This window comes from Solanum verrucosum, unplaced genomic scaffold (assembly GCF_900185275.1).
Source record: "Solanum verrucosum unplaced genomic scaffold, falcon-dt-bn FXZP01000178.1, whole genome shotgun sequence".
NCBI lineage: Eukaryota > Viridiplantae > Streptophyta > Magnoliopsida > Solanales > Solanaceae > Solanum > Solanum verrucosum.
Window position 1 is genome coordinate 462,856 of NW_026020286.1, and position 72,089 is coordinate 534,944.

The 72,089-nt window shown below is 32.0% G+C and overlaps 1 pseudogene; it reads right to left on the minus strand.

Moving 5' to 3' along the window:
• Positions 1-9,233: 9,233 nt before the first annotated feature.
• LOC125834310 (pentatricopeptide repeat-containing protein At2g36730-like) lies at positions 9,234-37,855 on the minus strand (annotated as a pseudogene).
• Positions 37,856-72,089: the final 34,234 nt, after the last annotated feature.

The window sequence follows — 72,089 nt, forward strand, 5'->3', positions numbered from 1 at the left end:
GAGTTTTGGAGAGTTAAAGTTGTTAGAAGTGGTTTTTGGTAACAACCAGAGTTACGAGCCTCAAAATGGAATTTTGTCAGTTCCATCAGCTCTAAAACGTAAATTTTGGGTTAGTAGGACTATTGGCTCAAGTGTTGAGGTATTTAGATGAGTTTTGGAAGAGTTTGTGTTTTCAAAGTTGAATTAGTTAACCAAAGTCAACATTTGGTGATAATAAGCTCTGAATGGAATTTCGACAGCTTCATTAGCTTCGAAATGTGGTTTTTGGTCTAGATGTATTGTTGGTTTGAGTCCCAAGGCTTTTGGTTTGATTTTGAGCCATTAGACGAGATGCGGAGAAAGTTAAGCCAAAAGTTTGACTTTAGTAAACGTTTGAAGTTAGAAAGGTCATTTTCGAGTTTTAATGATTCCACTAGGTCTAAATGGTGATATTTGGTCTAGTTGAAAGTTTAGTTCAGTCCCAAAAATTTTGGATGAGTTTCATGTCATTATTTGAAAATTTGGAGATTCTTAAGTTAAAGTTGAATTTGGTCAACATTGGTTTTAGATGATCTTGTTTGGGTGTTTTGATGATTTCATTGAGTCCGAAATGTCTTTTCCAAGATAGAAGCATATTTGGTTTGTGTTCGGGAGGTTTCGGATGAGTTTTGGGTGAGTTTCTAAGCTTTTTGGGTGCGTCGGCGTTGTTTCAGCAATTTGTGTCAACTGAAAGGTTCCTTGTTAGTATTAAAGATCGAAAAATTATTCTTAAATTTCGAGCATGATTATAGGAATGATCTGCAAAAATTGGTGCATTTTTGCTAAGCCGAGATTGAAATTTTATCGCGATATATGAAATAATTGTTTACCGAGCAAAAATGATATTTGATTGGGCAAACGAGCATGGAATTGAGTTTCAATTGAACGAAAAGGTTTGTATCATTATTTAAGACATTTAGGGAAAAGAAACGGGTCATTTCGTTGTCGTATGAGAACTTACGGCTCTTTTAGTGAAAATATAAGTTGCTGGTACGCTATTATAAATACTGTTTTACAGGTATTTAAATTTCAGACTGTGTTCATTTGGTAATTTGAACATATTGGGAGCTCTAGAGCTCGGAATAGAGTGATTCTTGCGGCATTCTTTTTCAATTTAATATCGGGTTAGTATCCAATCCTCATTCTAACTTTCTCTAATGATTTCTTCATCTGATTTTCTTTCCTTATTTGTGTAATTCTTGGGGGGAAATTGGGTTTTTATCAGTTTCGACTAGATTTTTGATGAAAAATGAGTATTTATGATCCTTATGTTATGCGTAAACTGATTTTGGCATAATTCATCAATTATTTTCATCATATTAACCGCGTATAAGCTTGAGAATTTGGGTTTTTCTTGATAAAGATAACGTTTGATAAATTGAGGATTTCAAGACCGATTTTAACTCCGTTTTCGATGAAACTTCATAGTTGAACTTTCCTAAGCATGGGTAAGATATGTTTTAAGAAATATTTCAGGTTTGAGTCGGAGTTTTGAATCCAAGTTTTGGGGGGTTTTCTCATGTACTTGTGTTTTAAGTGATTAGAGTTTTGAGCATGATTTCAACTCATTTTTAAATGTGGTTTTCACGAATGAGTTACAAAATCTTTGGTATCATGATTTATTTATTTATTATGATAAGGGAAACCACAGCCGCTACCCTTTGGGTGCGCATAAGATAAAACTCTCGCTCATATTCAATAGCTCGTAAACCACATAGGAGAGGTAACCCGCACTAGGCAAGCCCGGTGTGACGAGCTCAACCCAGAAGGCAAACCCCTTGCTTTCGCTGGCAAGGGGTTTCGAACTTGAGACCTCCAACATGGAAGCCCCAAGCCCAAACCACTGGGCCACCCCGAAGGGTGTATCATGATTTCTTACAAAATCCCATATTTGATCCTAGCCTTCAAGATTGACTTTTTGGGTTATTACGAACTAGATTTTCAAAATCAACATTATATGTGTTGTTGTTCATATTTACTTATGGGTATTTTATATTTGATTACTTGGTGTGGATTATGTGGCTCTACGTGAAGGGAAAGCTCAAGTGTAGGGGTGATTGATTGTTTGTTCGAGACAAGTGGACTTCTTGACCCGTTGTTAAGTATATAGAATCTTGTATTCCTTATTGTAAGCGTTGGGTAGTAATGGAAAGTGGTGAAGGGTTTGATATGTGTGGTCAGATAGTCATATTGAATGATTCTAGTGATGAAGAAGGGGAAATAAAAGGTAACTTGATGGTATAAGATGTGTGATGTGTTGTGGGTGATTTGAAAGATTATATTGATTCATTATTGATGATGTATCATGATTGTGTTGATGTGGATTGTGTATTGATATGGAAATTGTCATTTTCTCATTATTGTGTGGACATGCCTATTTGCATTGGTTCTGAAACACTGTGTTGAGGTCTATTTTGATGATTATGCTAAGAGAAAATGGTTTCGATGATTGATGACTATGACGAGGGAAAATGATTCCAACTAATACATGAACCTTGTGAGTCCCCATGGGTCCCGATATGATATTTAGAAGATTGGTATCATTAGGACATACATGCATTACTATATTTGACATTTCATTTCATTACACTGCACATCATTACCATTTGTAGACCTTGTGAGTATTTGTTATGGAACCTGTGGTTGATGACTATGAACGTTTGTATTGGTGACCTGTATACGTTTAAAGTGTTGCTATTCATGTTTATGTTCTTTATAAATGTGAATTGTTAGGTTAGACTTATTCTGTGCAGATTGTAGTTGTGGAGGTTCGGTTGGAGTGTTGGGAATACTTGTATTATGTATTGCTTTACCTTGAGTTAGTCGTTTATTTGTTGAGTACCGTGTTGTTTGGTACTCGCTCTCTTGCTTCTACACTTGTGTAGGGTACGATCCCAGATCATCGTGATTATTCCTTCTTCTCTTTTACATTCGAGGCTTACTATGAAGTGTTGTGAGGTACTTGTTTGTCATATCGGCAGAAACCTCTTATATTTTAATTATGTTCTTGTTCTGCTCTAGCAACAAAGACATTCATACTTGTACTTCTTTGAATCTATTGTAATACTTAGAGGCTTGTACACGTGACACTAGGTTTTGGGGGTATTTTAAATTATATTATGTTTTTGCATGTTTGTGTTATACTTAGTTCCTTATTTTGTTTAAACTTCCACATTCACCTTATTGTATTTGGGTTTAGGCTGACCTATCTTGGTGGGATAAGATAGGTGCCATCACATCCGATTTTGGGTCGTGATAAAAGCACGCAACCAAATATAAAATTATTGTCTTGCCGTCGTCTGGAAGCAAGCATGTCTTCCATGACCTGCTTCCTAACCTCTTATTACTAGTAGAAAAAATAAAGTATTCCTTGAAGTAAATAGAGTTTCTAAGGAATAATCATATAACTTGGCCCATTTTCTGGTTCACACACTTACGTACGGGTGTAAAATATGGCCTGAAAATTGGTGGTCCACCCAATTCACCCAAAATCTTAAGCACAAGATAATTTCATATTGGGTTGACCCTCTTAATCTAACCAAACATAACTCATTTTTAAAGCGATCTCTAATTTTTGTCAAACTCTAGCACATTTTAAAGATTTACTTTAATTTGGGTTTACTGCTAAATATTCACTTTGATTTTTAATATGGATCCGGGTTGAGTCTCGAGGTTCTAGTCGGCAGGCGCGACTGAAGGTTAGGTTGTAGGTTTCGAATCTCGAGGATTGGGTCTTGGATTAAGGTCAGAGTTAGATATCAAATCGTTCTGGAGGGTAAGTGCTCGAGTTCCTAGTTGAATCCACTACTAAAAAGCTGCCAAAAAGAGACGAAAAAAGAGACGCAGTCAATCTCGTCGCTTTTTGGCTCCACGCTTTTCAAAAGCGTCGGATTACGTCGCTTTTTTTTTGAAGAATGCGACGCCGTCCGTCGCTTTTTTTATTTTTATTTTTAAAAAAAAGAGACGAAGTCCGTCGCTTTAATTAATTTTTAATTTTTTTAGAATCTTGAAAATCGACGGACAATGAGACGTCGTCCGTCGCTTTTTTGGAAATAAAAATTTGAAAAATCCAGAAAAGCGACGAACTAAAGGACCCTGTCCGTTGCTTTTCTGGGTTTTAAAAAAATAAAATTAAAACAAACGACGGACTAAAGCATCATGTCCGTCGCTTTTCTGGGTTTTAAAAAAAATAAAATCCAAAAAAGCGACGGACAAAACCACTCTGTCCGTCGCTTTTTCTGCAATTTGTTTGACAAGCCAGTTTCTGCTGCCCACCTGCAAAAGCAATTCAATTCAATTCAGCCTCGATCAAACACAAAACATTATAAAGAAGCTACCCAAAATATAAACAACAAACTTAATTAACATTAAAAAATTGTGATTTAAAGACTTGTAAAGTCTTTCAAAATTCGTTTCAAAATTACAAATAATTCATAAAGACTATATTTTATCAATATTTCTAAAATTCAACCTAATAATTAGTTCATAAATTCTATAAATCAAGATTTATAAAGTTCACAACTTAAAGTTCAAAAACCCACAATAATTCAAGATTTCTAAAGTTCACAACCTAAGTTCTAAAATCCTAAAATAATTCAAGATTTCTAAAGTTCACAACCTAAAGTTCTAAAATCCCACAATAATTCAAGTTCTCTAAAGTTCACAACTTAAAGTTCTAAAATGCTACAAAATTCAAGTTTTCTAAAATTCATAACTTAAAGTTCTAAAATTCTACAATAATTCAAAATTTCTAACGTTTCACAACCTAAAGTTCTAAAATCCTACAAAAATTCAAGTTCTCTAAAGTTCACAACTTAAAGTTCTAAAATCCTACAATAATTCAAGATTTCTAATGTTCACAATCTTATAAAGTTCTAAAATCCTACAAAAATTCAAATTCTCTAAAGTTCACAACTTTAAGTTCTAAAATCCTACAATAATTCAAGATTTCTAAAGTTCACTACCTAAAGTTCTAAAATCCTACAATAATTCAAGATTGTTAACGTTTACAATCTTATAAAGTTTTAAATACAATAATTCAAGATTTCTAAAGTTCACAACCTAAAGTTTAAAATCCTACAATAATTCAAGATTTCTAAAGTTCACAACTTAAAGTTCTAAAATCCCACAATAATTCAAGATTTCTAAAGTTCACAACCTAAATTTCTAAAATTCTACAATAATTCAAGATTTCTAAAGTTTACAACCTAAAGTTTAAAATCCTACAATAATTCAAGACTTCTAAAGTTCACAACTTAAAGTTCTAAAATCTCACAATAATTCAAGATTTCTAAAGTTCACAACCTAAAGTTCTAAAATCCTACAATAATTCAAAATTTCTAAAGTTCACAACATAATTAAAGTTCTAAAATCCTACAAAAATTCAAGTTCATATCTAATTTCTAGAATTTCTAAGTTCAAGAATATAATTCAAGTAACCCAATTTTCAACAACAATATAGTTCATATAAGCACAAATACAACGACAAATTGAAAAATTAAACTAATCTCTAACTTCTAGCTAGCTTCTAATTATTTGTTAGTTCTAACTTCTAATACTTAATTTACAATCATATTTAAAAATTCGCAATTTTTCTAACTTCAACTTTCAAACTTACTAAATTCAAGAACTTCTAAGTTGAAAAATTCAATTAATCTAATTTCAACTTTCATATACTATACAATATTTTTCTAACTTCAAAGTAATCTAACTTTCATATACAATTGAATGTTTTTCTAACTTCAACCGTCAAACATACTAAATTCAAGAATTTCAAAGTTGGAAAATGCAACTAATCTAACTTCTAACTTCTAATTATTTGTTAGTTCTATCTTCTAATACTCAATCACAATCATATTAAAATAAATCCCAATTTAGAATAAAACCCTAAAATGAAGAATCCCTAATTCTCTACCTAACTAACAATAATCAAATATACAAATTAACAATTGAATAACACAATTCATCAAACTAAAACAATATACTAATGTATAACAAATCAAATATTACTAGAATTAAAAAAAAAAAACTAAAATTAAACCCTAACCTTAACAAGCTAAGGAAAAGAGGCAGTGGGGACGACGGGTGGCGGTGCCGATGGGCAAGACAGCGACGGGACTAATGCTCAAGGAGAGAAGGGCGACAGCGGTGTGGGGTGTCATGGGGCAGCGGCGGCGGCGTAACAGTTTGGTTTTAGAGAGAAGGGAGAAAAGAGAGAAGGGAGAGAAAGAGAGATGGGAAAATGGGGGAAAAACCTGCTTTTTGGTTCAATATAATTTTAAAAATGTGACGGACAACGTCTCTTTGTATGTCGCTTTTTTAAAAATATTTGACCAAAATTTTGACTAAAAAGTAACAGACTAAGAGACACTATCCGTCGCTTTTTAAAAATGTTTGACTAGATATTTGACCAAAAAGCGACGGTCTAAGAGATGTCGTCCGCCGCTTATTAAGAAAACTAATTAATAAAATAAAATAAATTAAACGGTGGACAACGTGGTTATTTTTTAATTTATAAATAATTATTTTTATTAAAAAGCAACGGACGGCGTCTCTATATATATTAAATAAATAATTATTAATTATATATATATTTAGCGCAAAAATCCGTGAAAAAAGCGACGGACTAAGAGATGCCGTCCGTTGCTTTTTGTAAAATAATTTTTAAAATAATTAATTTTATTAAAAAGCGACAGATAGTGTGGCAAATGGCGTCACTTTTTGGAGTGACGCAGTCCGTCGTTTTTTTGGCTGTTTTTTAGTAGTGATCTCGAGTTAGTGTCGAAGGATCTCGAGATTTGGGTTTTGAGCTTTGGGTCATGATCAAGTTTTAGGTGTCATGTCCTAGGTCCTAGGTCCTAGGTCCTAGGTCAAGGCCGAGGGTTGGGGCTTAGATCCAAGGTCTCAAGGCTCGAATCTTGAGTTAGGGTTAGATTTTGAGTCAGCTTAAGAGTCTTGGTTCAAGGTTGAGACTCGAGTAGGAGTCCCGAGTTAGAGTTTGGTCCAATTAGATGGTTTCCTCCTAATGAGAATATCCTTAAGAGAAACATTGATGCTTCTTTTGACCTTACTTTGGTAGGAGCGAGTCAGACATGCTAGTCCGTGATTCTCATGGAAACTTCATGAGAGGTCGCTTCGATGATTAGATACGCCGCATGACTCCTTTTTGGTTGAGGCTTTGGGTGTTCGAGAAGCACTAAGCTCGCTAAAGGAACATTTTTCATCAATAACAATTATTGTGGAGATTGAAAGTCTTTGGGTTAAACAAGTATCAGAAAAATCTTACAACAACTCTTTAGTTTTTTTTCATATTATTATTCGAGATTGTATAGCACTCATGTGTGGCTTTACTTCTATTTCCTCGTCTTTTGTTAAAAGACCAGCAAACAAATGTGCCCATTAGCTAGCTCGGGCTTTGGGTTCTATGTTTGGTTAAACCCCGTCTTTAATTCATGATCTACTAAACATTCGTTTGATTAATAACTGATTAGAATGCCTTTTTCAGAAGAAAAAAAGATTTAATGTATCTCATACATCAAAACCTAATGCATATTCGAGACAAATGAATCCATGCACCAGCATATCAATAGTAAAACAATTGAATTTATGCCATGTTAAACAATGATAATGGTTGTTCTGACATTTGCTGATTGCTTTTCCTTGTGGATAAAACTCCATTCTAACATATAAACATACCTTCTAGATTCTCCAATTTTTTCACGTGGCTCCACCAGATGTCAGGTTCTCCATGTTGATAGATCACCTTCTCCACGTCCCAGATAGGTCAACCTTTCTAACATGCGTGAATAACTTTGCATGTCTCATCTCATATAAGGATCGTCATGATTCAAAAGAGGAGAAGTCTTCAAAATGATTAACAACAAGACAAGATCAGCTTGAGATCGTAGGCCAGTTGCTTCCAATAATTTAGAGTGCTGGATGATCTCAGATGATATACATTAGCAATTCAATACGGTATATTGCTCATGAACTAATAGGAAGCTTGAAACTTTTTCATATGCAAAGCGATCTAATACACAGTGAAGAGGTTTCCACCAAACTAGGTTCATCTGATATTGTCATTAACAACATTATACAAATGAATGGATCCTTATGTTTAAGCAGATGAGGCCAGAAGAACATTAATTGAATATTGAATATGGATTTCAGTCAAGTGGTTCTTTTCTGTTGTGATAAATATCCAAAGTTTACCTCACTAACCCATGGCAGTTAAGTATTCTAAGAAAAGCTTAATCATACCTAAATCATGGAATGTGAAGGACATAGAGGTTCGACAGATACAGAGTACACAGAGCATGACCCCTTCCCGATGGCTTCAAGTCAAGCTCCAAAAAATAACATGCAAATGGATGTGTATGTGATTATACTTTCAAAGCATTTAGGGGAATACCTTAAAAGCAGACACGTGCTGATGCAGGTACAATGAAAGTCAGATGATTTTCCATGCTCTCTTTTCATAGATTATATCAACCCAAATGTACTTGCTACTTTGAGTAGCACAACTATCAAAGCTTCGTTTTCCATATTTTGCTTACAGCAAAAACTACTCCAGCATGACATATTCACTGTTTTCTTCTCCTTCATTTCAGAAATAACAGTTAAACTACCAGAAAAATGAAGATACCGCTTGGTTTAATTTAAATTTCCAGAGATCAAAGAAAAGGACTTGAGTCATGACATTTATAAAAGATTTTGAATTTGTTTCCCCATGGGAATACCTCATAGTTTTTAACCAAGGTTTCAGGTCATGCGGAGGTGCCACTTTAAGGGCATCCCAACTTCTGAATAGAATTCCAAGATTCACCTTAACCACATTTTAAAAGAAAGAGTAGTTTATGGAGAAAACAAATCATTTACCAGTATCAAAAAGAATGGCCTCAAATAAGGCAGAATGGATATAGGAGACTCATAAAGTTGATCCCGACTAGTCCAATATCTAGGCATGATTGGTTGTTAGGAATAGTTTGAGAAGGATAACAACAGAGTTGTGGCTCTGACTCTAGAAGTATACCAATTTGTGGAGTTCCTCTCAAATGTCATATCCATGAGCTACAAATCAAAATCACCGCACAATGTAATCTTCATTTTTCAAGTTATTCCAAATTATGCAAGAATGTTAGGAACGTTAGTGTGACCCTCTTCCAATGGTCAAAGAAACAACTCCCCTAAACTTGTACCTCAGCCTGTCAGATCCTTCAACCGCTTACTTCGGAAGAACTACCAAACGATTGCACCCAACTGCTGCCAGGATATTTCTTTATCCCTTTTGCTTTCATAGCCAATCTTAGGTTGTTCGCATCGCTGCAATAACCAAAAAGATAAGATAAACTAGATGCAAGTACATAGTTTGATTTGAGATCATGCTCTATTTTGAGGAGAATCTCCCTTATATTTTCTTCTGCGCAAGGAATATGACCATGATGCTTACAAGCACTAATGAAACTCCTCAATATCACAAAATTAGGCTCTATAGGCATGCTCCTTATAATATCATAAGCTTCTTCTAATTCTCCAGCACGTCCAAACATATCCACCATGCATCTGTAATGTTCCATAGTTGGCCTGATGTTATAAATACTTGCCATTTTTTCAAAATATTCACGCCCCACATCAACAAAGAAAATATGACTACAAGCATATAAGATTGCAGAAAATGATAAGTTGTCCGGCCTAAAGCCAGATTCTTCCATTCTGGCAAACAAGGACACAACTTCTTCTCCATGTCCATGACAGCAAGACCAGAAATCATGATGGTCCAGGTCTGCAAATTTTTATCACCCATCGAATTGAATATGCGGAAAGCCTGTTGTATATGACTACATTTTGCATACATGCCCAGGAGGGCTGTTTCCAACTCAACATGTAGTTCAATACCACTGGTAACAATGTGCGAGTGAATACATTTACCTAATCTGATATTCAGGATACGAGTGCATGCCCCCAACACGCTAACCAAAGTGACATAATTTGGCTTTTCATTTGCTAGCTTCATACATTAGAACATGAGCAGAGAATCTGAAGGAAAGTTACTGAGATATCCAGGAAAACATTGACTATTATGACTTTGAAAGGCCAGACAGAAAGAAGAAACTTCACAGTAAAAGTTAAACAGGAAAAGAAAGAAGGAAAGACAATTATATTAACAGACCTCCTACACAAAAAGAGAGGTCAAGGTAGCAAATATTCATTTGCATGCCAAAAAGGGATGAAAAGAGCATAAAAACCCATTAAACTGGTTCCTCTATATGGTCAGGTACAAATTATTCAACTTCTTCTACGTCTATAAAAGAATTGATTCACTATATGAAAAATAATGTGCATATCACATGTAGCGGAACTTGGCTTAAGAAATTTATAGAATTCACTTAGGTGACATCCTGAATCACACTTTTATGATATCAAATGAAAATGAATAAGATCGAAAAGTATTGACAAAATGGTTGGAGACCCCTGCATGGAGAAGAAGTAGAATCGTTGTCATTACTATAACTATGAGGAGCAATATCTAAATGTTCGGAGACTTCATCAGGAGAAAGTCAAGGCTGCTTATATTTTCTCTATTGTCTCCCTATTCCCTATTTATAAATGCAATGCCCCTTATACTCTCCCATGGGAAAGACAAACTAACCATAGTATCATTATAAAGTCGTTGTCCTTTCAACGTTTAATTCAAAGTTTATCTCAAAAGAAACTTAATTATTGGATTTCTCTTTATTTTTCAGGTCTAAATTGCAGATAGAATTTGACATGGGAATCCATCCATATGCAATCCAGACAACTAAACAGCAGCAGTGTTAGACTATTAGACCAATTATAGTCAATAATCCACCTTAGCTCGTTAGTTTTAGAATACTCACGACCATTGGAGCCATGAACTAGCTGCCTCTTTCCAAAAGCTTTGTAGGTAACAAGTCGAAAGATTTGTTTGCAAAATTTGGGTTTCAAAGCTTAAAGTTTTTATTGGACATGAATGTACATAGAGATTCCAGAATTAAAAAAAAACTAACATGCTCTAATGTATGCAAAAGTAAACAAATACAACAGTGAGACCAGCATACCTAAACACAAGAGGCTGGAGTGTTGCACGCATCTCAACCATGAAAGTTTTCCTTCTTTGTTAATTCCCCATTTAAAAGAGTGTCATCGGGACTTTTCCAAGATAAATACCGAAATCTAAGCCATGAAATTTTTCTTCATTTTTACTCCCTTATTTTCCAGGAGTACATGCTCCTTTCCAATTTAAAAGAAAATTTCCATCATTGTTAATCCCTGATCTTTTAGGAGAGTATGCACCGTTCACAATCTTAAAGGCTCAACACCTTACTAATCCTTTCAGATATGAACCCTAGGCTTTGTTTAATAATCTATTGTAGTATTGCAGCAAGAAGGAAAAAGAGAAAAAGTTAGACTAGTGAACATGTTTGGAATACTGATTTCTTCTTATGGTACAATACAAGTATTCACAATCGACATCTGGGATGAATTTTAAAAAGTTCACCAAGGGTATTAGATCACATATATTGCTTAAGAGAACCACAAATACCATGGCACTAAATTTCTGAAGGATAACGAACAAGGTTACAAGCTAGCATTGTTCATAAAAATTGTGACCTGTTTCGTGTCAGACCTATCAAAAGACGTTTAACTTACAAATTCCTCACAAAACCATACTTGAACTCATTTCCACAAGGTAGTAAACTTGTCATGCTCAAAATCTACTTAAATTTTGGTAATTCTATTCACTCCCATTATAATAATCATCTTAAACAACTTCCACATAATGCTATAGAATCTCTCAGCCTTCACACCCTTGCCGGGTTCACAAATCATAAATTATGTATTGATTCCAGAGTAATCAGTAGATGCATGAAATATCTTTTAGAAGGAGAAAGAACAAGAAGAAACTGTAAATAATAAGACAACAATTACTACTATTATGCTTGAATCACAAGTAGTTAAAGTCGGCTATATGATCCCTAATACATAGATTGTGATAATTGGGGTATGAAATTCGTATAAAAGTAATAATTAATATGTGTTTTTGACAAATAACAGAAACAAATATACATACCAATGAACGTAAGCAACCATCATTGAACTCCAAGAAACTATATCCCTCTCAAGCATTTCATCAAACACCTGTCTTGCAAACCTGATCACACCAAATCCTGCATACATTCTCAAAAGGGTATTGTTCACATGTAAATTTGAACCGAAACCCGACTTCACAGCCATGGAATGCAACGATCCACCAGTTCCAATCATCAAACAATGCCCAGAAACCTTTAGCACAACAAGGAATGTGATTTATCTGGTTTTAATCCAATTTTTTGAAACTGTTTAACGAGCTTCAGAGACTCTACTTGGGAATATGCTCTCATCATTGTGTTCCATGTGAAGATTGATGGAATAATGAGAGAATTATCGAAAATTGTACGGGCGAATTGGAGGGATATTGAAGAAGAGAATAATATGAATTGGGAGAGACGATAGTGGTCGTGATGAAAGGTTGTTTGATGAATAGAGAATGAAGTTGGAGAAGATGAATGATTGTTTTCGAACGTTGGAAAAACGACTCTATTTGGCGTGGAAACGAAAGGAAGTCATTTGCAAGGAAGGAAAGGAATAGAGAATGAAGTTGGAAAAGCGTTCTACTTTAAATTTCTTTTATCTTTAAGTCTAGACTGGTGTGGAAACGAAAGGAAGGAAAAGAAACATTAGTATAAAAGTTAAAGAACAGTAAAAACTAGAGTCGTCATAGAGGGCCAACCCAACCCCACCCGGCTCAAGCCTCGCGGGTCAAGAAATTTGACTGGCTAGGGTGGGCTTGCCCTTCAGTTGGAAGGGCCTGAAAATAATCAACCCAACCCAATCTTAGAAGGGTCGAGGGTTAGGGCGGGCTAGACCTTTTTTTTAAAAAAAATATATAAAATTCTATAACATCAAAAAAATAAGAAGACTTTCAAATCAAATATGGAAAATAATGGTGTTGTTTCAATAACACTAATAAAAAATCTAGTGTGATTGACATGTATTTAAGAAACTAGATATGCGAGATACATGTATTATGTATCATAGATATATGCAAATCTACTTTTATAGAGTGTATCTAGAACAAATTAACCTAATTTTGAGTCTATGTATGCTGCGATACATGTATTTAAACGTACCAAAATTTGGTAAGATTCGTAATATTATAACATAGCATATATTTAATAATTAGCTCATATACTAGTGAGAATGTTGTAAGTTACCCTTAAATAAATAGTTTTGGCCCATGGGCCGATCTCAACCCGGCCCCTATCATGCCTTAAGGGCCAAGAACTTATATGGGTCGGGCTTATAAAACCTAGTTTTAAATGGGCTTAAAAATCTCATCCCAACCAACACATCCCAACCCTACCCCAATAACTGGTTGGGTTGGGCTATCCCCATGGGCTAAGCTCATTTTGACGGCTCTAATAAGAACAATTTTCAGTAACGACTTAGGGAAAATTTTAGATACATGAATTTGAATAAATAAATGAAAGGACATCTTTAGACTTTTACGAGCTAATAAGTTTTTAACCCAAAATTAGCATTAGTTTCCTAAATATTTATTCAAGTTTTGGAAATTGCCTTCAAGTTTCAAAGATTACTTTTGTTCATTTAAGATAAAAATATTAAATATCATTGACTATCACTATTTTCCTCAAAAAAAAAAAATACTAATCACCTCAAAAAACCTTTTTTCCCCTTCTAGTTGGCATGCTATATTCTATATACTAAAAATAAAATCCTTTTTAATATTAGCTTTATTTGACTCAACAATATATTTAGTTAAAATTATAAATTTTTTTTATAAAAATACGTTAGTTTATTAATAAGAAATTTTCATTATTAAGAATCACTTATCATACTTAAACAGTATATTTGTTTTTCTATTATGAAGAATAGGTTTTTAACACTTACTACATTGCCATTAATTTAGAATAGTTATATATGCCCCTAAACTATTTGAAAAAGTCTAGATATACCCTCTGTTTAAAGTTTGGCTCACTCATGCCCTCGCCATCCAACTTTTGGTCTAAATATGCCCTTATGGCGTTAGTTGGCCTGCTGGACATATCCAGCTCATTTTTCATTTCTTTAAATGTCACATGGAATTGCCATGTCATTTTGACTTTATCACATTACATTTATATGAAAATGGAAAGGGATTAATAATACCCCTAAAAAATTCAAACTCATAAACACCTAATCCGATCCATAAATCAACCCCCCTTTTTAAATAAACTACCCGACCCGTTTTCAACTTTTTATTTTTTCTGGTAAATCCCGAATATTAGTAATTGATTAATAAAAAATAGGAAAAATATGAAAAAAATATAAAATTAATGCCAAAAATTCACAAATAAATATTGTAACCTTAAATTCAACAATTTCAACAATTTTTTTTAAAAAAAAATTTCCGATAAATCCCGAAAATGAGTAATTGATTAATACAAAATATGAAAAAAAATATAAAATTAATGCCAAAAAATCACAAATAAATATAGTAACCTTAAATTCAAAAATTTCAACAATTTTTTTTAATAAATTACTCATTTTCAAAATTTACCGAAAAAAATAAAAATTAAAAAAAAATTGTTGAAATTTTTGAATTCAAGGTTATATATTTTTTTGTGATTTTTTGGCGTTAATTTTATATATTTTTCATATTTTTTATTAATCAATTACTCATTTTCGGGATTTACCGAAAAAAAATAAAAATTTAAAAAATTGTTGAAGTTGTTGAATTTAAGGTTACAATATTTATTTGTGAATTTTTAGCGTTAATTTTATTTTTTTTTCATATTTTTCCTATTTTTTATTAATCAGGGATTTATCGAAAAAATAAAAATTTAAACAAAATTGTTGAAAACAGTTGGGTAGTTTATTTTAAAAGGGGGTTGATTTATGGGTCGGATTAGGTGTTTACGGGCTCGAATTTTTTAGGGGCATAATTGATCCCTTTCAATTTTCATATAAATGCCTTGTGGTAAAGTCAAATTGACATGACAATTCCATGTGACATTTAAAGAAATGAAAAATGAGCTGGATATGTCCAGCAGGCTAACTAACGCCCATAAGGACATATTTAGACTAAAAGTTGGACGGCGAGGGCATGAGTGAGCCAAACTTTAAACGGAGGGTATATCTAGACCTTTTCGAATAGTTTAGGGGCATATTTGACCCTTTACCCTTTAAAAAATTCAATTGAAGTTCAAACTGAACCATTATATACAAACTTCTTCATGAACATTAACTTACAATGTTGATCATCTATTGTATAATGTACCAATAATATTAAAGGCCAATTAGTTATTAAAAAAAATAATTATTTACTTTAAAATTTCATATTTACAATATCTTTCTTCTAAAAAATTAAAAGTAAATAATGTTAGAATTTTTATTTAATTGATGACAAAGTAGGAGAAAAATTATTGTATCACAATGATTAAAGAAAATTAAATTTTGACCTTTATTAATGAACAACTTAATCTCATAGTATGCGTGTGTTATTGAATTAAAATAGACAACCTAACTAATTATTACTTATGTTCCGTAATTTGGAATGAGACAAGATATTATTGATATTTAATTGTATGATAAGATAAAATATATAATAATTACAATAGAGTAACATAATTAAATTAAAAATAAAAGTTATAAATTTATCTTTTAATATATCAACTTTTCTCTATGTCAACATTACGGTTCTATTTTAGTATTTTCATGAAATATTACTTGCTTACAATCCGTAAATAATTTATTTAGGACTTTCTAAAATCTTTAGATAATAATTACCTATAAAGAATTTTCATTAAAATTTGGTTTTAGAAAAATCTTCAGAATATTATATTATTTGTGATTTTTTTTATAATGTTCAAATAAATTCATGTGCATGTAATTTATTTTTATTTTTGTAAAGACATGAGTTTGATGAGTTAAATAGATTTTTTATTTTTAAAAAACTGATAGTTTAATGACATGACATGTCAACTAGAATAAAAGTAGACGTTTGAGGTATATAGTTTGAGGTATCTAATAATTTTTGAGAAAAATAATAATAAGTGAGTGATATTATCATCTTTAAAAAATTAAAGTGATTAGTGTTGGCAATTTTCAAAACATAAGTAACTATTTAGGAAAATAATATAAAGTTTACGTATCGGAAAAAATCTTAAACATGCAAATTATTTCTTGATAAACTAATCTATTCTTTTAAAAACAAAGAATAAGAAATAAATTTATTATTTAAAGAAAAAAAGCTTTAAGGACATTTAAAGTATTTAGTATTTTTTTTTTAAAGAAAATAATAATAGTTAAGTGACACTTTTGTATTAAATAAAATAAAAATGATACTTAACGATAACTTTTAAAACTTCAATAACCATTTAGAAAATGAATAAGGGTCTAAAATATCTTTGAATTACTAAAAGCGGTTCAAAGCTGTCATCCGTCCATTTATTGGCTCCTAAACACTCTTGTCATTTACCTTTGGATCCAATATTGACCACTTTTGTAATGGACAATCATTTAAATAATTTTAATTTTTTTTTAAATATGTGGCAATCATCTATTGGTTATATTTTGAATTACAATATTCCCTTAAAATTTATACCTTCTGGATACAAAAGTTATCATCTGGATACATTAATTTTGATATAAGAAGAATCCTTCTATTGCACTAAAAAATTGAACAAATTTTTTTCTATTGCGCTTAAAAAATAAAAGAAATGTAAAATTAAATATCAAATCCATAAATCACGCAATTACGTAGTTGTCATTGCTAATCAATCTCTTTCCAAAGCATAACAGCTTTAAAAAAAATATTTTAAATTTCTTCTCCCAAATTGTCAAAAATCCTTTCAATTTTCATTCAAAATCATTGAAAAATTGAGTTTGACTTGATACATCTTGAATATATCTATTTTGTTGAGACATTCAAGAATCTGAGAAAGTGAGGTGAGTTATGAACGATACAAAAGTGATGGAATAGTTGTTGGACAAAATATTTCGTTTGTGAATGTTGAATCATCCATTGCAGCTTGGAGATCGATGAGTTGAGGAAAATATGGAGATTTGATACATTATAGAGACGAGCGTTGTTTTATCCCTATACAATTGTTTGAAGATCCTCTCGATTTTTATTCAAAATTGTCGAAAATATTTTGAGATTCAAATTCATATCCTAGTTTTTCGAAGATCCTTTCAATTTTGATACAAAATTATTGGAAAAAAAATGAGATCCAAAATTTTTCTCCAGTTCATCAAAGATCCTTTCAATTTTGATTCAAAATTATCGAAACTTTTGAGAAGATGCATCAGGAATATCTTCGTTTGTCTGTACTTGGAGGTGAAGAAACATGAGCCGAAATTTACAATGTATCTAAAATGCATTGATACAACACACAAAAAGGCTGGAGAGATGTTGTGTAGTCGATCTTTTATTTATGATCTCGAGATGGATATATTACTCATGATACATTGCTATTTTAAAAATATTTAGTAAATTGTTAAGTACTGTAATCATACCTGATACATTAAAGTAGTAAAGGTTGCCCATAAGGTGTTTGGTTTTAGATCGATACACTACCGTGTGGTAGTTATTATGTATTAGATACATATAATGTTAATTTGTATGAATGTATCATGATCAAATCTTTGGATTCTTTTTACCTCAAATCTTTGGATTCTTTTTACCTCTATAGTTATTACGTATTAGATACATATAGTGTTAATTTATGAATGTATCGTGATCAAATCTGTGATTTTTTCAGATCAAGATTGTGTTATATGGAGATAAAATAGAAGTATATTAAATTGGGTTAACTGTTAATTCAATCAAGATTTTGGGGTTTTCCTTTGATCTGCGTCTTTGTAGTAAGAGTTGATGTTTTTGTGGTAGATAAGAGTTGTTTAGGATAATCTTGACATTTGGGTGTTCAGATTCTTGTTTTTAATTGTTGTGGGGTGAAAACATGACAATTTTTTTTTAATTAATAATAAGGGGGTATAACTTTAGTAGCATATGATTGAATATGTCGATAATCAGTCTCTTCTTTCTAAGTCAGCCACTACTACTTGTGTCTCTCTACGTCTTTCTATTTGTTCGAATGGTTTTTAAAATTGGTTCTTGGTCTTTCTTTCTAAGTACCCAATGATATTTCCGGATCAAGATTGTGTTTGCAAACATTGATTATTGGTCATGATGATCTTTGGCCATAACAACCAACTTGACAATTTCTTGATAAGATGGGTTGATGTTGTGATGGATGTGGAGGAAAGTGAGGCACTTGTGTCGATTGACTTGGGGCGGGAGATTGTTCCCCTCTCTTTTGACCACTTTGTGCATTGGGTTTATCCAATCAACCTCCAACTACCTCCCGCTTCTCTCTTCTTCTTCTTTCTTCAGTCCTCTGATCTACTTCACGACCTCAACATGTACGTTTTCAGAAATTTTTCTTTTTTCTTTCGTCCTCTGCTTCACAACCTCAGCAGGTATGTTTTCATAAATTTATCTTCTTCTTCTCTTTTTTCTTTCTTCTTCAGTCCTCTACTTCACGACCTCAACAAGTACGTTTTCAGAACTTTTCCTTCTTCTCTTTTTCTTTCTTCTTCCGTCCCCTGCTTCACGACCTCAATAGGTACGTTTTCAAAACTTTATCTTCTTCTTCTTCTCTTCTTCTTTATTCTTTAGCCCTCTACTTCACGACCTCAGTAGGTACGTTTTTAGAGCTTCTTTTTCTTTTCTTTTTCTTTCTTCTTCCGCCCTCTGCTTCACAACCTCAGCAGGTACGTTTTTCAAACTTTATCTTCTTCTTCTTCTTCTTCTATTTTTCTTTCTTCTTGAGTCTTCTACTTCACGACCACAATAGGTACGTTATCAGAACTTTATCTTCTTCTTCTCTTTTTCTTTCTTCTTCAGTCCTCTGCTTCACTACCTCAGTAGGTACGTTTTCAGAACTTTTCTTCTTCTCTTTTTCTTCTTTCTTCCGTCCTCTGCTTCACGACCTCAGCAGGTACGTTTTCAGAACTTTATCTTCTTCTTCTTCTCTTTTTCTTTCTTCTATCATCCTCTGCTTCATGAACTCAACAAAGGTACGTTTTCAAAACTTTTCTTTCTTTCTTCTTCAGTTCTTTGCTTCACGACCTTTGCAGGTACATTTTCAGAACTTTATCTTCTTCTTCTTCTCTTTTTCTTTCTTCGTCAGTCCTCTGCTTCACTATCTCGGCAGGTACGTTTTCAGAACTTTATGTTCTTCTTCTTCTCTTTTTCTTTCTTCGTCAATCCTCTGCTTAACAACCTCAGCTGGTATGTTTTTAGAACTTTTTCTTCTTTTCATTTTCTTTCTTCTGCAGTCCTCTGCTTTATGACCTCAACATGTACGTTTTCAGAACTTTTTCTTTCTTTTTCCATCCTCTGCTTCATGACCTCAGCAGGTATGTCTTCTTTTTCTTTTCTCTTTTTCCATATTTAGCAATTAAGAATGCAAAAATTCTCTTATCTTTCAGGGCTGTGGCTGTGGTTGTGGATTTTGTGTACTGTCAGGTTTAAGGTTTAAGTCTCCATCCCATCTTTTCTTTGAATTCTGGCTAGGTCTATGATGCTCCCTTTGAACATTTATAATGCAGTTCCTTAAGGGATAGGTGTTGTTATCGTCCTTTCTTCCATGATGTTTCTACATGAAAAAAGTGTTAGGTATTGGTTTGCACGCACAACTTGCTTAGATCTTCTATTTACAAATTAGCAATCTATGTGCTTTGACATCTTTTTTAGGTTCGCATTCTTTTGTGTGTTCGTCACCATTTTTCCAACTAGTTTCTTTATATATAGTTAGTGTCCACAATTGCTTTCTTCGTTTGGTTCCAGGTGTTATGCGGTACCATTTTTCCTTGTCGATCAATCTTGATGTTGCTTTCCTTTGTTATGTATTTGTCTTTTATTTTTCAGGTTTTGATCTTTGGCAGTGTGGTGTGTGGTTGGTATTGTGTGGATTGTTATGTTGTTAGAATTGGACTTTGATGAGATAGATGCTAGTATTTGCACTGTGTACAAGTTCTGGGAATTTTCCTTTGCATGGAGAAATTGAGTTTTGCATGTTACTTTATTGCCTTCATCACTAGTTGTCTGAGTGTTTATGTCCTATATTTTGTTAGGAGGAAATCACCCCCTTTGATATGAGAGTTTCTTTATAATTTTATGGTCTTCTATGTTTGTCCTTGAATTATTGGTAGAGCTGCATTTTGTTTTGTTTTGTTTTGTTGTTCCGTAGTCATAGTTATTGCATACTTTGTGCATTGTTTTTGTGTGAAACCCTTGTAACTCCGCCTGTCAAGTCACAGCCGGTCCCAAGCCCGGAAAAAGGAGGAGGGGAAGTATCAATGGTGAGGAGGTAGTCATTAGTTTCTTCCTCCTCTCTGATTCGTGAGTTTCTTGCTAATTTAAGTAGCCAAGGTCTTCTATGTTTGCCCTAAGGTCATTTGTGCAGTACTATTTTATTTTCATCTCACTCAATAATAACAAAAGTGGGTACAGGTGCAACTTTTCCTGCATGGCTTGTAGGTCTCCAAATCAACTGGTTCTAAGCCTTGAAAAAGGAGGGGGCTAAGTGTTTAAAGGAATGTTGCTTCTCTTGTGCACTTAAAGTTGCTGGTGAGTTTTTTCTGCTAGCTTTAGGGACGGTGTTTGTCATTCTGAAAAAGATATGTGTTTTATTGTTCTGGAATGTGCAGACATGATAATGTTTAATTTTGTTTTCCAGATGAACATGATAAATCATTTCCTACTTTGTTTTTTCTTTTATTATCAAGGATTTGGTTTTCTTAGAGGAATGGTTTAGGCAGTAGTCGTTGTGCTAATTAAATTAGATATTGAATTTCGTCTCCAGTTATGAGGTTGTCAATACCGTGTTCTTTCAAGTTGGTGCTCATGTCATGCAGAATGTCAGCTTCTAAAATAGGGTGGTTCTCTCTCTCTATGTGTGTATGTGTGTCTTGCTCCTCATGTCTTGATTATTTCTTTGGGTGAGATGGGATTTCTCCGAACTTCGCACTCATTTGCCGTCACAGGAACTTGTGAATGTGGTTTCCTTTTGTGTTTTTGGTTACATAAAGGTATCAGTTGTGGTTATTTTGTCGAGATGCTTATGTTCTTTGATCCCATGCACAAAGTTATCGTGGACTATGGGGGATTTCTAATGTCTTAAGAGCTTTAATTCGTGAGATTGTGGTACTGCTACTTATTCTTGTGTTCCTTTGTCTATAACTCTTAGATTGACAAAACTACAGATCTGTCAGTTGAGAGGAAAGAGGGTGGTTAAGTTTCTCTATTTTGGACAGCTTATATGTTGGTCTGACTTAGGGTTGTCAATTTAAAATAGTAATGGGGAGTATTTGCAGGGACAATCCCTATTGTCTTTGGTTTCCCGTGGTGGTGGTTCTGAGCTTTAACTTTTTTGTTTTCCTTCAGGAGTGTAGTTTGTATGTCTTCCTTCTTGGGGGTTGTGATGTATTTTTCCTCTATATTGTGGGATGTTGGTAACCCATTTGCAATTGGTCTATTGGTTTTAGTGGAATCGTTTGGGTACTCGATCATTATTTAATGTGTTGGAACTTGGAAGCTATAGTGTTATTTTTGGTGAGAGGTTTAGTCATGTGATTATTTCTGCTCTGCTAGATAATTATAGATCTGATTGGTGAAGGTAGGGAATTTAGCACTTGCTTGATCGTGTTTGGAGTTCTTGTTGGGGTCTGCAGGTACATTTCGTCATACATTCTCTTATTATGATTTGAGAAAAGTGATGTGTTCTGGTAATTTGATCAATGCACAGGGGCATCGTTTTTGACGTGTTGCTTCATCATCTTCTTCTCATAATTAATACCCACCAATGTTTCTATTGATTTGACTATTGGGTGTCTCCAATGAAGGTTTCTTACCCAGGTGTGGATGCATGAGTGGGCGACTCAGATTTCCAATGCAGTTGCTCTTACTTGTTTTATTTTGTGCCGGATTTCTTGCTATAGTAGAACCTTTCAGGGATTCTAGAGGTTCAATATCTATTGGAGGCTCCCCAAGACTGATGTATTTTAAAGATATCTCAATTAGGTACTTATAAATTTCTTCTAGAAATTTGAGCAAGTGCACTGGTGTCCTGTTAATGATGTACTACATTTTCTACGTGATACGGGTTGTTACTTTTCTACGTGAAAAAGCTGTTAATTTTTTGTTTGCGCATAATTTGCTTAGGTCTTCTATTTACAGATTAGCAATCTATGTGCTTTGACTTCTTTTTTCAATTCACATTCCTTTGTGTTTTTGTCGTCAGTTTTCCAAGTAGTTGCTCTGTATATAGAGTTAGTATCCGAAGCTGCTTTCTTCATTTGGTTCAGTTGTTATATGATACCATCTTTCCTAGTTGATCAATCTTGATGTTAATTTCCTTTGTTCTGTGTTGGTCTATTATATTTTAGGTATTGTCTGGGCTGTTATGTTGTTAGAATTGGACTTTGATGAGATAGATGGAAGTATTTGCACTGGGTACAAGTTTTGGGAATTTTCCTTTCCATGGGGGAATTCAGTTTTGCATGTCACTTTATTTCCTTCATTACTTGTTGTCTGAGTGTGTATGTCCTTGATTTTGTTAGGAGGAAATTATCCTCTTTGATATGAGAGTTTCTTGGTTTTCTATGTTTGTCCTTGGATTATTGGTAGAGCTGCATTTTGTTTTGTTGCTCAGTAGCCATAGTTTTAGCATACTTGGTGCATTGTTTTTGTGTGAAACTCTTCTAACTCTGCCAATCAAGTCACAGCCGGTCCCAAGCCCGAAAAAAAGAGGAGGGCAAGTATCAATTGTGAAGAGGTAGTCATTAGTTTCTTCCTCCTCTTTGATTTGTGAGTTTCATGTGTGGCTTGTAGGCCTCAAATATACCAGTTCTAAGCCTTTATAAAGGAGGTGGTGAAGTGTTCAAGGAATGTTGTTTCTCATGTGCACTTAAAGTTGTTGATGAGTTTTTCTTGCTAGCTTTCGGGACAATGTCCGTCATTCTCAACAAATTTCATGTGCATATCGTGCTGATCTAAAATACTAGCAAATGAACTACAGGATTTTGAGAGCAACATGGAATTAGTTTTGTGAGGGTTATACTTTCACATGGTTAGTTGTTTTCCACTCTTGACTGATGTTTTCGCAGGATTTCTGATGTTCTTTTTACTATGATAAGAATTCATTCAATCCAAACAGGCTTTATTGTGAACTTATACCAGAATCTTGGCATATCATACTAAATGAATCTCACAATTCATGGTATAATTAGTTATTGTAGGATTGTTATTCCACATTTAATTTAGAAAACATAGGTTTAATGAGGGGTGGATGTTTGGGGGGTGGGGGGGGGGGGTTTAAGTCTATGCGGAGTGGGGCAGAATTAAGGTTGTGCGGGGTGGGTTGATGTGGATTTTTTAAAAACTAATGCAGGGTGGGCTGCGGGTATTATGCAGGTTCAAACTTAATTTTAATTTTTTACATGTTAAAAGAATGACATTATCTATTAAGATAGTTTCTTTAAAGTTACTAAAATATTCAAGATAATAAATGAAAATGGTTTAACCAAAACTCATACAATTTCTTACATTCAACTCAACTGACCTCTTAAAAATAAATTTTAAGTTATTATCTATTACTCACGATGTCCCAATTTATGTGACTTACTTTCCTTTTTAGTCAGTCTCAAAAGAATGACACATTTCTATATTAAATAACAATTTAACTATAAAATGTCTATTTTACTCATAATGAAATGATTTACAGTCACACAAATTTATATCATTCATTTTAAACTATAAGTTTTAAAAGTCTCCTTCCTTTCTTAAACAGTTAAACTCTGTGTCGAGTCAAACTACCTCACATAAAATGGGACGGAGGGAGTACATCAATACAATTTTATGAAAAATTGAATTTATTTTTGTGAATTTATTTTTAGTATCAAACTTAACTAGAAAAGGAAAATAATAAAAAAATTATGCGGGGTGAGTTCATGAGAGGAGGGTCCATGTGGGGGAGGGGGCGGGGTCGGCGGGTTGAAAATGAAAAAAAATTGTTATGCAGGGCAGAGCGGGGCAGGTTGAATTTTTTACGGGTTATTCTCAACTCACCCCCTCCCCTGCTCCGCCCCACCCCATAGTCATCCTTACGCCTAGGCAACACATGAAGACCCAAGTAGCAAGCTACTTTGATGGGCATTCCCCCTTAAAAAAATTGATTTAATATCGTGGAATCATTAGGCCTTAAACAAGATTCTATAGCTATAGTTTTCTTAATTATGAATAATATCAAAATGTTATGGGAGAAGGGAGGAGAGAGGCGAGCGAGGTCTAGGAGAGAGAGAAGAGAATATATCTGATTTGTATCAAAATTAATACATATTAAGAGAAGAGAGGCGAGCGAGCTCAAAAGAGGGAGGAGAGAGGCGAGTGATATCGAAAAAGGAAGGAGAGAGGCATAGTCAATTGCTCTAGATCTTAAACTCTTGTTCCAATGGGACTTAAGTAAAAAATCCGCTACCAACATGGATTGTGGTGTAGTGATGCGACTGTTTCACCCTTAACAAAGGTCTCGGGTTCGAGCCGTAGATATGGAGAAAATCCTGATAGGAGCGTGGAAAACAAAAAAAAAATAAGAAAAAAAATAAGTAAGGAATCCACCACCAATTTATTCCCTTTATTATTAATAATATAAAAATAAATATAATATATATAACTTTAAAGAAGGGATATTTCCTAGATTAGGATCAGGATAGTAGTATTAAATAAGGGATATTTCCTAAATTAGGATTAGGATAGTAGTATTAAATAAGGGATATTTCCTAAATTAGGATTAGGTAGTAGTATTAAATAAGGGATATTTCCTAAATTAGGATTAGAATAGTAGTACTCCCTCCGTTCACTATTAATTGTCAAACTATAAAAACTTTGACTAACATTTTAGGATATATTTTTTCATCATATTGATATGTAAAAAATTGCAATGTATAGTACTTTTCGTATAGTTTTTGAATATCTAAATTTTTTGTTTAAAAAATCGAATTAATGTAATCTAATTTAACTTTGAAAATAAGTCAAATTGACTTTCAAAAAGCACAACATGACAAATAAAAGTGGACGGAGGGAGTATTAAATAAGGGATTTTTCCTAAATTAAGTGATACTTCCTTTGTCCCTAATTACTTGTCCATTTTTGAATTGACACACCTATTAAGGAAATAATGATTGACACAGTCAGTTTACCATTTTACCCCTATTAATTATGAAGCCGATGAATTAAAAACTTAAGATTTTCAAAAAAAATTATTTTTTTCAAAGTAATTAATTGAGGGTATAATAGGTACAAAAAGTTTGTTCTTTCTTGATTTGTCAAAATGGACAAGTAATTAGGGACAACTAAAAAAGAAAAAGTAGACAAATAATTAGCGACAGATGGAGTATTTACTAATATAATTCTTTAGACATTCTATATAAGGAAAGATTTAATTAATTAAAAGACTCAAATTTTCCACAGACTGTCGTTCTCGTCAGCTTCTCTTTTCTTCTTTCTTCTTCAGCCCAAGCCCCAAGGCACGTTACACAAAATTCATATTTGTATGCTATAGCAAAATTTGCATAATTGTGCTCCATAGCAAACATATATATGTATAATTCGCTATACATATACAAAAAAAACAGTTGTATAATTCGCTATACATATACAAAGAAAGCAGATGTATAATTCGCTATACATATACAAAGAAAGCAGATGTATAATTCGCTATACATATACAAAAGAAAGCAGTTGTATACAAAAGATCAATTGTATAATTTGTGTATGTATAAAACGAGAAAGAGAGAAAGGCAAAAGAAAACTGGGCAAGGGAAATATTTGTATTGTATAATTATAAGTGTATAGGACGAAAATATATGTATTTGCATGTATATATATAATTTTCTCTCGCTTTATACAAACAGAAGCGCAATTTATACATTTCATTTCTGTTTGTATAAGCGAGAGAGGCGAGGGTGGCGAGCTAGATTTGGGAGAGTGGCGAGCGAGATCTGGGAGAGGGGAACAAAAATATATGTATATATACAATTTCCTCTCGCTTTATACAAACACAAACGCATTTTATACATTTGTGTTTGTATAAAAGCAAGAGAGGCGAGCGAGACTGCCACTAAACGAGAGTGGCAAGCGAGATTCCACCAGGGAGAGTGGCGAAAATAGCAATAGTTTGCTATAGGGTACAATTAAATCAATGTATATTTATAGCATTTAATTTGAATTAATAGTTTGCTATTATATATAATTTTCCCTTTTTTTCTTTTTTTTTCCTTCTTCTTCTTTAATTACGTTTGATGATTTGAAAAACTAACAATGTCGATTAGTGTTTCCTCATCAGCTACTACTACTTCAAGAATTGCAGGTATGTTTTTGTTTCATCTTCTTGTTTGTTCAAATGCTTTTGTTTTTGGGTGCCCAGTGATTTTTTTCGGATCAAGATTGGAGATAGAAATATATTAAATTGGGTTAGATTTTGGGGTTTTCCTCTTTTTCTTTCTGAGTAAGAGTTGAGGTTGTCGAGTTGTTTTCAGATTCTTGTTTTTAATTGCTGTGCGGTGGGGTGGGAAACATGATAGAAATATTTTGAATTGATCATAAGGGAGTGTGACTTTAGTGGCACGTGCCAATAATCGGTCTCTTTTCCACTACTACTTGTGGCTCTCTACTTCAAGAATTGCAGGTATTCTTCTGTTTCATCTTGTTGTTTGTTCGAATATGTTTTTGAAACTGATTCTTGGTCTTTCTTTCTGTGGATAACCAGTGATTTTTTAGGATCAAGATTGTGTTATAAGGAGATATAATAGAAATATATTAAATTGGGTTAATTCTTAAGGTTGTTTATTCAATCAAGATTTTGTGGTTTTGTGCTTTACCTTTTTTCTGCGTCCTTTGGGTGTTCAGATTCTTGTTTTTAATTATTGTGGGTTGGGAAACATTTGTACTTCCAGTATTCAATGCCAAGGAATCCACATTTTTATACGTCTCTACAATTTATCAAGCAGATAGGCCGCCTTTGAGTTGCCAGTTTGATAGGCAGAATCAAGGGCAGATGATGCTGGAAAATGACTGGGAGACACCACAGCTGAATTTGAAACTATAGAGACAAGAATTAACGTTGTCAGAAATGAACTTGTGATGAATTAGCTAGACGTCCCAATTGCATTGTTGTTGAAACTGCTGAGCAAATTTACCCTTGAAATGCTTCCAATCCAAAATTAGCTTGTTGTGAAATAAGCTTTCATCAAGGTATAATGAAGGAAGTGGAAGCCAGTCATTTTCGTCGAAGCCAAGGTTTGTGAAGTACAACTCGGCCCAAAAAATCTAGCTCTCTGGTTCCCGTCGCTGGTGAATCTAGGTAGAAAAATCGTCGTTGTTGGAGTCCGATGGATGAAAGCACCAATGTAACAAATCAGACTTCTCAACACAAATAACATAATACAATCCCTATTGTCTTTGGTTTCCCCTGGTGGTGGTTCTGAGCTTCAACTTTTTTATTTTCCTTCGGGTGTGTAGTTTATACGTCTTCCTTCTAAGGGGATATGATGTATTTTTCCTCTGCATTGTGGGATGTTGGTTACCCATTTGCAATTGGTCGGTTGGTTTTAGTGGAATCGTTTGGGTACTCATCATGATTTCATGTGTTGGAACTTGGAAGTTATAAGTGTTATTTTCGGTGAGTGATTTAGTCATGTGATTATTTCTGCTCTGCTTGATAATTATATATCTGTTTGGGCGAAGGTATGGAATTTAGCACTGCTCGAACGTGTTTGGAGTTATTTTTGAGGTCTGCAGGTACATTTGTTCATACATTCTCTTGTTATTATTTGGGAAAAGTGATGTGTTCTGGAAATTTGAGCAATGCACAGGGGCATCTGTTTGGATGTGTTGCTTCATCATCTTTCTTTTTTTAAGTTAATACCCTCCAATGTTTCTATTTATTATACTACTGGTCTCATTTATGGAGGTTCTTACCCAGGCTTGGTCTGTGTGGTTATGGATGCATGAGTGGGCGACTCAGATTTCGAATGCACTTTCTCTTACCGGTTCTATTTCTTGCTATAATAGCACCTTTTAGAGAGTCCAGAGGTTCAATATTTATTGGAGGTTCCCCAAGACAGATGTATTTTAAAGGTAACTTAATTGGGTACTTATACAATTCTACTTCTAATCATACATGTTGCTTTACTTTCTTTCATAAGTTCTTCAAATTCACATGAGCTTTTATCAATCACAATTTTGTACTTTTTGGACTCAAATGCAATAATTAATAGTTACAATGTGCCTCTTACTTTTGGTCTTTCTGTTGTTCTTCACGGCTTGATTTTTGATGAATGAAGTGCACGTGGATCTAATAAAGTTAGGTACTGTAGTTTGTCTTTAGTTGTAACCAGGGGTGGACCTACTTGGTTGCAAGTGGGTTCAAATGAACCCACTTTATCGAAAAAATACATCGTATATACATATATATTCAATCTATTTTTTTGAAACAAAATACTGTATATAATTAATTTGACCCCACTTAAACCAATAGTAACACGTAGCCTAGCAACAAAGTGGGTAGAATATGATTGATGCTTCACGGGTTCGCGTGTTCGATTCCCACCGTTGAACCCACTTGATAAAAAAATTTAGTCCGCCACTTGTTGTAAGAACACTATTCTTTTGAGGTGCTTCTGGTTCTCCATTATGGTGTAGATCTTGTCAACTACTACAAAATTAGGTGATTTTCTCTCCCGTCTTTATATCTAATAAATTGCTAGATGAAGGCAGTTTTGGTATTTGGCTTTAACTGATGTTCTGCATTTATGGTGATTAAGTGGCTAGGGAGTCTTGTCATGTTATCTTGTTCAGATGTCCTGGAAATGCTCTACTATGTTTGAAAATTTTTCCATCTTTTTGTGCATAGTTCATCTCTTTAGCCTTTAATGGGGCTTCAAATTGATTTATTTTTTTTGCATTATGGATGTTGATTAGATATTTCAATTTGTTTTTATCATTCAGTATAGAGAACTATAGTTATGTGTGGGGGATGAAAATGAGAATATGCATTCAGGTTCTGGGTGCTTTTTGTGTTTTCTTATCAACCCTGCAATATCGAGATTGATTCCCTGACTTACCTTTGACACTGCATTTACCTTGCCTGTTTTTTTGTTTCACCAGGTTATCTTTGTAGGTGAGACTATGTATGCGAAGATAAATGTTTGGTTGCTACATTTATCTTTGCATACATAGTCTCATTTTGGTAGCCAAAGGCTACAACCAGCAATAGGGTATAGACTATGATGAGACATTCAATCGCAGCTATCAAGATGACATCAAGAGCGATTAAGTGTGACTTGCTTGATAAGGGAAAGGGAAGACGTCCCTCAAAGTCTCATTGATGCAAAACAAGTTGATTCCTGCCTTTTCAAATCAGAAGCTCTTAATTGTTATTCCACCTTAAATTAGAATAAAAGTAATAATACAATTTTAGGATAACTAATCTGGAGATAAGCTATTTGACATAAACTCATCCTGTAATTATTCGAAAATTAATTATGATTTATCCCTCGTATTAAACGGGCTCTTAAATCTCAAAGAATTCACGCCATTTTTTCTTAGCGTACATAATGTGTTTTACAATGGTGAATGAACAACCCTATTTATAGGTTGAGAAATCACTCCAAAAGTCATCATATTAAGTGTCATAATAAATAGATACATTCTTATCCATAAAATTTCATAAATTGGAGTATTAAAAATTTATATATTACACACATCAAGAGTATCGGCTATATCTATTTCACCTCTATATTTGTTACATTGTATTGATTCCCTCTATGTTTGTTCGCTTTGATACAGAATGAATCAATTCACTATATCAAAAATTGCTCGTCAATAGCAGATGAATTTCTAGAAAAGCAACTTAAGATCAACGAAGAAGATGGAGATTCAACTTCCAGTGAAGATAGCATAGTCTTCACTTTAACCAATGAAGTGAATGATACATCTAGTCCAGGGGCGGAGCTATGTACGGTGGTGTCCGGGTGTCCAGTGGGACATTCTTCAAGTCAAATCTTCTTTATATTGGTATATATATTATTTTGGACACCCTCAAAACTAATGGAGACCCATAGCATAGTGGCAAGGAATTGTACAAGATTGAATCCGTACGACTATATTTATTATTTATTTTATTGAGGCATGCTTAAAATTTATAAGGTTTTAAAAATGCACAACTCTAATGTGAAGTCAACAGTAGTTTGGTGGCAATTAGTACAAAAGTATGTATGACATGAAATATTGAATCCCTATAAGGTTACTTTTTTTATTATTCAGAGGATGATATTAAGAGAGGTAGGTAACCTTTTAAATTTTCATTTTGCTTTCCCTGTTTATATAAAGATTGAGTCAAAGTTAACAATATTTTATGCTAATTCAGGGTAGTTCCTAGCAGTCCCGACCTGTTTTTTCCATTTGTTTCTCCAAAACGCCTAAAATATTCGTTAAGAAATGAGAAACGACAAAAAATGACACCTGAAGTTATCTCAAATTTAAAAAAAAACGCTTTAACTATGTGGGTGTCCCATTACCCCACAAAACTTTTAAATATCTTTGTAAATAGACCAATTTACCCTGTTTCCTCATCAATCTCAGATTTTGAATATATGTGTGATGCACACTCTCTTTTAATTAATTATTTCAATTTAATATTAAGAAAATACAGGTTTAACCCGACCCGAAACATTGAGCTTGCAACTTCAATAGTATGAACTTGATTCAAACTTCTATTGGCCTCAAGAATCATGAACCTGGTGGCTTTGAAAATTATCCAAAAATTGAATCTGAATTTCTTCGCCTAAGAATTCCCCAATATGCTTATTCTTAACCCTAATTTGCAAATTCGAACCGTTAGGAAGCTTATCGATTGGGGTTTTTTTTGTGTTGTGTTAAGTTCATTATGGTGCTCGTTTTAGCATTGCTCGTTGCATGAAAATTTTGCCGGAGCTCCATCGCCGGAATGCTCTTCGATTATGATTCCTTCTTCCATTTTGAATGGGATTTTACTATTGGGATGTTAGGACGTGGGGAGCTTGTTTTATTTGACAACTTGTCACGACCCAAGGGTACCCCTAGATGTAACAAGGCGCATAAGACCCCAAGAGGCCTCATACAAGCCACTTAGCATATCATAACATAAGTAATAGAAAAGGTGAGGGAATTTAAATCTTTTCAATAAAATCAAAGTCTTTTATAAACCAGCGGAAGTCTAACAACATTGTCTCAAACCATCTAACAACATGAATAAAGTTTTGGGTCAAAGCCCATACAATAGTCCAAGACATAAAGGAAAAGCATAAAAAAAATTGATGATCACATCCTCGAACACAATGAGGGCTCACCAAATCTTCACTTCCTTGATCAACAACAAAGCTAGTGGCGAGTGTGAGAATCTATATCGCCGGATCCTACATTTGACAAGAATGTAGGCAAGAGTATGCGTAAATACAATCAATTACTAAATATGATGGATAGCATAAACAACATAACACAAGCATTAGTCAACATAATACATAAGGCATAAGCATCATCAAGACATAATAAACATCATAATAAAAGAGGAACACTTCCTTAAGTAGCCTCACTTAACCTTAGCCAAGACTTGGGTTATCCACCTCTACTCAAGCTCACATCATGGAAGGCATATCTAGCAACACTCCAATCAGATCATCCTTATAGAATAATTACATTATTCATACTTACTTTTAAAGACATGGGGATTCGCCTCAATGCCTAGCTTACAAAGGCTAATGGGTATTCGCCTCTTGCCTCACTTACTTTTAAATCGCAGGTACTCGCCTCCACAATCTCATCATATGACACGGGTACTCGCCACCATGTCCATTCATCATAGTAAGAACGTGGGGACTTACCTCTTGTCAAATTCTAAGGATTATGGGAATCACCTCACATCCTTTCATATGGAGGTCAAGGGTAATCGCCTCTAAACTCATCAATTACATAAGCTTTTAGTCTAGATTCATTTTAGGTGAGCACTCCTTTCAACCTAGAATCATTCTTGTGAGTAAACCTTTCACATTCATACATTCATACTTAAGCAATTCATGTGGGAAGTATCCCTTCCTCAACTATAACATCAATTACCAACAATTCATATAATAAGCTTTACTCTCAAAGCCCTATTCCTCATGATCATAATCTAAGCTTTATTCTCAAGCAATTAACATCATATTCATCATATATGCTTCAATCTCAAGGAATTCTAGTCATAATTCATCAATCCTATAAGGAGATATCAAAACACATAAATTGTCCCTTCAAGGAATCAACCCAATTATATCAATTCTAGGTCAAATCATGGAATAGGCACGGGTACATGTAATTTCATCCTAAAAACATGTAATCCTATCAATTCAATCATAAACAATCATAATCCACTCAATCAGATCAACATTCAACATAACCCACAACATTGGAAGAAACCCTAACTAAAGTTGGGGAAATTCTTCTTCAAATTGTGGAATTCTAGGGGACTCCATGGGAGGAAGGATTTCATGGATTAAAAGCCATCATACCTTGATTACAAATCCCTCACAAGCTTGAAGATTGGAGACTTTACTTGACCTTAGCTTCAATTTCTTCATTCTTCTTCCAACTTCTAGAAAGAGAATATTTGAGAGGAAATTTGGGAATTCTTTTGGGATTTTGAGAGAATGACTTGAATTGGGGATTTTGGGGGTTAAAAATACTTATATAGGTGTTTTAGACTTAGGCAAAATAAAACCACTTCAATTTAATTAAAATCGAAAAAGACCCTTATGCCCCTAAACTTAACCGCCTCAACTGTCCCAGAAGGCCTAACCACGAGACCCCGCCGACGGACCGTGGATGGACCTACGGTCCAATCCTGGTTGGGCATGGTCTTGACAGAGACTTTTGCCCATCGATGACTCCTGACCCACGGCTCGTGGTACCACCTACGGACCGTAGGTTGCACCTTGGATGGCACCTGGGGCTCTACTTAAATTTGCTTAATTCCCCCTTGTTGGATATGGGGTGCTACCCTAGCCCTCTCACTTAGCTCTAATTAGCCTACTAGATTTCAGAGTGTTACATTATCCCCCCATTGGGATCATTCGTCCTCGAATGAGATTCTAAACACGTTTCGAAATGAAAAGACTTAAGACTAGTAGCCCATCATGCATGCAACTCATAAATGCACACAACCAAGGAGGAACTTCATCTCCAAGCTAAACGTACTCAATGCACCATAAGGAAGTAGGAACTACATCTAACAACCCAATATGCATGATATTTTCTAATTTCTTATTTTTTAGGAGGTACTACCATCTCCAAACTCAAAAGCAATGCTCTACACAATCTCATGGAGCTCATATGCAATTCAATCTTAAAAAGCACAAATTCAAGGAGGGGATCTCCACTCCAAGTCAAGGCATGTTCTAGAACTCATCTCATGAAGTCTATAAGCAACTTATACTCAATACTCAACACATGAGGAAAATAATGCACAAAAGCCATTTTCTTTCAAAACTTAAGCTTTTTATTGAACATGCAAATCTAAGGAAATCATGGAAACATATAAAGCACACATGCATTCAAACATAAACAAACCAAGAGGAACTCATTACCTCAAGCTAGAATAGGAGGAGAAAGATGAGGATATCGGGACATCATATCGGCCTCAGCCTCCCAAGTAGCACCCTCAACTAGGTGGTTTCTCCATAACACCTTAACGGAAACAACATCTTATTCCTCAACTTCTTAACTTGCCGGTCCAAGATCTCAACCGAAACTTCTTCACACGAAAGGTTCTCCTTCACTTCTAACCCTCCTAGGGGAATTATGGATGTCGGATCCGCAACACATTTGTTAAACATAGAGACATGGAAAACTGAATGCACCGATGCCAACTCATTTGGCAAATCAAGCTCATATGCAACCTTACCGACACGCCTCAAAATTTGATATGGGCCTACAAAACAGGGATAAGTTTCCCTTTCATACCAAACCTCATTACACCCTTCATGGGTAAGATTTTCAAATAAACCCAATCAAGCAAATCAAATTCAAGGACTCTTCTTCTAACATCGGCATAAAACTTTTGTCGATTTTGGGCGGTTCTCAACCTGTCTCTAATAAGTCAAACTTTCTCAATAGCCTCATGAACTAACTCATGTCCTATCAAAGCAATCTCAAACCATCTTATAGGAGATCTACACCTCCTACCATAAAGAGCCTCAAATGGAGTCAAACCAATACTAGAATGGTAGTTATTATTATAGGCAAACTCAATCAAAGGCAAATAGTCATCCCAATTTCCCTTGAAATCAATCGCGCAAGCCCTCAACATGTCTTCCAATGTTTGGATTGTTCTTTTTGCTTGCCCATTAGTTTGGGGGTGAAAAGTCGTACTACGCTTGACTTTAGTGCCAAGAACCTTTTGGAAAGACTTTCAAAACTGTGAAGTAAACTGAGTACCTCTATTGGAGATAATGGACAAGGGCACTCCATGCAACCTCACCATCTCTCTCAAATATAGCTTAGCATAATCTTCCGTCGTATAGGAAACCTTGACGGGAATGAAATGGGCCGACTTCGTCATTCGATCTACTATAACCCAAATTGAATCATATTGGTGCCGAGTTCGTGGCAACCCTACTATGAAGTTCATATTCAAATCTTCCCACTTACAAGTAGGAATGTTAATATCTTGGGATAAACCTCTCGGTTTCTGATGCTCAACCTTCACTTGTTGGCAATTGGGACATTTGGCCACAAATCCTGTAATATCCTTCTTCATCCCATTCCACCAATAGACCTCCCACAAGTCACAGTACATCTTAGTGGCTCCCGGGTAAATAGAATACCAAGAACTATGGGCCTCAGACAAAATTTGCTCCCTTAAGTCATTCACATATGGAACACATAACCGACTTTGATATCTAAGGACACCATTTCCCCCTTGGGAGAAAGCCTCAATGGACTTTCTAAGCACCGCTTCTTTCAATTCTACCAAAGTCGGATCAAGACATTGCTTTGCTTTAACATCGGCTACAAAAGATGATTCTGACCCTGTATGAACCATAACCCCACCCTTGGCGGAGTCTACCAATCGAACACTTAATCGGGCCAACCTATGGACATCTCGGGCCAACTCTTATCTATCATCATCTACATGTGCAACACTACCCATCGATAGTCGACTAAGAGCATCCGCTACTACATTCACCTTTTCGGGGTAATATAGGACATTCATATCATAGTCCTTTAATAATTCGAGCAGCCTTCTTTGGCGAAGATTCAAGTCCTTTTGGGTAAACACATATTGTAAACTCTAATAATCGGTGAAAACATCAATATGGACCCCATAAAAATAATGCCTCCAAATCTTTAAGGCACATACCACCGCCGCTAATTCAAGGTCATGGGTGGGATAGTTCTTCTAATAAACTTTTATTTGCCTTGAAGCAAAGGCAATCACCTTAACGTTTTGCATAAGCACACATCCCAACCCCACTCTAGAGGCATCACAATATACCACAAAGCCATTTGTACGTTGTGGTAAGGTCAAAACCGTAGCGGAAGTAAGTCTATCTTTCAACTCTTGGAAACTTTTCTCACAAGCATTCGACCATATAAACTTGGCCTTTTTTTGAGTCAAAGTCGTCAAAGGAGACGCAATGGAGGTAAACCCCTCAACAAACCTTCTATAATAATCGGCCAAACCCAAGAAACTTCTAATATATGTCGGTGATAAAGGTCTAGGCCAACTCTTGACCGCTTTTGTCTTAATCGGATCCACTTCAATACCCTTGCTTGAAACAATATGGCCTAAGAAGGGTACGGACCTTAACCAAAATTCACATTTACTAAACTTTGCATAAAGTTGTTGGCCTTTAAGGATTTGCAATACAATCCTCAAATGATCCATAAGCTCATCCTCGCTTCTTGAATAAATCAAGATATCATTTATGAACACAATTACGAACATATCAAGGTATTGTTTAAACACCCTATTCATCAAGTCCATAAATGTCGCTGGAGCATTAGTCAACCCAAACGACATTACCAAAAACTCATAATGAGCATATCGGGTTCTAAAAGCCATTCTCAGAATATCTTCCTCTTTCACCCTCAATTGGTGATAACCCGACCGGAGATCAATTTTAGAGAAATAACTTTCCCCTTGAAGTTGATCAAATAAGTCATCTATTCTCGGAAGAGGATACTTGTTCTTGATGGTTACTTTGTTCAATTGCCAATAATCAATACACATACGGAGTGAGTCATCTTTCTTCCTAACAAACAATACCGGAGCACCCCATGGAGAGATAATCGGTCGGATGAAACCCTTATCCAATAAGTCCTTTAATTATTCCTTCAACTCCTTAAGTTTCATCGGAGCCATTCTATAAGGAGGAATAGAGATAGGTTGGGTATCAGAGAGTAGGTCAATCCCGAAGTCTACTTCCCTTTCAGGCAGAATACCAGGCAAATCTTCGGGGAAAACTTTTGGAAACTCTTTTACAACCAAAATAGACTCCAGAGTAGGAGTTTCAAACTCCACATCCCTTACCCTCACTATATGGTAGATACAACCCTTTGAAATCATTTTCCTAGCTTTTAGGTAAGAAACAAATTGACCTTTAGGCATAGAGTTTCCCCCCTTCCACTCTAGGATAGGCTCATTTGGGAATTGAAATTTGACTACCCAAGTTCTACAATCGATAGAGGCATAACAGGAATGTAGTCAATCCATCCCAAGTATGGCATCAAAATCTATCACGTCAATCTCTACCAAATCTACTAAAGTAACTCTATGGGATAAAGAAACGGGACATCTCCTATAGACTCTCTTAGCCACCACAGAGTCACCAACAGGGGTAAAGACAGAAAAAGGTTCTAACAACACATCGGGAAGCATATATATCTCATAGCTACATAAGGAGTCACAAAGGACAACATATCACCTAGATTAAGAAAATCATACACATCTATTTGGAAAACTTTTAGCATACCAGTCACCACGTCTAGGGAACTTTCTTGATCACCTCTAGTTTGGAGAGCATAGAAACGGTTTTGCTTAGGAGCACTTCCACCTGAACCACTCAGACCGGATGAAGGGTAGGGTTGAGCCCTACGACGAACATCTCCTTCATTCTTAGCAACCGAAGGACAATTCCTTATTTTGTGATCCATTTTCCCACATCCAAAGCAAGCATTAGAACCCGTTAGACACTTCCCTTTATGATTTCTCCCATATTTAGCACAAGTAGGCATTGAAGGCCTATTACCATCACCTTGAGGTTTTGGGTTAGACACCCTCTCATTATTAGGTCTTGAAGGAGGGATTTGAAGAACCTTACCCGGAGAACTTTTGCAAGAGCCTTAAATGACCCGTCCATCGGACCTAGAATGTGAATAGTTACCATCATCCACTCTTGCTCTCTTTGCCTCTCTAAATCTTTCATTGAGCATTTCTTCCTCAATTTGTTGGGCATGCACCATAAGATGAGAAATTTCCCTATCATGGACAAGCATAGCGGTGCAGCACTCTTTGACTAACATATCGGACACACCCGACACAAACTTACTCATCTTGGCCCTATGATCCACCACAATGGAAGGAGCATACTTGGATAGTTGAGTGAACCTCAAAGAGTATTCCTTTACACTCATATTTCCTTGCCTAAGGTTAATGAACTCAAGTACCTTTGCCTCTCTCATCTCAAGAGGGAAAAATTGGTCAAGAAAAGCACTTTCAAACCTTTCTGATTCTATGGGACCCGCTTCCACCGGCTTTGCCTCTTTCCACTAATTGAACTAAATATGTGCAACCCCTTTGAGTTGGTAAGTGGATAATTCCACCTTCTTTATTGGAGTCACTCCCAAGATAGCAAGTATTTTGTAGACCTTGTCGATAAACTCTTGAGGGTCTTCCTCAACGTTGGAGCCATAAAATTCGGGAGGGTTCATCCTTATAAAATCCCTCACCCTTGTCGCCATCGTACCCACATTTGGGTTCATGGGGGCTACCACCTCTCTATTAGCTTGAGCAGTCACAACTTGAGCCAACACTTGGAAAGCCGACCTAAACTCCATATTTGTTACATTCTCATTCAATGGGTCAATCAGAGCTTGGGGAGGAACTTGAGAAGGAACCTTTTGATCAAAATTGCCTCCCTCCATCCTTCTAGTATTAACCCTTCTAGTATTCATTTCTTGAAAACCGTTGGGTAAAGATTGGGAGAAATATTTATAGAATTAAACTCCATGGCACAACTTAGAGAAGTGAAAAAATGAAGTTTCCTAAACATCTAATAGCTTCTCATTCATAAATGTGGCGCGCTTCACACTTATGGACAATACTATACTAGACATGGCTTGAGACATCCTGGAACCATTCTAAACTTTGTGCTCTGATTACTAAGTTTGTCACGACCCATGGGTTCCCCCTAGATGTAACAACACGTATAATACCTTGAGAGGCTTCATACAAGCCACTTAGTATATCATAACATAAAGTATTAGAAAAGGTGCGAGAATGTAAATCTTTTCAATACAATCAAAATCTTTTATAAAACGAGCGGAAGTCTAACAACATTGTCTCAAACCATCAACAACATGAATAAAGTCTTGGGACACAACCCATACAATAGTCCAAGACATAAAGGAAAAGAATAAAATAAAGTGATGATCACATCCTCGAACACAATGAGGACTCACCAAATCTTCACTTCCTTGATCAACAACGAAGCTAGCCACGAGTGTCAGAATCTATATCACCGGATCCTATATTTGACAAGAATATAGGCAAGAGTATGTGTTAGTACAATCAAGTACTAAATATGATGGCTAGCATAAACAACATAACATAAGCATTAGTTAACATAAGACATAAAGCATAAGCATCATCAAGACATAATAAACATCATAATAAAAGAGGAATAATTCCTTAAGTAGCCTCACTTAACCTTAGCCAAGACTTAGGTCATCCGCCTCTAGTCAAGCTCACATCAAGGAAGACATATCTAGCAACACTCCAATCACATCATCCACATAGCATAATTATATTATTCACACTTACTTTTAAAGACATGGGGATTCACCTCAATGTCTAGCTTACAAAGGCTAATGGGTATCCGCCTCTTGTCTTACTTACTTTTAGATCGTGGGTACTCGCCTCCACAATCTCATCATATGACACGGGTACTCGCCTCCACATCATTTCATAAGGAGCATAAGTACTCGCCTCCACGTACATTCATCATAGTAAGAACGTGGGGACTCACCTCTTGTTCAATTCTAAGGAGTATGGGAATCACCTCACATCCTTTCATATGGAGGTCAAGGGTAATCACCTCTAGCCTCATCTATTACATAAGCTTTTAGTCTAGATTCATTTTATGTGAGTACTTCTTTCAACCTAGAATCATTTTTGTGAGTAAACCTTTCACATTCATACATTCATACTTAAGCAATTCATGTGGGAAATATCCATTCCTCAACAATAACACCAATTACCAACAATTCATACCATAAGCTTTACTCTCAAAGCCCTAATCCTCATGATCATCATCTAAGCTTTATTATCAAGTGATGAAAATCATATTCATCATATATGCTTCTATCTCAAGCAATTCTAGTCATAATTCATCAATCCTATAAGGATATATCAAAACCCATAAAGTTTCCCTTCAAGGCATCAACCCAATAATATCAATTCTAGGTCAAATCATGGAATAGGCACGGGTACATGTAATTTCATCCTAAAAACATGTAGTCCTATTAATTCAATCATAAACAATCGTAATCCACTCAATTGGATCAACATTCAACATAACCCACAACATTGGAAGAAACCCTAACTAAAATTGGGGAAATTCTTCTTCAAATTGTGGAATTCTAGGGGACTCTATGGGAGGAAGGATCCCATAAATGAAAATCCATCATACTTTGATTACAAATCCCTCACAATCTTGAATATTGGAGACTTGACTTAACCTTAGCTTCAATTTCTTCATTCTTCTTCCAACTTCTAGAGAGAGAATATTTGAGAGGAGTTTTGGGAATTCTTTTGGGATTTTGAGTGAATGACTTGAATTGGAGATTTTGGGGGTTAAAAATACTTATATAGGTGTTTTAGACATAGGCAAAATGACACCACTTTAATTCAATTAAAACTAGAAAAGACCCTTATGCCCCTAAACTTAACCGCCTTAACTGTCCCAGAAGGCCCAACTACGAGACCCCGCCGACGGACCGTGGATGGACCTACGGTCTGTCATGGTTGGGTGTGGTCTTGACAGAGACTTTCGTCCATCAACGAATCCTGACCCACGGCCCGTTGTCCCACCTACGGACCGTAGGTGGCGCCGTAGGTGGCACCTGGGGCTCTACTGAAATTTGCTTAATTTCCCCCTTTCTGGATACGGGGTGCTACCCTAGCCCTCTCACTTAGCTCTAATTAGCCTACTAGATTTCAGGGTGTTACACAACTTTTTGGTACAAAATTAAAGAATTTAGTAAGAGATACATTTGCAACATTCTTAAGAGCCTAAGGCTGATCTAACAACAGAATGTGTGAATGAGCAGAAAATTACTCATCTCCCTATAGTAGAAGTAAGACTTCATCACCAACTTTTAGTGAGCTCATTGGTTTTGTTGTTTGTTGATACCCTTCACCTGCAAAATAACAGGTCAGTGTTAAGCCACAGAAAGAAACAAAAAGAGAAAGAATTGGGGATGATGATGTATTTAAAAAAGAAGTAACTAAATAATAAAGAAAGATCTGACACTTCACGTTTTTTAATTCGTTTTTTGGAAGTAAAATTTTTTATTCACGCACGTCATGTGCGTGAAAACAAGCATAGGGAGAAAATGGATCAAAATAGTCTATTTACAAAGGTATTTAACAGTTTTGTGGGGTAATAGGACACTCGCATAGTTAAAGTATCTTTTTAAAAATTTGAGACAACTTCGGGTGTCACTTTATGTGTAGTGTAAAGGTATAGTAGGAGAAGTATATTAACTTTTGTCTTGAATTTCTAACGTGACGCTTGTTTTTCAGACTTGTTTTTTGCTAAGATGAATATATTATGGCATGGAGAGAGTATATGATAGTTGATACTTGATAGTGATAAGATTAGCTTAAATGAAACATCATCATCAACGAGGATTCATATAGCCAATCTCATCTTGGTTGTGATTGAGGAATAATAATACTTATTGCATAAACAATCATAGGATTAGCTTAAATGAAACATTATCATCATCAACGAGGATTCATATAGCCGATCTCATCTTGGTTGTGATTGAGGAATAATAATACTTATTGCATAAATAACCAGTAGAAAACTATCTGATGTCAAACTACTTAAACGACCCTAAAAATGCTTTCACAATGAGAGATTATTCTGAAACAACACTTAAGCTATACAATGATGTGAAAGGGTTTGTTGTAGATGCACCTTTCCTATTTTTTGGGGTTGTCATTTTCTTTCTGTATGTGAAAATTACCTTAATTGATTTTAAGACACCAATTATGAGGTCAATGGAGGTGGTTGTCATGACTTCATTTACTATATTATCTTTTCTGCTTAAACTTGTGATAGTAAGAATATCATTTTTCTTGAGGTATTATTCTTCAAAGGCTCTTTCGTCTTATACTCAACATGTGATGGTAAGGATGGCATTTTTCTTTAATTTGATTTCATCGTAACAATTTAAAAGTTAACTAAATTAATTATATGTTGTTTTTGTAACAAAAATAAAATACTATTTTTTGGAAAATTTAAAATTTGAAGTGAATTTTTTTATAAAAATAAATAAATAATATTGATTTTAAGTCAACTTGAAATTGGAATCTCAAATCCCTAAGCCTACTTAATACTTGTGTGATTGCGATTGATGCTACAAAACACAACTTCAGTATTCATTTTATAAAAATATTGTAGAGAATAAAATGTGCAAAGCTGTATTGTATGAATCAATCTTAAGATAAGGATAATCGGATGAAAATAACATTTTACTTATGTTATTTGTGTCTATCTTAGTCAACTCAAATACACTAGACAAGTTTGCAGTTATCTTTTTTAATTCTATCAATGTTTCAATTGATTGAGTCTTACCATTTATGACTTTCTTGTTTGAAATTTATGATATTTATATGAGACCGACTTCTAAATAAATTGAAAAAGAAAAGAAGAAGATTGAGAAATGGAATCAATAGGAACTGATGTAATACATTGACGCAAACAAAAATGGAGAAGAATTTTATATCATACGGAATAGTTGAGGAAATGAGTGAGGATAAAAAGAACTGGAAAAAAAGGAGATGTAGCATTACATATAACTTATCATATCCACGTACTGAATTTTATTCATATAGATTAGTTGGGAAATTGAGTGAATGTAACACCCCGACTTTTCGAAACGTCTAAATTAACTCTTACCTTCGTAGAAAGACAAAGAGGGTGAGTAATAAATTAAGAATGATGTGGTATGTCATATTTTAAATGTTCAAGGGTTGTATCTCAAGTTTTGAAGTTAGGTAAGTCGCAAAATAAAAGTTGGCGAAAGTTATTGTAAGTTCCTTTTTAAAGATTTTTCTAAAATTTGGGTCAAATGTCTCGGAGGTTTTCTCTCAATCTATAAAGATTTATGGGGCCCAACAACCCATCAAATCGAAGGTCTACGAGTCTAGTTTCCAAGGCATCAAACCGTTCATTCATACGACTTCAAAATAGAGATATATTCGCGTTTTCGCGAGACTGCACAAGCAGGCACGTGAGGTGGGTCCCCTAGGTCGGTGGAACCTTATAAGATAGCATCTTTTTCATTTTTTCTTAATTCCAGCTCGTAAGCAACCCACAAAAATCAGAGAATTACTCCTCAATTCATCCTTGTATGTTCATGATCTCTTCTTGGCTCCTTATCGAAAATTGCCCTACGTCGCGAGCTCGTCGTTTTGGTATAGTTTTCATGGTGAATTGAGCGGTGTAGCTCTAGCTCTGTGGAGGTTATGGCAGCAGGGTTTTTTCAGTGGTTGATTTTATTCAAGTAATCTGGTCGTGTAAATAAAGGTAGGAGCCATCTTTTATCATTAATGGATACCTTAGGTCTTGGATAATAATTTACGATAGGAATCTGTATCGATTGTCGAATTGTCGTAGTAATTCTTATCCATAATTACTGATTGATTTTACCTTTTTTTTTAGTGTTATAGTGGTGCGGACAGAGGTATTTTTAGCATAAATTATAAAGGAAAAGTATGTTAAGGCTATTCCCTTCGTTCGACATGTTTCCTTAGAGCTTGGGAGTGATATAATAGGGTAGTTAATAATGGTGATCTTGTAGATGTAATTGTGAGTGGTTGGCTGATTGAGTGGTTATAAACCCTTATTTTAGGGACTCATAATCTGTTAAGAACGACCCTAAGTTAGGAACGACTTGGAGACTATTCATATATATTGTTTATAGCTAAATTGATCGCCTTTAGCCTATTCAATTGTTTGTTGTTGCCCTTGAGGCTATTGTGGTTAGCTATTGGACTATGAACTGCCTATGGGGGCTATGATGTTGTCTAATAGGACTATTTTATTGCCAAAGAGGGCTATATGTTGCCCATAGGACTATATTGATGCCAAAGAGTGTTATGTGTTGCCTACGGGGCTATTTTGACACCAAAGAGGGCTATGTGTTGCCTGCAGGGCTATGTTGATGCAAAAGAGGGCTATGTGAAGCCCACAGAGCTATGATGTTGCCTAAGAGGGCTATGTGTTGCCTATGGGGCTATATCGTTGCCAAAAAGGGCTAAGTGACTTCTTACAAAGACAAGGGGCAACATATAGGGTTATGTAGATTGATTTGGCACCTTCTAGGCTTATGGGGGCCTAGGTAGGTGGTATATTGTTTGTACCTACTGAGCTTATGGGGGCTTGATTAGGTTGCTTGTTTGATCATTTTTGTATTTTTAGATTCAGTAGTGGGTTAGCATACTTATCTAAATTTTGATTTCCTTACTGATTGTTTTTGGTATATTATGATACTTGTTCATTTAGTCTATAGCCTTTCATACTTTGTACATTATTTCGTACTGATGCCCCATTGCCTGGGGGGCGCTGCATTCATGCATGCAGGTCCCAACAGACGACCCATAGACCTCCTCAGCAGCAGGATTGACTTCTATCCGGTTGGCTAGCCCCTTTTCTTCGGAGCTGCCAGAGTTGGGAGGTTTGTTAGCTTTTGTTGTATATATTTATGGGTAGGTTGGGGCCTTGTCCCGTCAATCTTTACTACTCTTAGAGGCTTGCAAACTAGTGTGTGGGGTGTATAGCTACGTTATGGCCATGTTGGCCTAGTTTGTTCGTTTGCTGAAGCTTGTGAGTTGTTTGATGTATTATCTTGATATATACCTGCTTTCAGTTTTGGTATAGAGATCATGGTGGCCTCGACGGCCCAATCAGAACTTCTGTGCTAGTTGGCTATTTCTTTATATGAACTCTTGGGAGTAGCTGTTTCTTTTATATATCTATTGACAGGGGCCTTGTCCGCCGAGGGCTTAGTTTTAAGCCGAGATATACTTGTTTGTTTTCTTGATTGCGTGTGGCTGCCATGTGCTAGTAGCAAATGGTTCAGCAGGGTTGGGTCGGGTCGGGTCGGGCCTGAGTTTTGGCATTAGGAGCCAGTTGCGCCCCATGAGTTTGGGGCGTGACTGTGAAAATACAAATTTGCGCAAATCAAACGTAGTCTTGACTATAATATATCATATTCTCGTATGAAATTGTATTCATATATTTATTTGAGTGAGGAAATATGAATTTTTCTGCAAGATACTATTATGACATCCCAAAAAATTAAGTTATTTCCTGCACTTAATTCAAGATATAAAATTTTTGATTTGATTGTTTTATCAACATTTCTTCTACAACTCAAGTGGGATCGGATTAAGCTTTATCACAAACTACTATTTCAAACATTATATAAAGATGAAAATCTCACTTTTAATATATTAAAATTTATATTCAATGCAAATTTTCATTTTCTATCTATTTTTTTATTATACTTATCTTAATTTTGAAAATACTAAAAGAAAAAACAAAGAAAAGTACGACTTCTCAGGCAAATCGGATAACTACTCAAATAAGGTTTATTATTTTATCACTTTATAAATAGGATAGTTAAGGAGATCGTAGCATTTATTAATACTATTATTCATGTATTATCATTATTAGGGTGGGAAAAAATGTCCTCCTTCACACTCAGAAATTATTGTAAGTCACAATTTTATTAACCACTATTATTGTATTATTTTTATTATTACTATTAATAGTATTCTTAATCTTATATTGGATTACTTAACTAAAGATTGTAGTTGGACATTCTGTAACACCTCGGTCTCGGAAAGAGTTAAATTTAGAAAGAACTAAATTAGAAAGGGCAAAATTGAAATAGGTACAAGTTACACTTCAATTGTGAGTCTTGGGTCAACTTAAAACGATCATAACTTTTAGTACATGATGATTTAGGTGGCCCATAAGGTATCAAATGAAAGAGCATTGAATCCTCTTTCCAACGTTGCCAAGTTTGCTAAATTCTGAGTTCAGATGAAGGAGATATGATTGAGTGCAGCCTGTCTAGTTAAGGTAATTCATCCATTTTAAGGAGGGGTATTTTGGTATTTTTCTTATCCACACTAGCCTAGCTCGTTTTGTTAATCTTTTAGGGGTCTAAACTGATTGGAATCAGTTTTAGTCATTCCTAAACACTCTTAGGGTATTTGAGAGGAGTTCAAGAGGAGAAAAGAAGAACGTTCAAGACTCTTGCAAGCTTTGAGGATTTTTGCCAAGAATTTGATTCTTTCTAGGTATGTAAGTTTTCATAGTGATGGGCTAGTTCACCCTCACACCAATCATGAGTTTTCTTATTGAATATGTCCATGTGATTTCGTGTATTGAGTTCTTGATGAGTTTCCTTGAGGTTTTGTTCTTCATTCATTATTAATGGAGTTTGATGAGTTCTTGAGGCGAGGGTTCTGAGTTGAGGGTTTTTCTGAGGAAATCTAAGTAGATTTTCTTTTACTTATGTTGGGTTTACGAATCTAAGAAAGTTTGGAAGAAATCAATCAATTCTAGGAGAATTAAGAGCAAGAATCGAAGAGGAAAAAATTGTGGGGTTCTCTGGGCAGGGCCTGGGGTGACGCGCCACTGAGGTGTCAGGCGGGCTTGCGCGCTGCCCCGGCAGTATGCCAAAAATGAGGTTCTGAAGTTCAGGGGTTGGCGCCCCACGCCAGGGTCGCCTGCCCCCGTTCTTTTTCCACCATTCGTTCCGTTTGAGTTCTTTTAAAATGTATCTTCGCCCTCTTGTTGATTATAACTATCCAAACTACATATAATCATTGAGAAATCCTATATATCCTAATCATAATTCTTGAATTCACATTTCAAATTTAAGATAGAGTTAAGAGTAAAGTTTAAGGGGGTCCTTTGAGTCGTTTTGAGAAGTCTTTTACAATCTTTTAAAACTTTTTTTATGACTTGAGTACTTGAGTATGAGGATGAGTAGCGTTGATTTCATGTTTTCAAAATGAATATAGGGGAACTAAGTATTTCCAAGTGTAAATGTTTTACATTTAGAACGAGAGGAAACCTTGATATACAAATGAGTTCATAAGGAGTTTTTGAGCATTATCTCTTTTAAGAGAATCTTTTGAGTAATAATCTCAAGTTTGAGGATGAGGAATGTTTCTAAACATATGAGCATGAGTTATATATTATTGGGAGTAGCATTGAGCACTGATATGGGGATGAGTTCAGACAACTCAAAATCTTCATAAACCATGTATGCTAACATGGGTAAAGGGTCATACTTTTTAGATGATTCCTTATTGCTTTTAAGCATATGTTAGTGGATCCACTTAGTTGAGGATGTCTTATACTCCGGCAAGGTATAGGACAATTTTGACAGCATGAGTGAGACAATGTATCAGCACATAGCTCATAGTGATGGTTGTCGGTTAGAAAATCTCCAAAATAAGAGTAAAGAGTTTATTATTGTATTTTTATATACATTGAGTTATTATCCATTGTTTTAAAAGTTTTCCTTATAATGCATCTTTATTGTTGCTTTTATATTGAGTTGAGTATCCTTGGGATAAGTTAAGTTGAGTTGAGATGAGGTGAGTATGTTCTTCCTTTTTGCCTATTCAAGCTTATGTCTATGTTTTAGAGTTCACCTTGCATGCTCATACATTCAATGTACTAACGCCATTTGGCCTGCATCTTTTTATGATGCAGATACAGGTATTCAGGGTCATCAACAGGCGCACCGTTGATACCACTTGCAGTTCCAGATTTATTTTAGTGAGTCTCCTTGCTTCCGGAGGGTTACACAATTGCTTTTAGTCTTGTTAGGATATCGTGGGTCTTGTTCGACTTCCATCATAGTTATTAAAGGCCTCGTAGACAATAGTGTTTTGAGAAGTCTTTTCCATTTCCATTGTTAATGTTTAAGACTTGAATTGCCTTCTTTGGCTAGTTGAATGTTTCCAGACATATCAAAGTTTATTTATTTTTAAGACAATTGAGTTAATGACTATTTTGAGTTTCTATTTTGATGAGTAAGTCTTTAGTTGAGTATTGAGTCAAGCTAAGGGTTCGCTTGGTGACCATCGATGATTTTCGCGTGCCGGCCATGTTCGGGGTGTAGGCTCGGGGAGTGACATATTTGCTTCAACCGGAGCAATAACTCCAGTTTATGCGATTAAAAGAGGAGAAAAAGTTATTCTGATGTCAAAACAACAACTAATTGATGGCATGTTTGAGCATTATCGAATGTCTAATGTGGACTGCAAGGTAGATAAGAACGAGTGGTTCGGATACTTCCATAGAATGACTTTCAAAATTGTTGAGTAACATGTCTTAGTTGAACGAGGAGAATATCACTATATCATGCAAAGAAGTAAATGCAAATATGTGATACGTGTAATTGTTTAATCTCCTATACAAATCATCTTTATGGTCTCTTTTTTTTATGTTTGATTGTTGTTTTTTGGTGTTCTTGAAATAAAAAGTATGAAGGTAAAAACTTTGAATTTCCGAAAATATTATCTCATACCAAATAGATGAAAATTGAGTGGGAAAGGATTTACAAAAATTATACACACATCCTTGCCTATAATTTATCATCCTCGTATTGAATTTTATTCATATATTTATTTGAGTGATGAAGCATGAACTTTTCTGTCAGATACTAGATATGCATCTCAAGAATTAAGTTATTTCCTGCATTTAGTTGAAGAGATTAAAATTTAAATTTGATTGTTTCATCAACACTTCTGTATCTCAAATTTAAATTTGATTGTTTCATCAACACTTCTTACCCAAATATTTCAAATTGTCGTGAACCTCGAACCCCTATTTAGTATTTCAATTGGTTTTCTGTTTTAAACCATTTGAAACTAGAGTTTTCTTGATTTTTCTTAAATTTAAGTGGCGCCTCTTTTTATGAGTAAATATTGACTAATAAAATAGTTTTGCCTATAATTTATCATATCTTTGTATTGTATTATATATATAGAGAGAACAAACTTGAATTTTTCGTTCAAATACTAGCTATTCATCCAAAGAAATGAGTTGTTTCTTGCATTTAATTCAAGATATTAAAATTTAAATTTGATTATTTCATAAACATTTCTTCTGCAACTCAAATGAGATCGGATCAGGCTTTATCACAAACAACTATTTAAAATATTAAATAAAGATGAAAATATAACTTTTAATATATTAAAATTGATATTTAATGTAAAATTTTATTTTCTACCTAATTATTTTTATTATACTTATTTTAATTTCAAGAATACTAAAAGAAATACGACTTTTTAGGCAAATAGAATAACTAATCAAATATAATAGGGTAATTATTTTATTATTTTATAAATAGGATAATTAAGAAGACCGTAGAAAGTCTACCTTTTATTAATACTATTATTCATGCATTATCATTACTAGTATATGTGCCTACGCATTGCGCGGATGATTTAAAATGTAATAATTTTATAATTAGAAATAACTAATAAAATGTATAATGCACTTAAATAATATATTTAATTTACTATAACAATAATATAATAATACAAATCATTAACTTGTGTATTTGAGCATATTAAATTAATATGATTAGTAAACAATTTAATTTATTGTATATAATATATATATATATATATATATATATATATATAATTTATTCTTTTTATGTTGTTTGAATAAAAAAATTATGTTAATAGTTTATCAATTCTAACCTTCCATATAAAATATTTGATATCATAAGATTCAAAATTAAAAGATTTCAAAATATTATTTATTGTATTAATTTGTGTAAAATATTAGAAAATTGATATAAAGGAAAAAATATTTTTAATTAGTACAATCGCTACATTAGATTTAATCAATGTATGTAGAGGATATATTAAATTTTAATTTGAATTATATCAGAAAACCTATGGATATGAAGGAGAGACTGTTTAATTGAATTTTATCCAATAAAGCATATTATGTGTAATTATAGTTATCTTTGAATTAAAATTTAAAAAGGTAAATATTAAAAATTAAAAACTTATTGTATATTTTAAAATTGCAATTTTTAACTTAATTTAATGTTGTTATATAATATTGTCAATAGTCTTAAATTTGCTAAATGACTTACAATGGTGATATTGTTCAATATAGAATTTAACGCTAGCTAGATATAGATAAATATTATTTATCTTAAATTCAAAAGTTTAAATTTTATTTCTCATAAAATTATTTTCCAATTTTGAAATTTGATTGTCCTTTAAAATTAATATTATGAAAATATAACTTAATGCCTTCTACGTTTATGCTAGTGATAGAGATTATCATTTTATAATTTTTGTTATGACAATTCCTCATTTATCTTGTGATAAGGTTGAAAATATGTAAAAATAAATATATTTATTTATCTAAATAAATAATAATAATTATTATTATTATTATTATTCTTATTATTATTATTATTATTATTATTATTATTATTCTTATTATTATTATTATTATTATTATTATTATTATTATTATTATTATTATTATTATTATTATTATTAGTTCAAATTTTTTTATATATATAAAGATAGAACATATAGATTATAGGTTATATTATTAGTTCGATTTTATATATATAAAAAAAAAAAAAAAGATAGAACATATAGATTATAGGCTATATTTTATAAGAAAAAAATGGATATAAAACTTAAAATATTAAATAATATTTAAATATTTAAATGATAAAATTTAAAAGAAACTTCCGTACCTAGGTATATATATATATATATATATATATATATATATATATATTTATTTATTTATTTATTTTTATTACTATTTTTTTTTTTTTAAATCCTAAAAGTTACAAAAATATCTTGTATTACGCAAATCATCCCGTTGTAGGCATCCCCCATTAGTCAAAACTTGTGTTATCTAAAAAGTCCAAATAAAATCATAAGTATTATGGCTTTAAGCAATCATAAATAATAAAAAATATATACATGAAATTGTATAATTAAAATTCGGAAACAAATTTACAACTTGACAAAGAGCAGTGGTGGCTTGATCCACCTAACCAAAGACACAAATTTGGAAGTCATTGAAGCATCACACAGATGACAGATACTCTTCCAGCTCTCACCTACTCTAACCTTGTCAAATTGAGAATGCAGCAGGTGAGATAAGGAGTATGTGATCAATGCCTTGGATCTATAACAGATACCACTTCTTCTTCCCTGTTTGGGCATTTGGAACTGTTACCAGTTGAGGACGAACTAGAAACTTTTTATAAGAATAAATACTATTAAGGAAGAACCATGTTCCAATAATACGACTTTAACCTTTGTGGTTCCTTGCAAATTTGTTTTGCAACATTTCCTGCAGCATTCCTAGACATTGTCTTGCAAAAAAATTATATCGATGAAATTAATACTATATAGATTATTGATTTTACATATCTTTAATCCAAGGAAAATCATATTTTATAAGAAAATCTAAAGAAAAAGAAGAAATAGAAAAGCTTATATTTAAGGAAAAAGAAGAAGAAAAAGATCAACTATACTATATATATATTTTTTGGCTGGTCTCATCACAATCCGGTAGTTTTCCTGTTTGGAAAGAGAAGAATGCTCTTTGTTGCTTTTTGTTTGTTAGAGAGACTTCCTATTTATGCTCCTTAAAATGATGCAGTTGTGTTTTTGAAATTTAAAATTATATCATATTCTAATCGTATAAAAAAGCTGACATGTGTTTTTTTAAATATTTTTTTAAAAAATTTGATTTTCTAAATACTAAAATTTCAAGATTAATTGTGGTGATGACACATATATTATTTTTCTTTATAAATAGATTGATGTGGATGAGATGGTCTATTATCAATAGGTTTCTATATATAGAAAAAAATGGTTCCATTTTTTTTTATGTAAAATTTATTATGCAGAGGTTTTATTTTCTTCAAATAACTTCAAATAATTCGGCGGTTTATATTTTTTTGGTATTTGTAATTATGGTGCAGAATGATTTTATTTTATTTTCAAATAAATGGCAAATGAATTTGAGTTTATTTAATATTTTTAAAAGTTATTTCGTAGAAGATTTTTAAAGTTCCTATTTTTGTTCTTTGAATTATTTTATTTTATTTATTTTATGTATGAAATCATGAAATGTAGTCTATTAAAAGAAAAGGAAAAAAATCTTTAAAAAACCACTCATTTTTTCGAGGAATTTAATTTTTAAGTATGTTATTGTTACGCGCTCCTAAAATTTAACACCATTATCTATATATCATGTATAATTTTAATTTTAATTTCAATTTTAATTTTTACATTTTAAAAATTTATTGAAAACAAATAGGCAGTTAGCATTTTATTAGGAACAAAAATATTCAATTTATTTAAACAAAAAAAGAGATTACTTTAAAACAGTTTTTAACGTAAACAATTTTTTAAAACTGTTATTAATTTCTGTTTTCTTAAAAACTGTTTTGTTATTTAAATTGTTATTTATTATTTAATATATCTACAAATTTTGTGGTGCTGACACGTGGCATTTTTTCTTCTCCTATTGTATATAGATTTGAGTGGAAGAAACGTCATCCTTCACACTCAAGATTAGGTAAATTATTGTAAGTACAATTTTATTAACCACTATTATTGTATTATTACTAGTATACGTGCCCGCGCGTTGCGCGGATAATTTAAAATGTAATATTTTATAATTAAAAATAACTAATAAAATGTACAATGCACTTAATAATATATTTAATTTATTATAATAATAATATATAATAATAATAATAATAATAATAATAATAATAATAATAATAATAATAATAATAATACAAATCATTACCTTGTGTATTTGAGCAATATTAAATTAATATTATTAGTACACAATTTAATTTATTATATATATATATATATATATATATATATATATATATATTTAGTTTATTCTTTTTATGTTGTTTGAATAAAAATAAATTATGTTAATAATTTATCAATTCTAACCTTCCATATGAACTATTTGATATCATAAGACTAAATAACATGTTGAAACATTTTATATATGTTTTATTCAAAATTAAAAGATTCAAAATATTATTTATTGTATTAGTTTGTGTAAAATATAATAGAAAATTGATATAAAGGTAAAAATAATCTTAATTAGTACAACCGCTATATTAGATTTAATCAATGTATGTAGAGGATATATTAAATTTTAATTTGAATATATCATAAAACATATAGATATAAAGGAGAGGTTGGTTATTTGAATTTTATCCAATAAAAGCATATTATGTGTAATTATAGTTATCTTTGAATTCAAATTTAAAAAGTTAAAAATTGAAAATTAAAAACTTATCGTATATTTTAAAATTGCAATTTTCAACTTAATTTAATGTTGTTATATAATATCGTGAATAGTTTTAAATTTGCTAAATGACTTATAATAGTGATATTGTTCAAGATAAAATTTAACGCTAGCTAGATATAGATAAATATTATTTATCTTAAATTCAAAAGTTTAAATTTTATTTCTCATAAAATTATTTTCCAATTTTGAAATTTGATTGTCCTTTAAAAGTAATATTATGTAAACATAACTTAATGCCTTCTATGTTTATGATAGTGATAGAGATTATCATTTTATAATTTTTGCTATGAAAATTCCTCATTTATCTTGTGTTAAGGTTGAAAATCTGCAAAAATAAATAAATAAATAAATAAAATAAAAATAATAATAATAATAATAATAAACATAGAAGACATTAAATTATGTTTATTAATATTATTATTATATATCATTATTATTATTATTATTATTATTAGTTCTATTTTTTAGATTATAGGTTATATCTTATTAAAAATTTATTTATTTTAAAAAGCAAAAAAAAAATCTGAAATAAAACTTAAAATATTAAATAATATTTAAATGATAAATTGTAAAAGAAACTTCCATACTTGGGGTTTGTAAAATAAATAATTTTAATTTAAAAGTTCTTCAATTTGTTTAGAAGTAGAAGTGTAATGGAAAGTTTTAAAACTCCCTATTTAGTTGGGTATTTTTTTTATTCAAAATAAAGATTAAAACACCATATCTTTTTCCATATGTGTTTTTTTTATTTTAAAATAAATCATTTTACTTTAAAAGTTCTTCAATTTGTTTAGAAGTGGGAGTGTAATGGGAAGTTTTAAAACTTTCTATTTAGTTGGATAATTATTACTATTTTTTTCAAAAAGATTAAAAGGACATATTTAGTTGGATGGTTTATTTTTTTTAAAATAATACATTTTTTTTTTAATTCAACATTGGGCATAGCCCATTTATTCCTTAAAAAGAAATAAAACAGGAATAACCCAGGCCCAAAAGTGACCTGGGACTATCTACTAACAACAAAAAATAAAAGCTAAAAAAAGGAAAGTAATCAAACGCTGCTGTCCAAGAACACTTCTCCATCCAGAATGCTTATCTATGTTCCTACGAAATGGCTCCAAATTCTTTAAATTGTTGTTGAACCAGTATTGTTGAGCTTGATTGAATTCCACATATACACTTAACATCTCACAACTGCCATGGAATTGATCTCCTTGAAGACTTCTTCAGCTCAAAATGGGTTCCAACAACAGATCTAAGAGCTTGTAGCCTCGACCCGCAATCTTCGTCAAGAATCAGCCTTGGTGATTAATCCTCTTGAATCTTTCCTTCTACGCAGAATGAGCTTCGAAGAACTGATACCACTGTGAAGAGATCCATCTCCAAGAGGTATTTTCGACTCAACTGACCCCAATTTGTTACTAGCAATCGATATGTGAAATCGGCTTCAGTGTTACCGTATCTCTTTTATTTGCATCTGATGTTCATTTCCCGTTGACTTGTCCTTTTAATCCTTAATTCCTTGGTTATGTGCTGAAACTCTTGTTTTGCATCTTCTTAATCCGTATATGTGGGATTTTTCTTTGTTCCGTCAGTAAGATTTTCCTTGCTAGTTGTGGTAGTTCCTGTGTGCTATTAAATTGAATGACGTTAGTACCTGCAAAATGAACAATGTGGTTAGCTAAATAATCTGCCAGTCTGTTTCCTTCCCTGTATGTGTGAACCACCTCCACTTCTCCATTCTCCATCCATAATTTGATGCATTGTATGTCGACTGAGATTGACCATGGAACTTCCCATACTCCATCCAATACTTTTTTAATAATGAATGAATCAGTTTCCATGATTATAGGTAACAAGTCATTCTCTATACAGTACTTCAATCCTGCCTTGAATGCCTTCACTTCTGCAACTATAGCATAACATGCTTCAATAACACTAGCTTCTGCAAATATTAAGTTGCCTTCTTCATTTGGAATACAAAAAGTTGTAGAACTAGGCCCAGGATTCCCTTTACTAGTGCCATCAGTATTGCATTTATATCTTCCTACGGGAGGATGCATCCAATACACCACTCTACAACATACTAGTGGTGAGTATTCTTCCAATAATTTGACTATCATAGGCCATGTATTAGGGAGATTTTTCAGCCATGGATATCTATTTTTGGCAAAAAGATACAGATGCTTATTAATCTCTCTAACCATGTTATGAGTCGACATACATCCTCCATGCTTAACGATATTCCTTCTCTTCCATAACTTCCAAATAATGAAAATGGGAACAACATGTAACATTGGTTTCAACTTGCTTCCACAATCAGCTTCCCACCATAATTGTATCACCTGTCTTAGTTGAACCATTGGGCCTTAAATACCTGTAGCCTCTGCAAATTCTCTCCATAAACAGTATGTTGTGGGGCAATGAATAAAGAGATGATCACATGTCTCTTCTGCATTGGTGTTACAGATACAACACTTGACAGAGTTGACAATTCTCATTCTCACCAGCACCTCTCCTATTGGAATTCTCATATGTCATAGTCTCCATATCAAAAATGAGATTTTAAAAGGCAACCCTTTCTCCCATATATACATGATTTTATCAACTTCATCATTTTTCCTTCTCATTAACTCCCAAGCACTACCAACAGAGAATTTACCTGTACTAGTAGGCATCCACCATGGCTTGTCTCTTTCATCAGATCTTTGTATTCTGCCCAAATTTGAAGTGATGTGATTACTAACTTCTTCTGACAACTTCTCATGTAGTAAGGTGTTATTCCATCCCTCCACAAGCATTAACTGTTGCACCTCTTCTAATTGACCATGATCATGGTTAATAGGCAAGTAGTAGTGTAATGCCCCCAACTGTGTCCAATTATCAAACCAAACACTACACTGACCATTTCTGGGTTCCCACCAAATTTCCTGGTCAATGAAATCTCTAGCCTGTAGCATAAGTTTCCATACCTGAGAGCCCCCCCTTCATTCTACAACTTGAGGTCTGTGTCTTTTGCAGTACTTGTTCCACACGAAGTTTGACCATGATGTGTTGGTTGTTCTAAAATTCCACCATAATTTAGCAAAGAGCGCCTTTGAAACATCAAATAAAGATCTAAAATCAATCCCCCCCCTTCATCCTTTGGTAAACATATATCATCCCAAGCAATCCAGTGTTTAGCCCTCCCTTTCTCCTTGGAATTCCATAGGAATTTTGCAAAAATCCTATGTATATCATGTATAACACATTTTGGTGGACAAATAGTAGATAGCAAGTATATAGGAATGCTCTGCAGTACATGATTAATCAACACTGCTTTTCCTCCAAAAGATAACAACCTCCCCTTCCACACCTACAATTTGCTTTGGATCTTCTTGATAAGTTCTGAGTAATGAACCTTCTTCTTCTTAGCATGCCCAATGGGACATCCAAGATATGTCAATGGAAAGCTTCCTCTCATAAATCCAGTAGTATCCTCCACTTCCTGAACTATGACCTGTGCAGTCTTGTTGAACATGTAAAATAAACTCTTTCCTTTATTAATAAGTTGGCCTGATTGAGCTTCATACAACTGAAGAGTTTCCATGATTAATTGCATAGATTGTCAGCAGATGTGAATATGATGGTATCATCTGCATAAGCAAGATGATTTAGTTGATCACTCCATTTGGGTAAATCAAAGCTCTTAAACTCATTGTTGTAAAACAAATGATTTAGAGTCTTAGATAATACTTCAGCTGATAATATAAAAAGTGCAGGTGATAAAGGATCTCTTTGTTTTACCCCTCTAGTGGAGTGAAAGAAGCCATGAGCCTGCCCATTAACTAGTACAGAGTACCAATTATTGGCTACCAACCTCCAAATCATATCCAACATCCTGTTATCAAAGCCCATTTTCTCCAATACACTAATCAAAAACTTCCAATCCACCCTATCATAAACTTTAGCCATGTCTAACTTGATGACCACATTAGCAGGCTTCCCTCTTTTTCTGATCTCTGAGATTATTTCTTATGCCAACAATACATTTTCAGTGATATTCTCCCTTTAACAAATCCTGATTGGTTAGGAGATATCAGTTTTGGCAGTATCCCTTCCAACCTATCATGTATAAGTCTGGAAATGATTTTGTTAAGAAAATTGCTCAAGCTAATTGGCCTAAAATCAGAAAAAGATTGAATAATGTCTTTTTTGGGTAATAGGACCAAATTTGTATGAGTAATAGACTTAGGCAATGAGTAACCCAGAAAGAAAGCATGAACCACTTTCACAATATCTGTACCAACAATATCCCAACAAGTTTGATAAAAGTGACTTGTAAATCCATCTGGTCCACAAGCACTCTCAACATTAAGCTCAAATACAACTTTCTTGATCTCCTCTTCCTGTGGTATTGCAATCAAGCTGTCATTTTCATCTTGTTCTACTTGAGGATGTATATACTGTAATAAGGACAACTCAGAATTAGTAGCTCCCCCGGTGAACTGATTTTTAAAAAAAACACACAGCCTCTTCTGCAATCTCTTTATCATCATCATCCCAGGAACCATCTGTTTTCATCATTTTGTTAATTTTCAGCCTCTTTCTTCTTCCCTTTACCAGACCATGAAAAAATCTGGTATTTCTATCTCCCTCCTCAAACCATTGCATCCTAGCTTTCTGCTTTCAATACTCTTCTTCATAATGAATATAGAGCTTTAATTCAGCTTGAGCCTGCTGTAATACTACTCTATTTTCTGGAGATGGACATTCTTCAAAAAACTCTTCTTTAATCCTCACAATTTCGTCCCTAATAGCCAATTGATTGAAAATGTCTCCAAATGTTTCCTTGCTCCACTTTGACAGTGCTTGCTTAGTTCTTTTTTGCTTCAACTTGAGTTGTATAAATATATCCTCCACATCATTCGAAACCCAATTTTATAGCACCACATCTCTAAAGTCATCACTTTCTGTCCAGAACTTCAGGAACTTGAAGGGTTTAACAATTTTCTGATTGTTGTTCCCACAAGTTAATAACAATAGAGCATGGTCAGACCCTGTTCTGGCTAGATGTTTTAAATTGGGGTCTCCATATAAATCAGAAAACTTTTGGTTCACCACCACTCTATCCAGCCTTTTGAAAATACATTCATCATTTATTCTGCCATTCCACCATGTAAAAGGACTCCCAGAAAATTTGACATCAGAAAGATCACAAGAGTTAATACAGATGGCAAAGTCCTCATATTCCTGAGGATACACAAGTAAGCCTCCAATCTTCTCCTTTACGCCCATTATTACATTGAAGTCTCCACCCACAATCCAAGGTAATGAAAAATTATAACTAATGGAATAAAGCTCATCCCAAAGTCTTAACCTTTCATTAGCATTACATTTAGCATATACTATTGTTGTGATCACTTGATTACCATCCTCTAAAGTAAGTTGTAGGGAGAGTTGTTGCTCAGTGTCTGAAATAATTCCCATCTGAATATGTTCTTTGATAAAAATACAAATCTGGTCATTACTATTATAATTCACATAGCTCATCCCCAACCTCCTTTTGTATTTTTGAATATGTCTAGAGTCCTGAAATGGTTCCATTAGAGCAATCACTTCAAACTTATGATGTCTGTTTAACATTTGCACTCTATGAAAAGCATTTTGTGTATTCACCGATCTAATATTCCAAAAAAGAGCTTTTACAGTCATTGAGTTACTGTTTTTACCCCTCTTTTGGCATGTATCCTTGTTGGAATGTTGCTGCTTGTGCTTTCTCCCTTACTTTTACCTTTTTTGGATTTAGGCAAAATTCTAGGAGATAGCCCTGCCTCCTTGCTTACTTTATGTATGATGTTGTTGTTGTTTTCCTCTTCTTTATCTTCTTCTCCTGTGCATTCATCTCCTTTTCCATTATTTTCTAGAGCTAAGATTTGTTTGGAATCTGTAGGCACCTTATACTGGCCTTGGTGTGACATTAGTGCATGCAACCTGTTCATTGGATGTGATTTATGATCTGTACTAACCACCCCCACCGCCATATCTTTCTGCCAGGTATCCCTCTCTATTTGCCATACTTGCTCCTTTATAAAGTCAGGTGGGAATCTACCTTCATGTGCTGTAACCATTTGCAGTGGTCTCTGATCACTAATATTTGTCATATCATTCATGTAAGTAAGATCAGTATGCTCATTCTGAATTGTACATATCTGTAATTGCTTCTCCTTGTTAATCCCCTTAGTATTTTCCGTTATAGGACCATCCACATCTTCAATTGTGTTTTGCTCAATGTTCACTTGCCCATCTGTAGGTGATTCCTCCATTTCCTTTTCAGTTTGTTGCTCCTTATCATCTGCTCCTTTATCCTTGGTAGGCAGTGTTGTAGAGGAATTACATATCTCATCCGGAGTGACCATTTGCTGCTCTATTGCCCTCTGTTTGATTTCCATTTCATTTACATGGATCTTCTCAATATTTATCTTTTCAACTGCTGCATTTAGTTTACTAAACTGTTTTGTCTGATTTATGTCCTTTGTGTTTCCTATATTGCTTTGTTGCTGAACTTCTTTTTCTATCTTGTGATCTGTTAATACATCAAAAGTATTTGCAATGTTAACACCTTCTTGCCCTCCTGCAACTGTGTTTTCACCCCCTCCAGCATGAATCTTATTGCTAGAAAGTCTTTTATCAGTAGGAAGCCATCTTTTAAATTGCCTTCCAACTCTAAACACAGGCTGCTCATTCTTTTCCATGTTATCACCCTCTTCTATTTCCTTCCCTTTTTCATTGTCCTCCTTATATCTCCACAATTCTGGATGCAAAATCCGACACTCCTGTTCCGCATGTCCTTGTAGCTTGCACTCTTTACAATACTTAGGTAACATATCATATTGTCCCTTTACTCTTTCAATTCTAGATGTTGCTGCAACCTCATTGACAACTTCTAACTCAACAAATTTAGGTAAATCACCTAGCAAGTCAACTTGCACTTTAACCCTGGCACAACTAGGTCTTGTCTTGTTGATAGTAGCAGAATCTAATTGTAGAGGTTTTCCAATTGCATATGCTAATGAAAAGATGGATTCTTTAACGAAAAATGTTGGCTTCAAATCCGGAAAAGAGATCCACGCCATTGCCTGCGTAGTTTCCTCATCTACATTGAACTTAGCATCATAAATCAACGGCCTCATTAAATATGAATATCCATCCTTAGAAGGGATATAATAGCTTGATTTTGACATAATATTAATAAAATCATCTTGTCGATTAAACCTCATTAATATATGTCTATTTCTCAATAACCCAATCTTACATTCTCCCTTAACATTGCATTGCTTTGGTATTTGAGTTCTAAGTTCCTCCAAATCAAGCCACCCATATGAGAATTTACCAACTACAGCATATTGTAAATTCTCAATGGTGTTCATTCGATCAACTTCATCTTCCATCCAAGTAACTCTGGGAATTCCATTATTATAACAGATCTCCTTAATGGGGATAGGCTCTATGGTCGTTGTAGTAGGTACTACCATATTGTTACCTTTAACAATATTGACATAACGATTTGTAGATGATGCCGCATCGTTGATTAAATCAGTAGGAGCTTTGGGCATCTTAGGTTTTACAATCTCAGGAGTAGTGCAAGAAGGCTTAGATGGGTGTATACGTGGTGGAAAATCAGCAAAATTATTCTGATCAGTCACAGGAGGTGGCTGACCAGTGGCCAGCCCTGCCATAACTGGTGGCAATATTCAAAAAAGACGGCAGCTAAGCAGCATATGTTAAGCAGTGGTAGTGGAGATCTTGATTTCCATTATGGAGGGGGTGGGGAGGTTCTTTCTGAAAAAGAGATATTTTTTTTATATTATATTATTATTATTAGTTTAAGTTAAATAGAAATTTATTATTATTATCATTATTATTAGTTTGGTTTTTTTATATATAAGTAAAGATAAAACTTATAGATTATAGGTTATATTAAGATAACTACTGATAAAATAAAAGATTATCAACACAATTTTTCATTGATTATAGGACTCCGTAGTTAAGAAGGGAGAGTTATGAAACTGTTTTATCTAAAACTATTTTTTCCATTAATGTGTGTGTAGGAAATTTTAAAGTAATAATAATTAAGATTAGATTAAAATATATAATTATGCATAAGAGTATAATCCGAAATTGATTTTGTTTTCACGCATATTTTTTTTAATTCAATTTTTAATAGTTAATAAATTAATTTTATATAACACATAAGTAATAACAATAGGTTTTATGTTTCAAGCATGCATTTATAATATAAATATTTTATGCAATTAAAATTAAACTTCAATGAATTAAAGTATAAAATATTGAGAACTTCTTAAATTATATATCAATTAAAATGAAAAAAAATTGTTAAATTATGTTTATAATAACATTATATTTTGGATTATTATTATTATTATTATTATTACTATCATTATCATTATCATTATCATTATCATCAGTTCTATTTTTTAGATAAAAGGTTATATGTTATTAAGAAAATATTTATTTTAAAATGCAAAAAAAAATAATCTGAAATAAAACTTAAAATATTAAATGATATATTTAAATGATAAATTTTAAAAGAAACTTCCGTACTTGGGGTTTTTAAAATAAATAATTTTAATTTAAAATTTCTTCAATTTGTTTAGAAGTAGGAGTGTAATGGGAAGTATTAAAACTTCCTATTTAGTTGGGTATTTTTTTTAATTCAAACTAAAGATTAAAAAATCATATTTTTTTTCATACGTGGTTTATTTTAAAATAAATAATTATAATTTAAAAGTTGTTCAATTTGTTTAGAAGGGAGAGTGTAATGGGAAGTTTTAAAACTTCCTATTTAGTTGGATAATTATTACTATTTATTTTCAAAATAAAGATTAAAAGGACATATTTAGTTGGCAGTTTTTTTTAATTTTAAAAATACATTATTATTAGTATTATTATATTATATTACATTATATTATTATTATTATTATTATTATTATTATTATTATTAGTTTAATTTAAACAGAAATCTATTATTATTATTATTATTATTAGTTTGATTATTTTATATATAGGTAAAGATAGAACTTATTTATTATAGGTTATATTAAGATAACTACTAATAAAATAAAAGATTATCAACACATTTTTTTTATTGATTATAGGACTCCGTAGTAAAGAATAGAGAGTTATGAAATTGTTTTATCTAAAACTATTTTTTCCATTAATGTGTGTGTAGGAACTTTTAAACTAATAATAATAATAATAATAATTAAGATTAGACTAAAATATATAATTATGCATAAGAAAATAATCCGAAATTGATTTTGTTTTCACGCATATTTGTTTTTTAATTAGATTTTTAACAGTTAATAAATTAATTTTATGTAAAACATAAGTAATAACAATATGTTTTATGTTTCAAGCATGCATTTATAATATAAATTTTTTATGCAATTAAAATTAAACTTGAATGAATTAAAGTATAAAATGTTGAGAACTTCTTAAATTATATATCAATTAAAATGAAAATAAATTGTTAATTGGTATTTTTTTTTTGTTTTTTTTTTTTTATATTTAACTTGTCTGTTTTGTGTCAGTTCACAGTTTTTATTGCATTACTTTTTTTTTGTTAAATTTCAAATGTCAGTTTTTTTGTTTTTTTTTTACGAAATACAGTTTTATAATATTTATTTTTAAAAAATACTGCAAGTATAGGTACTTTCATTACAAAATACAGTTTAAGAATATTTTTTAAAAAAAAATACTGCAAGTATAGGTACTTTCATCCCAAACCCATCCTGTTTTAGGATATAGTCTTCTAGCATTGATAAGAAAAACCTAAACTAAAAACAAATACATAACTTTAATTTCCAGTAATTAAAAATAAAATAATCTAATCCAATCAAATTTTAATAAATTTAATGAAAAGAAACAAATAAAGTACATCTTCTTTTAAATAGAGTAATATATTCTATACAAATGCAAATCTATAATTAGATGAGCATCAAACTGATTCAGATTAACTTCAACTGATTAAAGGTTTCTAACAACTTCGAAGTAGATAATCAAAGATAACAAACGAAGACCTTCACATAATACTCTATGATTTGCACATAAAAATTTGATAAATAAATTTAAGAATAAACAAAACAGAGGGTATATGTATTAATTTTAATTTTTACCTTTTGAATGTTTGACAAATACTATTTAGGTATAATTAGAGTTACTTCAATAACTCAATAATTGCATATAACCTAGTGTTCTTCTCGCAATCAAAATACTCACTCGACCTTTTCTTCTTGTAAAATCATCTCCAAAGAGTAAGGTATTTCTGCCATGAATTTATCAGGAACTATCCACAATCAAATAACACGAACTTTCAAGTTCCGATGCATTGAATTGGATGTAATTTTTGAGATTGTGTTAAATTGCAAAGCCACTTATTGTTGAATATAGGAGAACAATGCAAAGTTATTACTGGAAATATCTATATACAGTACATGACTTTCAAGATGCAGTGAAAAATGTAGTTAAAAATTCCTTCTTTAGTGGATGGTTATTAAAAGTTATCTTAAGGAGTTATAAAACTGCCTTATTTGTGTTTATCTCTAAAAATATATTTATTTCTGATATAAATTTTAAATACAAAATACTAATATATTTAGACTCCTTAGGTAAAATATATACTCATTTATAATAAACGAGTATAATAAAAATGATAAAATTGTGAATCCATTATCTGTAAAAATATATTTATTTTTTTTATATAAATGTTAAATACAAAATACTGATATATTTAGACTCCTTATGTAAAATATATACTCATTTATAATAAATGAGTATATTAAATATGATAAAATTGTGAATCCAATTTTCCTTGATTAAATGATTTATAAAAAATGATTATTTAAAATTATATGTAGTTACATATAAGTAAATGGGTCTAAATCTAAAATATCTAAAAGCTAAAATATACTAAAAAAATTATGGTATTGTAACTACCGTGCAATTACATAGGATCTAATTGTAATTATTGATATATATCAATATTTATTTAAATAATTATTTATTATTGATTATTTAAAACAAAAGTTAATGTGATTCAAAGAGTAGGAAAAATTATTCCAATGTCAAAACAAGTGCTAATTTATTCCATGATTGAGCATTATCAGATGTTTTCTGTGGAGTCCAAGTTAGAAAATAATGAATGATTAGGATTATCCCATAGAATGGCTATCAAATTTTCTAAGTAACATGGCTAAGTTGAAGGAGGAAAATATCACTATATTATGCAAAGAAGTAAATGCAAATATGTGGTATGTGTAGTTGTTTAATCTCCAAAATAAATCACCTCTAAGGTCTTTTTTTTTACGTCTGATTGTTGTTTTTAGTGTTATTTTTTTAGATAAAAAGAATGAATGTAAGAACTTTGAATTTGCGAAAATTTTATCTCGAATAAACAAAACAGAGGGTATATGAATTTATATTAATTTTTACCTTTTGAATGTTTGACAAATACTGTTTAGGTATAATTCTAGTTACTTCAATAACTCAATATTTGCATATAACCTTGTGTTCTTCTCGCAATCAAAATTCTAACTCGACCTTTTCTTCTTGTAAAATCATCTCCAAAGAGTAAGGTATTTCTGCTTTGAATTTATCAGGAACTGCCCACAATCAAATAACACGAACTTTCAAGTTCCAATGCATTGATTTGGATGTCATTTTTGAGATCGTTTTAAATTGCAAAGCCACTTATTGTTGAATATAGGAGAACAATGTAAAGTTATTACTGGAAATATCTATATATCGTACGTGACTTTCAACATGCAGTGAAAAATGTAGTTAAAAATTCCTTGTTTAGTGGATGGTTATTGAGAAGTTATCTGAAGGAGTTATAAAACTGTCTTATTTGTGTTTATCTGTAAAAATATATTTATTTTTGATATAAATTTTAAATACAAAATACTGATATATTTAGACTCCTTAGGTAAAATATATACTCATTTATAATAAATGAGTATATTAAAAATGATAAAATTGTGAATCCAGTATCTGTAAAAATATATTTATTTTTTGATATAAATGTTAAATAAAAAATACTGATATATTTAGAATCCTTATGTAAAATATATACTCATTTTAATAAATGAGTATATTAAAAATGATAAAATTGTAAATCCAATATTTCTTGATTAAATGATTTATAAAAAATAATTATTTAAAATTATATGTAACATATAAGTGAATGGGTATAAATCTAAAATATCTAAAAGTTAAAATATACTAAAAAATTGTGGTATTGTAACTACCGTACAATTACATAGGATCTAATTGTAATTATTGATATGTTTCAATATTTATTTAAATAATTATTAATTATTGATTATTTAAAATTATTTTACTTTTAAAATTCAAAAAATTGTGGTAATGACATGTGTCATTTTTTCTTCTCCTTTTATATATAGATAGATTATTATTACTACTAATTGTATTCTTAATCTTATTTTGGATTACTTAATTATAGGTTGTAGTTGGACATTCGCTTCAATTGGAGTAATCACAAAAGTTAATGTGATTCAAAGAGTAGGAAAAATTATTCCAATGTCAAAACAATTGCTAATTTATTCCATGATTGAGCATTATCAGATGTTTTCTGTGGAGTCCAAGTTAGAAAATAATGAATGATTCGGATTATCCCATAGAATGGCTATCAAATTTTCTAAGTAACATGGCTTAGTTGAAGGAGGAGAATATCACTATATTATGCAAAGAAGTAAATGCAAATATGTGGTAAGTGTAGATGTTTAATCTACAAAATAAATCACCTTTACGATCTTTTTTTTTACGTCTGATTGTTGTTTTTAGTGTTAGTTCTTGAGATAAAAAGAATGAATGTAAGAACTTTGAATTTGCGAAAATTTTATCTCGAATAAACAAAACAGAGGGTATATGTATTAATTTTTAATTTTTACCTTTTGAAAGTTTAACAAATATTGTTTAGGTATAATTCGAGTTACTTCAATAACTCAATATTTGCATATAACCTTGTGTTCTTCTGGAAATCAAAATCCTCACTCGACCTTTTCTTCTTGTAAAATCATCTCCAAAGAGTAAGATATTTCTGCTTAGAATTTATCAGGAACTATCCACAATCAAATAACACGAACTTTAAAGTTTCAATGCATTGATTTAGATGTAATTTTTGAGATTGTGTTAAATTGCAAAGCTACTTATTGTTGAATATAGGAGTACAATGTAAAGTTATTACTGGAAATATCTATATATAGTACGTGACTTGCAAGTTGCAGTGAGAAATGTAATTAAAAATTCCTTGTTTATTGGATAGCTATTGAGAAGTTATCTTAAGGAGTTGTAAATTTGCATTATTTGTGTTTATCTGTAAAAATATATTTATTTTTGATATAAATTTTAAATACAAAATATTGATATATTTAGACTCCTTAGGTAAAATAAATACTCATTTATAATAAATGAGTATATTAAAAATGATAAAATTGTGAATCCAGTATCTGTAAAAATATATTTATTTTTTGATATAAATGTTAAATACAAATACTGATATATTTACACTCCTTATGTAAAATATATACTCATTCATAATAAATGAGTATATTAAAAATGATAAAATTGTGAATCCAGTATCTGCAAAAATATATTTATTTTTTGATATAAATGTAAAATACAAAATACTGATATACTTAAACTCCTTATGTAAAATATATACTCATTTATATTAAATGAGTATATTAAAATCGATAAAATTGTAAATACAATTTTTCTTGATTAAATGGTTTATAAAAATGATTGTTTAAAATTATATGTAACATATAAGTGAATGGGTCTAATTCTAGAATATCTAAAAGATAAAATATACTAAAAAATTGTTGTATTGTAACTACCGTACAATTACATAGGATCTAATTGTAATTATTGATATGTTTCAATATTTATTTAAATAATTAATAATTATTGATTATTTAAAATTATTTAACATTTAAAATTCAAAAAATTGTGGTAATGACATTTGTCATTTTTTTCTTCTCCTTTTATATATAGATAGATTATTATTACTACTAATTGTATTCTTAATCTTATTTTGGTTTACTTAATTAAAGGTTGTAGTTGGACATTCGCTTCAATAGGAGTAATCACAAAAGTTAATGTGATTCAAAGAATAGGAAAAATTATTCCAATGTCAAAACAAGTGCTAATTTATTCCATGATTGAGCATTATCAGATGTTTTATGTGGAGTCCAAGTTAGAAAATAATGAATGATTCGGATTATCCCATAGAATGGCAATCAAATTTTCTAAGTAACATGGCTTAGTTGAAGGAGGAGAATATCACTATATTATGAAAAGAAGTAAGTGCAAATATGTGGTATGTGTAGTTGTTTAATCTCCAAAATAAATCACCTTGAAGGTCTTTTTTTTTACGTCTGATTGTTGTTTTTAATGTTAGTTCTTAAGATAAAAAGAATGAATGTAAGAACTTTGAATTTGCGAAAATTTTATCTCGAATAAACAAAACAGAGGGTATATGTACTAATTTTAATTTTTACCTTTTGAAAGTTTGACAAATACTGTTTAGGTATAATTAGAGTTACTTCAATAACACAATATTTGCATATAACCTTGTGTTCTTCTGGAAATTAAAATCCTCACTCAACCTTTTCTTTCTGTAAAATCATCTCCAAAGAGTAAGGTATTTCTGCTTTGAATTTATCAGGAACTATCCACAATCAAATAATACGAACTTTAAATTCCAATGCATTGATTTGGATGTAATTTTTGAGATTGTGTTAAATTGCAAAGCCACTTATTGTTGAATATAGGAGAACAATGTTAAGTTATTACTGGAAATATCTATATACAGTACGTGACTTTCAATATGCAGTGAAAAATGTAGTTAAAAATTCCTTGTTTAGTGGATGCTTATTGAGAAGTTATCTTAAGGAGTTATAAAACTGCATTATTTGTGTTTATCTGTAAAAATATATTTATTTTTTATGTAAATTTTAAATATAAAATACTGATATATTTAGACTCCTTAGGTAAAATATATACTCATTTATAATAAATGAGTATATTAAAAATGATAAAATTGTGAATCCAGTATCTGTAAAAATATATTTATTTTTTGATATAAATGTTAAATATAAAATACTGATATATTTATACTCCATATGTAAAATATATACTCATTTATAATAAATGAGTATATTAAAAATGATAAAGTTGTGATCCAATTTTCCTTGATTAAATGATTTATAAAAAATGATTATTTAAAATTATATGTTGTTACGTATAAGTGAATGGGTCTAAATCTAAAATATCTAAAAGCTAAAATATACTAAAAAATTGTGGTATTGTAACTACCGTACAATTGCATAGGATCTAATTGTAATTATTGATATGTTTCAATATTTAATTAAATAATTATTTATTATTGATTATTTAAAATTATTAAACATTTAAAATTCAAAAAATTGTGGTAATGACATGTGTCATTTTTTCTTCTCCTTTTATATATAGATAGATTATTATTACTACTAATTATATTCGTAATCTTATTTTGGATTTCTTAATTATATTCCAAAGAGTAAGGTATTTCTACTTTAAATTTATCAGGAACTATCCACAATCAAATAACACGAACTTTCAAATTCCAATGAATTGATTTGGATGTAATTTTTGAGATTGTGTTAAATTGCAAAGCCGCTTATTGTTTAATATAGGAGAAAAATGTAAAGTTATTACTGGATATATATATATATATATATATATATATATATATAGTAGTTGGTGACTTTCAAGATGCAGTGAAAAATGTAGTTAAAAATTCCTTATTTAGTGGATGGTTATTGAGAAGTTATCTTAAGGAGTTATAAAATTGCCTTATTTTTGTTTATCTGTAAAATTATATTTATTTTTGATATAAATTTAAAATACAGAATACTGATATATATATTTACACTCCATATACTCATTTATAATAAATGAGTATATTAAAAATGATAAAATTGTGAATCCAGTATCTGTAAAATATATTTATTTTTTGATATTAATGTTAAATACAAAATACTGATATATTTAGACTCCTTATGTAAAATATATACTCATTTATATTAAATGAGTATATTAAAAATGATAAAATTGTGAATCCAGTATCTGTAAAATATATTTATTTTTTGATATTAATGTTAAATACAAAATACTGATATATTTCGACTCCTTATGTAAAATATATACTCATTTATAATAAATGAGTATATTAAAAATTATAAAATTGTGAATCCAATTTTCCTTGATTAAATGATTTATAAAAAATGATTATTCAAAATTATATGTAGTTACGTATAAGTAAATGGGTGTAAATCTAAAATATCTAAAAGCTAAAATACACTAAAAAATTGTGGTATTGTAACTACCGTACAATTACATAGGATCTAATTGTATTTGTTGATATGTTTTAATATTTATTTAAATAATTATTTATTATTGATTATTTAAAATTATTTAACATTTAAAGTTCAAAAAATTGTGGTAATGACATGTGTCATTTTTTCTTCTCCTTTCATATATAGATAGATTATTATTACTACTAATTGTATTCTTAATCTTATTTTGGATTACTTAATTAAAGGTTGTATTTGGACAATCGCTTCAATTGGAGTAATCACAAAAGTTAACACTACAAAAAACTGTTCAATTTATGGGGGTTATTTTGTCAATTTATGGCGGTTTAGGGATCCCACAAATTAAATTGTGGCGTCTTTTAAAAGCGCTTCAATTACCCTTGCCACTTGCATATTTGCAGCGGTTTTAGTAAACCTCCACGACGTCCCCCGCAAAATCACTTTTGAATTTGTGGAGGTTTTAAGTATCAATTTTGTGACGGTTTAGAACCTTTACAATATGATCTGAATATTTTACAAATTAGATTTGCGTGGGTTAAAAATGTCATAACATTAGATTAATATTTACATAATTAGATATGTGGAGTTTTATAAAATTATTATTTTTATTTTAATAATTAATGTGTTATTTGATATACATCAAGCCTTCGAAATAATAAATACTTTTACTAAAAAAATCAAATTTCATTAAACATGTCTATATTAATAAGCTTCACAAATTCAAATTAATGTCAAATAAAAGTAATACAAACTTGTGTATAATAACTTCAACATTACAATTCTAAATCCTTTAAAATCCACATCAAATAAACATTGAAATAAAAAACATCTATAACATTTGCTTGGTGATTTAAGTTGTTTTCATCCAATCTTTTTATCCAAACTGAAATAAGTTCAATCTCCGCATCAACTTGAAACAATGAAAACAATATACATAATTAGATAAATATATATTAATACATATAATGTGATTCAAAGAGTAGGAAATATTCTTCCATTGTCAAAACAAGTGCTAATTTATTCCATGATTGAGCATTATCAGCTGTTTTATGTGGAGTCCAAGTTAGAAAATATTGAATAATTCGGATTATCCCATAGAATGGCTATCAAATTTTCTAAGTAACATGGCTTAGTTGAAGGAGGAGAATATCACTATATTATGCTAAGAAGTAAATGCAAATATGTGGTATGTGTAGTTATTTAATCTCCAAAATAAATCAATTTTAAGGTCTTTTTTTACGTCTGATTGTTGTTTTTAGTGTTAGTTTTTGAGATAAAAAGAAAGAATGTAAGAACTTTGAATTTGCGAAAATTTTATCTCGAATAAACAAAACAGAGGGTATATGTATTAATTTTAATTTTTACCTTTTGAATGTTTGACAAATATTGTTTAGGTATAATTAAAGTTACTTCAATAACTCAATATTTGCATATAACCTTGTATTCTTCTCGCAATCAAAATCCTCACTCGACCTTTCTTCTTGTAATATCATCTCCAAAGAGTAAGGTATTTCTACTTTGAATTTATCAGGAACTATCCACAATCAAATAACACGAACTTTCAAATTCCAATGAATTGATTTGGATGTAATTTTTGAGATTGTGTTAAATTGCAAAGCCGCTTATTGTTGAATATAGGAGAAAAATGTAAAGTTATTACTGGAAATATATATATATATATATATATATATAGTAGTTGGTGACTTTCAAGATGCAGTGAAAAATGTAGTTAAAAATTCCTTATTTAGTGGATGGTTATTAAGAAGTTATCTTAAGGAGTTATAAAATTGCCTTATTTTTGTTTATTTGTAAAATTATATTTATTTTTGATATAAATTTAAAATACAGAATACTGATATATATATTTACACTCCTTAGGTAAAATATATAGTCATTTATAATAAATGAGTATATTAAAAATGATAAAATTGTGAATCCAGTATCTGTAAAATATATTTATTTTTTGATATTAATGTTAAATACACAATACTGATATATTTAGACTCCTTATGTAAAATATATACTCATTTATATTAAATGAGTATATTAAAAATGATAAAATTGTGAATCCAGTATCTGTAAAATATATTTATTTTTTGATATTAATGTTAAATACAAAATACTGATATATTTAGACTCCTTATGTAAAATATATACTCATTTATAATAAATGAGTATATTAAAAATTATAAAATTGTGAATCCAATTTTCCTTGATTAAATGATTTATAAAAAATGATTATTCAAAATTATATGTAGTTACATATAAGTAAATGGGTGTAAATCTAAAATATCTAAAAGCTAAAATATACTAAAAAATTGTGGTATTGTAACTACCGTACAATTACATAGGATCTAATTGTAATTGTTGATATGTTTCAATATTTATTTAAATAATTATTTATTATTCATTATTTAAAATTATTTAACATTTAAAGTTCAAAAAATTGTGGTAATGACATGTGTCATTTTTTCTTCTCCTTTTATATATAGATAGATTATTATTACTACTAATTGTATTCTTAATCTTATTTTGGAT